Genomic DNA, 72089 nt, shown 5'->3' on the forward strand with positions numbered 1-72089 from the left:
AAAATTGGCTGCAAAAGTGGAAATACACTTGAAGCCTGTTTATCTGAGAGCAAGGAGCAAATCTACAAAAGACTAGATAACAGCATTATGCTTGCATTCTGTATTGCCTATAGAAACCCATTAAATCCTCTTAGTAATTTTCCTACCTCATGCTCAACGCATGAAATAGGAATTTGAATGAAGTTGGATCCTCTTTCACATATAAACACGTGGTCAAGTGTAAATAAACCACATAATACTATAATCCCTTATGAAAGTAATTAGGTACATTGTAAGTAATAGAGCACATAATGTCTATTTTAGTGGTTCAGCCACATGAAATCTCCATTAAAAAAGCATTTTACTAAATAGCGAACAATTCAGAGACAACAAACATCTGACTATGACAATGCAATACAACCATCCTCATATTTAGGTGTTTCTTTTTTATTGTATGCATTTTTTTATTACAATCTTTCATTCTAATTATGCACTTTAGAAAGGAGCACACGAGGCAATTCTAAATGTATTCCTATGCTCTGATATTATTTGTCATCAGTAGATCAGTTACATCATACCTGGAGCACATAGCACTGTCCATGTCCACCCCTACCCCTGCAAAACCCAATCAGACAACTTGCTGAAATCTGACTCCTCATGTTCTTCTAGTGTGGACTATTAGAACATATCATTCTATCCTAAGGAGGAATGAGTGGCAGACCTGAGTCAAGGGTTCGAGGGTAAGTGCTTTCCACTGTGTTAGCTTTTACAAGTAGTGTATCAATTCTGCATCTGCAAGACACAGATGGCATGTCATTAGCTAAAAGTCATTGAAGTTTCTGGCTACATTTAAATATTAAAACAAGGGCAAACATTCTATGTATTCCTATTATAAATAGATTGTATAGTTACTGTCTAAAACATGTAGAATAATTTAAACAATAATCATAAAGTCATTTGAGCTTAGAAAGAAAAGATGTGCAGAAACAAAAGTGAATAAAATGTACCATAACAGACGGTCAGATTTCTATTTACCATAATCAAATCTGTTGAGACAAGTGTTCTGATTGGTTGCTGAGACCTCTTGCACTTTGTACATTCTATTGCTATTTATACTTCCTTATTAAATGCGGTCATTTTGCTTTTACCAACATAGAGCAAAGGACAACTGTCCACAGCACAAATCCTGTAATGGGAAAACAGAGACTACCATTGCTAAGGTTCTTCTGAAAATGCTCGTTGCCTGGCTCTTTCTGACTTTGTTACTGGGCCAAAATAAGCAGATCAGGAATGTCAGAGAGAAGTCAGAGCTCTTCATCTCAGAAAGTATTGGATCATTAAAACAGCCAATGAACTGGCATTTTCAGATGAAGGGGGCAGCAATGGCAGTCTCCATACTTCCATGATTACATAGAGGTTGAAGCTTCTATTTTTTTTTTTTTGTGAAAACTTAATTAAACAAGCTGAAGTTAGAAGCTGATTGGCTACCATGCACAGTTGCACCAGATTTTAAACTCTCCAGTTTTGGTACATCAACCCCATAGTTACATACAGGGAAATTTACTAAAGCTGGTGCATACATAATCTGGTACAGCCATGCATAGTAACTAATCAGCTTCCAGGTTTTATTGTCAAAGCTTAATTGAACAAGCTGAAGTTGGAAGCTGATTGGTTACTATGCACAGCTTCACCAGATTCTGTGTGTACCAGTTTTAGTAAATCCCTCCCATAGTTTATAAGGTTGAAAAAAGACACAAGTCTATCCAGTTAAACCTGCGTATGTGTGATATTTATACTGTTACAATTTACATAAAATGAGGCCTATATAAACTGCTACACAGCACTTTTTTTTAACTTCTAAAAGCAGATCATTGTTTGGTTCCCAGAAATTACTGCATGGCACTTGAAACTCTATTAAATTAGCTTCTTCTCAAACATATACTGTATAATTGCATTTCCTGTGATATTATCAATGTATGATGAACAGTACCAAAAAGAGTCATAGGTTTTATTATGTTTGTCCTGTTGAATAAATCATATTATTCCAATCTATAGTTTATAGTACTGAACTAAATAATTCTGCAGTATGTCAATTCACAGTACCCTATAACACAGTCATAATAACATAAATATGTAATGTTTTGTAAGATGGCTGCAATAGATACATGATCTGATCTTCTGTCCTGACTACTGACACAAAGGGGTTTATTTACTAAAGCTGGAGAGTGCAAAATCAAGCTCACTTCTGCATAGAAACCAATCAGCTTCTAACTTCAGCTTGTTCAGTTAAGCTTTGGCAATAAAACCTGGAAGCTGATTGGTTCCTATGCAGAAGTCAGCCTGATTTTTGCACTCTCTAGCTTTAGTAAATAAACCCCATAGTATTATTATAGTTTTATGAATTTATGAATGTGTTTACTCTAGGTCAGCGGTTCTCAACCTGTGGGTCGCGACCCCTTTGGGGGTCGAATGACCCTTTCCCAAGGGTCGCCTAAGACCATCGGAAACACATATTTCCGATGATCTTAGGAACCGAATCACCGCTCCTCTATCCATCTCCAGGCGGGTCCGCCCACAGGCAGATACGCCCACATACGAGTACCCGGCATGATGACATCATCGTGCCAACCCCATCACATACACCCCGTACAAATACAGGTGTATGTGACATATGTACTTATGTGGACCAGTCATACATTTGTAAAGAGCAGCTACTGTGTAGAAAGCAGCTGCTGTGTTGAAAGCAGCTACTCTGTTATAAGCAGCTACTGTGTTGAAAGCAGCAGTATTGGAGGTAAAACGACACTTCATGAATTATAATTACTGGGTAAATGTAAAATCATGTACTGTAAAATCATCAACTACTGCAAAAAAAATATCTGTACCATGGGAACTTAATCTGGATGCTGATCAATTTGTAACAATGAAAATACATCCTGCATATCAGATATTTACATTACGATTCATAATAGTTACAAAATTACAGTTATGAAGTAGCAACGAAAATAATTTTATGGTTGGGGTTCACCACAACATGAGGAGCTGTATTAAAGGGTCGTGGAATTAGGAAGGTTGAGAACCACTGCTCTAGGTAAATAGATTGGAAAACCTACCAAATTGTGGTTTTTAGACAATTTTCTGAAACTGAGTATAATTTTAACAAATGTGTGAATTTACTGTATTTTGGCTGTCACTAAAATGAAATTCTAGGCCCCCTTTACAAGTTGTTGAAGTGAGCACGCTAACGTGTGTTGTATTACGGCAACCTATTCATTATGCATGGCATGGGGCCAAAAACCAGACATAACCCTTTTTTGTAATGTGGTGTCACAGCATTGCTTGGCATGTGTGATATGGTGCACAGAAGTGTGGCTGCATTGCAGCCTACTGTAATAGTATGTACAGTTTTCTTTCATTCTAGTCATTAGACTTTTCAGCAGCACCTTTTTTCAACCAGGCTGTGGAGAATGCATGGTATATTGTTTTGTTATTGGACTTAGCACTTTCCATTTAAATAGATCAACATACACAGTATCCAATAATGTCATCCACAAAACAAAAATGTATGATCATCAATTGAAGGAGAAAATACTGGTACTATAATAGCCCTTAGAATAGGAAGCCACTTTTTGAACTGATGAAAATTTAAAGTGGGACTAAATACGAAACTGATACAGTAATCCCTCACCTTTATTGCTATGTTCTACCCTAGCATAAAAATCCCCATCCCACCCTGTCTGACTTTGAAAGTAGCTCCCTTTCTTTTAGAAGTGCATTCTTCTATATGCCTAATGGAAATCCAGTGGTGAAAGGATGGGGGGCAGTTACACTATATTGCTGCAGTCACGTTTGGCAGGAAATTACATTTCAGTTAACACGACACACACAAAAAAACACGCTATTGCTTTCTGTTGTTGAGATAAAATACCAATCATATGAGTTCGCTAATTGGTGAGAAGATGCAGTATAGCACATACACCGCATAACATTACAAAGCAGGAAACAGCATTTGCACATTTAATGTGAAAATATGGCCATCCCTGTGAGCCATATAATTATGGATTCATAGAACAGTCTTTTAAAAGAATTATTACCATATATAGAAAAAAGGGCTTTTAAAACATTAAAAACATACCAAAATTGCCCCTTTTACATGTGTATTTAAAAAAAACACACTGAACAGACTATCCAGAGTAATTTCATCAACAAAATATGAACATTTCCATCTGAAAAAAAACTTCTTAAACACATTTGCACTGTATTCACAAATGTTTTCACAGACAGAAATTCCTCTCCCATGAGCTGTTGTGGCAAAACCTTTCCTATACGAACTGGCCCCGTTTACACTCACTATTGAACACGCAAATGCCAGAAAACATTGAAATAAACAGATAAATGGATGAAGAGTGTTCATGAAGCCTGATTGTTAACCTTTCATTGATGCAGCTAGACAAGTGTCAGGAGCCATGGTGAGCATGGGTACCCTTGAAAACATACAGTACAGTACCCTTGAGAAGGCAATACAAATTAGAACACAATTTGATAATGACAGAAAGATTTAAAGAGGGAAAAATATTTGCTTGCTTGACATGAGTTAAGCTAATGTTGAATAACCTACATTAGACTGTACAGCTCAGACTATGAAAAATAAAACACCCCAAGACAAGTGCATTAAACAAGAATCACAAGTTTACAAGTACAATGTAAATTCAAATATAATAGTAAACTTGTGTTGGAAAACTAGCAATGATCCAGCTTTGTAGTCACTGAAACTCTTCCTAAACTTCCATAAAGTCTCCATCTCACTTACCAACCATTAAATATCACATGCTTTGATCAGATGAAACTGTTCTGTTTAAATTTCACCCCTAAAGTGTATTAATAAATCAGCACATGTCCCGTTAACACATGCAAAATTGCAAGTACAAACTTTTCGCCCAATTAAGTTGCGCATGCAAAAAATATATGTAGCAAGAACATTTCAGTGAATCACGTTATTTGGAAAAATAGTTTTCACTTTAAAACAAGCCAATAATTAAATTAAAAACCTTAGTGAAGCAGGCAATATGCGTTCTCTTTAAAGATTATCTATAGTCATCTCAAAAAAGCTATATATCAGAAGCCCAGTTATACAATGACATCTAATAATTACCAGTGAAATGCAAGACCTTATATTTTAATAACTTGCAGTTTTCCTTACTGGCAAGGCATTCATTGCAAAATGGGAATGTCTGTGGCCACTGGAGATGCCCCTGTGGGGTAGAATAATGCAGTCAGTGGCACACACCCATTTTCCATCCATAGCAACATTACTTTCACACACCATTTAGTGGATGATTCTGAGTGGGTGGAACATGGCTAGAATGTTTTCCTTCCCCAACCAATGTCTATATTAACACTCTGCAGCCAGACAGCTTGGCAGGAGCCAGTTCATGAACAGACAGCCAGGCCATTAACAGGTAAAGAATTAACATTGAGATAACATTTTAAAAAAATATGCAAGAACAGCTATGAAATGGAAGTTTCTAGATATTACAGTTCAGCATTTAGTCATATTTCAAAGAGATTGTTTGTCTCATATTACCCCCCTGTAAATGAGTCAAGTTAGCAAGCACTTATATTACATATAGGAACTTTTACATATTATCACTAGTAATATGTTAGGGTGCTCAATTGGTAAGGTTTGACATGCAATGTTTTTATAGGTATAATCATCATCATCATCAATGAAACTGGTTTTGTTTTCTCATATTATACTTCATTATATTTTACAGTTTCTGAGCAGAAATTGGTGCAACGTTTTGTTTTATTTTGTTTTTGTTTTTAACCAAATCACATATCTATTATTTATCTGAACCCTTTTGCTTTACCTATTAAAATTGATTGACACGTAAATATATATAATCCTAAATCTGCATGGAATATAGGTCTTAAAGCATATCTGTCTCATCATGTTATAAATCAACATGACAGTGAAGATGCATAGCAGGGACAAACTGTTGCTAAATCACAGTGTTAGTGGTCCTGACTGCCTATAGTAGAAGTACTGCTACAGGGTGGCATGGCTGTGCAAAATCATGTATATATATATAAATACATGATTTGCATTTCCAGGTAGGGGGCTCGTGCATGCGGTGCACTACCAGCACCACCATTATCAGCTACAAATGACAATCACCGGGTCCCGGCCAGAGATTCCCCGCCAACGCCCATTGATCACCGAGTAAAACTGACAGGTGAGAGACCTGTGCATAAACAGCACAGGTCTCTCTCCTGCCCGCAAGGACATGCTGCTGTGTATTTCTCTGCACAGCAGAGAAATACACAGCAGCATGTTTCCTTATTAAAACACACACACAGCACATTATGTAAAACTGCACACAGCAAACCCTTTGATCACCCCAGATGTTAACCCCTTTCTGCCTAGTGTCAATAGCACTGATCACTGTATTAGTGTCATTGGGATGTCAGTGGCAGTTAGTCATTTCCCACCCAGTGTCAGAATGCCAGTACTGCAGTCCCGCTATAAGTCGCTGATTGCCACAATTACTAGTATAACAAAAATAAAAATGCCTGTATTTATACCGTCATTTGTAGATGCTACAACTTTCATGGAAACCAATTAATTTACATGTATTAGGATTTTGTTTTATCAAAAACATGTAGTAGAATACATTTTGGCCTAAATTTATGAAGAAATTTGATTTTAAAAATTTTATTACTGGATATGTTTTATAGCAAAAAGTCAAAAATATTGGGGGGGTTTTTCAAAATTGTCGGTCTTTTTTTGTTTATAGCGCAAAAAATAAAAAATGCAGAGGCAATCAAATACCACCAAAAAAAGGTCTATTTGTGAGAAAAAAGGACATGAATTTAATTTATGTAGAGCATTGCATGACCGCGCAATTGTCAGTTAGAGTAACACAGCTCTGTATCGCAAAAAATGGTCTGGTCAGGAAGGTGGGTAAATCCTCTGAAGGGTAAGTGGTTAAGAAAGAGAGATTATACATATAAAAAGCCTTTAGGTAAGGTGTGTCAATAAAAATTACAATAACTGTAAACTAAACCAAAGTGCTGCATCATACGAAATGTTTCTGTGTATGTATCTGAAGTTGTGTATGTATCTGAAGTCTACCTGATTTTCTTCTTTCTTACTTTGAAGTGTTACTAAATCCAGAATTTTTTTAAATTAAAATAGCAAACACGTTATACTCACCTGCTCTATGTAGTGGTATTGCATAGAGTGGTCCCGATCCTCCTCTTCTCAGTTCCCCCATTGACGATCCTGGCTCCTCATCTTCTTTGTGTGTCCCCATAGCAAGCAGTTTGCTATGGGGACACGCGCTGTGTGCTCACGCCCGTCCTGTGTGTTTACAGAGCTGTACTCCATAGACACACACAGCGGGACTTAGCCTTGCTCTCAATTCCTCTTCACTACATTTGATTGACAGCAGCAAGAGCCAATGGCTCCTGCTGCTGTTTGAGTCCCTGTATGAGGAGGGAGTGAGGGGAAAAGAGATGTAGCTGTGCACAGCACTGATCTATTCTCCCCTTGCTTTCACTTCACACAGGGAAGGGGGAACACAGGGGTACTAAAAATGTTTTTTATCTTAAAGCTAGTGAGCCAATGAGAAGAGAGGGGGGGTGGGGCCGAGCCGTGGCTCCGTGTGTGAATGGACACACGGAGTAGCGGGTGCCCCCATAGCAAGCTGCTTGTTATTTTTTTCTTTAAAACAACAAACCTTTAGAATCACTTTAAGACAAGCAATGCATTAAGGTAAAAAATGTTTTTAGTTTTAGTATCACTTTAAATCTATGAAAACACAGCAGTGGACATTATTTGATGTTTAGTTACTTTGTTTTGTTTTGTTATTTTTGCTACAGCTGCAGTCAGATAACTTATCTATAATGAAGTGCATCAAATGTCCTGTGGGCTGATGGTTTCTGTAACAAGTTCTGTGAACAGGGCACAGGCGGATGAATGACAGGATTCTCTCCCCATTCACACAACATGTTACATCCTGTGGAAAAAATGCGTTTTTGCATTGAAGTCAGTGGAAGGCTTTTTTGTATTGAAGTCAATGGAAGCCAATTTTGCATAGAAGTCAATAGAAATGCAGAAGCCAGAATCGCACCTCTGGTGAATTCTCACTCAAACCACTATGCTATTCACACAGAAATGCATGCATACATTGGATTGTAATTTCAGCATGCATATGTGTGAACCAGGGCTGAAAGTGATTTTTAACTGCGTCAATCACACATACCAACCAAATTAAAATATTTATTCTCTACTTGCCATTTTCCTTTTTGGGTTTGAATCTAATCGGTTGCTGCTCTGAAACAACACGTATAGTTTCGATAAAGTATACTTTCATATTCAATGCTGTCTTATACCACAGTATCCCTGTGCCAAACTCCAACAGGAAGGGGGGAACGGGGTTACTAAAACTGGAGCACAAAGAATATGGTAGAACTGTGCATAGCAACCAATCAGCTTCTAATTTCAGCTTGTTCAGTTAAGCTTTGATAATAAAGCCTGGAAGCTGATGATTCACCTACATTCTGCTGGTTATGAAAGTGCCCTTGTCACGACTATACTATTATCAGACAATGGGATAGCAGCTTCCAGATCTTAACTAGAAAATCATGGCTCTAGTAGGAAAATAAATACTGGTAAAAGCTGAACTTCGGGCAAACAGCTAAACACACAAGTGGAATACTTATATGTAAGCTGTTTTACCTGCCAAAGGATTCTGTCCATCCAGTCCTAAGATTTATACACCTCTGTCCAACAACTCAGTCCTGTCTAATAAGGGAGTGACCCTGACCTTTCCCTGCTGCAGTTTCACTTTTATTTACAGGTCCCTTACTGTTCTGTCTCTCCAATCTAAGCACTGAAAGTGTGATCTCTTTAACTTACAGTTGTGATGAGATAGAAATAACTCCAAACTTAGTTGAATATCACAGGCAGTGACTCAATCCAGAAGACATCTTGTAGATCTTGTGAAGTTTGGTTTCCTCCCACACTCCAAAGACATGCTGGTAGGTTAATTGGCTCCTGCCTAAATTGACCCCTAGTATGTGTATATATGAATGTGAGTTAGGGACCTTAGACTGTACGCCCCTTGAGGGTTAGGGACTGGTGTGAATGTACAATATATATGTAAAGCGCTGTGTAAATTGACGGCGCTATATAAGTACCTGAAATAAATAAACAGAGAATCTTACAACAATGAACATTGGATAGGTCAAAAGATCATAATGTGATCTGCTTCATGACATGAGGCTAGAGTCTGCAATGCCTTACTGGGAGAAAGGGTGGGCTATCTATACAGCATTAATTAAACTAAAGGAAAGGGAGGAGCCAAAATACAGAGAACACTTAAAGGCATATGACAGTCATGTGAAACATGACACTTACTCTGACAGTGAAAGAAGAAGTAGTACACTGATGAGCTCATCTCTCAGACACTTTTTTCTCTCCTCCTATCAGCATGCTCTTTGCACTGCAGCACAACTGAATAGGTTCTTGTGCCACTTCTCCCTCCGCTCTCTGAGCTCAGCTGTACAGACTGTACAATAGATTGCCAAAGGTGATACCAAGTCTGATCCAGGTACTTACACTGCTTGCATTAAAACATGGTGTGTTAATGGCTACAGAGCTACATTCATTTGGGTCTTTTATATTTGCCTAGAGTTCAGCTTTAAAACAACAATCACTCACCATACTTTATCTATAGAGTTGTCACCCTAAGACCAAACTACAGGAAACTATCTGTAGCACCCATTACAGATTTAAATTTGACCAATTTCAGGTAGGAGGCCGAGCAGTATGGCAGATGGGCCCATAAATATGAGAGAGCCTAGCCAGCAGAGGTGTCTGGTGATTGGATGGAAGATGGAGTGTTGAGGATCGTGAGGCCTGGGAGGGGACCCTGGGGAAGGGGGTCTCCAACTCCAGGCTGGAGCTGAGGAGGAAGGAATGAAGGAGAAGAAGTGAGACAGAAGGAACTGCACCGCAAGCCCTATCCAGAGGGTACCCTGCTCAGCATGGAAGAGTAGCACAGCTAACAGACCTGAACAAGCATTCTTATGTCAATCTGCAGGACACAAGGGACAGAGTGAGTACCTCTACACCCTCAGGGCAAAAAAGGGAGAAGGCTGCCAGATGCAATATCCAGCATGATATAGTGAACTCGGTGTAGAGCTATTCACCCTGAGGTTTTTCTTTTTCAACGTTTCTTCTTTTGGTTGCATGGGGTGATTTGGACAGTAATATACTTCCTGTACTAGAGTAACAACTATTAGGCCTTATGCACACAGGGCATCTATTTACCCCCTCTGAATGTCAGAACTCTTAGCAGGAGAAAAGCTGCTTAAAAAATGCCACAAAAGATTCGTATTACGTGTTTAGACACATCAAGCATTGGAGCGTGAGTGGATTCCATTTTGACCAGAATATTAATTTATTGTGGCTATTGGAATACATTAAGGTTTAAACGTTAGCTATGTCCAGCGTTTAGGCATGTTTTCCAGTGTTTGCACGTGTTTAGGCACATTCCTGATCGTCGGCTCTTCTTTATGTGCTTTTGGTGTTTTTGTTTTGGGGGTTTTTTTAGCACTCCGCTTCTATGTGTGCATAGACACACAAGTTTACATAGTGGTGCTTTTACAGACTGAAAAAAACACCAAAAACCTGTAAAAGTGGTGGTTTTTAAGGCCACTGTGCATGAGACCTGACTTACTGTACTACATTGATAAAGATGCAGCATTGTGTCCTTCGACAGTGTGAGAAAGCCTCACGCAAGGTATCCAGAGAGGAAGTAAACACACACAAAGGGGTTGATTTAATAAAACCAGAGACTGCAAAATCTGGTGCAGCTGTGCATGGTAGCTACTTACTTTCTAACGCCAGATTATTCATTTAACCACTTGCCCTCCAGAGGATTTACCCCCTCTTCCTGATCAGACCATTTTTTGTGATATGGCACTGTGTTACTTTAACTAACAATTGCGTGGTCATGCAATGCAACGCAGTACATAAATTAAATTTATGTCCTTTTTTTCTCACAGATGGAGTTTTTTTGGTGGTATTTGATCATCTCTGCATTTTTATTTTTTGTGCTAAAAACAAAAAAAGACCATCAATTTTGAAAAAAAAAATTTTTTTTTTTACTTTTTGCTATAAAAGGTTTCCAGTAAAAAATAAACAAAATAAAATTTCTTCATAAATTTAGGCCAAAATTTATTCTGGTACATGTCTTTGCTAAAAAGAAATTCCAATACGTGTAAATTAATTGGTTTACGTGAAAGTTATAGCGTCTATAATTGGGGGTATACGGTATATGCTGTAATTTTTAGTTATTTTTTTAATACTAGTAATGGTGGCGATCAGCAACTTATAGTGGGACTGAGGGACTGTGGCAGGCATTCTGACACTGGTTGGGAACTCACTAATGGCCACTGACATCTCCAGTGACACTAATACAGTGATCAGTGCTAATAAAAAGCACTGACACTGTACTAATGACACTGGGCAGGAAGGGGTTAACATCTGGGACAATCAAAGGGTTAACTGTGTGTTGTGTTGGGCTTACACTGTGTACTGTTTTACTAGGGAGACATGCTGCTTTGCAGAGAGAGAGAGAGAAAGCAGCATGTCTATGCTGACAGGAGAGAGATCTGTGTTGTTTATACACAGATCTCTCCACTCTCAGCTTTAGTGGCGATCACCGAGCGCCGGCCAAGAATCGCCAGCTAGGACCCGGTGATTGACATGTACTGCAACCAATGGCATTGCAGGTAGGGCAGTGTGCGCCTTCTACCCGGAACTGCTTAATCACGTACATTTATGTGGTTTTGTGCTGAGCGGCTGCCCTGTAGCAGCTTTGACAAAAAACCTAGAAGCTGATTGGCCTCTATGCAGAGCTGCACCAGATTTTGCACTCTCCAGTTTTAGTAAATAAACTCCAAAGTCTTTAGTGCACTGAAATAACTTGTAATAATCTGTACAGGTTGCTAGTACCAAACCTAAACAGTTCTGTGGGCATTGGTATATGGCAATCCAGAATTTGTGATGTCACTTTGTTATCTGCCTTTTAGTTTGTATTACCAGAGGTCAACTTCTGATGGATGGGAGGTGGTATATGTTGTTCCAGGGTGGTACTGTTTCCACCAAATGAGGAGGCCTCTCTCTCCTATTCCAGACACCGGGCAGTACCTCACACTGAACAAGTTCTCCCTAAGCTGTCCATACTCATCAGGAGCCTTTCCCTGCACTGTTCTCTTTCCCTAACCAGCTGGTACCTGTTCCTGACCATGCCCAAACGATGCCATTCACCCTATTTATAAGCTCCCTCATCAAGATGACTGCCTGAGATCTCAAGGCATTTCACCAACCAACTAGACAACAGACTTCCCTAAGAAGACTGATGGAGTCATTAAGGGGACACCTTTCTTAACAAACTCCTCTCCACCTGCAGCATAGTGCCACCTACAGATGGGAGGAATGCCCGCACCTGCCTACAACAGGGCTACAGAAGCCTCTTCTTATTCTTCATAACTCAAACAGAAGGAGTTTTGTGGTCTTCAGAGATAACTGGGACCAATGTAACTAATAATACTGCAGCATAAAGAAAGAGCACAGGAGGTTAACAGCTCACACAATTTCTGGCAAGATCAACAGGTATTTTTGCACTTAGTGAACAGATAAAACAAAATGCTTGCAATGGCAGATTTAACAGAACAATAGGGTGCAAATAGGAGGAGTTCATCATTAGGATAGCATCTGCTTTAAAGTAGAATTCCATTTTAAAGTTTCATTAAACATTATTCTTTTTGCATGGATATCCACTACTTAGAGGCTCTGTAATCTATTTTTCATGAAAATGTTTCATTTGTGTGTTTTTCCCCCTCTTTGTAATGTCCTCCATGAGCTCACTAACCTCTCCTTTTCCCCCTCTGGAATAAACAGTGTACATTAGTGATGGTCGTGAGCACTGCTCTATGCACACTACAAATCCCATAGTCCATACTTCATCACGGAAGAGAGCAATAGAGCATGGTTTCATTCCTACATACAGTGGTACCATGAAGAACCAACGTAGCCACCCTCTAACAGAAAATCAGATCATAGCAGTAAAATAGATAAGAATTTGGAGATTTGGAGGAGGCTGAAAGGAATAAAGGGTGTTTTTCTTAGTTAGGAATACATACATATCAAATTTTTTTAGGCCCAGTGCACACTTATTGTGATTAGAAATCGTCATGCTGAATGGCATCTCAAATGCATTGCGATTTTGCCACAATTGTCATGCAAAAAAAGTGCAAGAATCGCAGCAAAATGTCTGTGTAAAATCATGCATGGCTCTTGGCTAAAATTTGGTCCCTGAGCTTCTTTACCACAACAAACACACATAGGGCAGCCCATTCAATGGAATGGGTGGCCCTATATGCGACACATGAAATCGCTTTAAAATTGCCCATAGAGTACAAATTGGAACACTACGTGAAGTGTGAACTGGGCCATGGTGTCACTTTAATTCCTCTTTAGTTTGTTTGGGCCAAACAAGCCCAAATAAACAATTTTCATGATAGAACTTTGCAGCCGCTGTGTCTTTTAGTAGGTGCATGGGTGACTTCCCACCTGGTCCTGAAATTAGACAGGTTGAGTGCTTCTTTGCCATTCAAGAGGAATTTCAGTTTGTTTGTTTCACAAAGTCAGCAACTGCAAGTACTGTAGCTGGTTTTTAAAAATCATGTACTTACCAGTGCCTGGAGTAGAGCCCTGTCTTCCTGCATCCAATTCTTCCTAACATAGTGGGTTATTGGCACTGCCATCTTGGATATGGGAGCCAGTATGGTGCTCTGTGAATGGTCCTGCAGTCTCATGGGACATCTGACATGTCTTGAGAGGCTGCTGGAGGGGTCAGGGCAATGGATGTCTTCCTCGCCTACCAATAAAAATCAGTACTTGCGCTCCTCCCTAAAAACTCCTGTAATCCAGTTGTGAGATGGGAAACAGCTCTCATTGTTTGAACACTGTTTGTGTGGAAGAAAATTAATGTTTTGACTGACATTCTGCGGTTTAGCCACAAGATGTCACTGTTTTTCTAACAGCCTCAGACTGCATAGATATTTGTATATTCATGAAGAGGTGGGGTTTGGCACACAGAGTTGGAGAGAACAGGAAGGAGAGAGAGAAGCCATGTTTTGGAGCATGGTGAATAAGGGGCCGCGTGAGCTGAGAATCTGATGACATCCAGGTGTGAAAGGGTCCCTCAGTAACCAGAGATTGCTGCCAGGAATGCTGATGAGATTGCTGCCAGGAAGCTGATGAGATTGCTGCCAGGAATGCTGATGAAATTGCTGCCAGGAAGGCTGATGAGAGCAGAGGAACTAAGCAACATATACGGCAAGACCGCATGCTTGTTGGAGAGACATTTGTCCTGTTCAGAGTCACCAGCAGATGAAAAAAGCAGACCCGGGTCGGTAAGATCGTGCACGCACTTCATTTCAGTATTGGCGCCTTGAGACTGAGTCCAGGCCTATATTTAGTTACTTAGGGTCTCTTTTTGTGTCAGGCCACAAGTGTTGTTACTGATTATTGGAAGGACTCCACAACTTAAAGTGACATTTCACATTGGAGAGCTGATAAAATCCTACAAACTCAAGCCAGACTGGCGTTTTGCTCAGAAGGAATACTCAGGCACGTGCTACAGGACCAGTTATGGGAGGGGGAATACTATAGATTTGTGTAAGATTGTAAGCTGTTGTGCTGCACCGCAGGCTAGCCCATACCATACACCCATACACTGATTCCTGCTCTTTAGGGTAATAACAGGTAAGGTGTGGCAGCTTATTTGTGCCCGCCAGTAGGTAAATTACTACACCTTCTACCTTCATCCATCAGAAGGCGCCGTGCTGTGCAGCACAAGGGTCTCAGCCTTTGGGCTGGGTGTATGTAAATTTATTGTATGTTTCCAGCATTTGTGGTTGTGCTTATTTGCCACATCTAAGTAAAATTCTGTTGTGGCAAAAGCTGGTGTTGGGGTTGCTTTTCTCTTTCGTGACTTCACTGTATCCTGGGGAGCCCACCCCGGTACACGGCTTACACAGTAACTGGCTGGGGAGGAAGGCTGTGTGCTGGAGGTCCCTCCCCTGTCACCGTTTTTACTCTGTGCTGGAGGTCCCTCCCCTGTCACCTTTTGTTAGGAAAACTTGACTCAGATAGCAGAGGAAACGAGGCAGCAGAAAGAAATGACACTGAGTTCTCTTCATTGAGACAAGTACACAATATAGAAGGATATGCTTTGTTCATATTTCAGGTCTGAGATTTACAACCACTTTAAACTGAAATTCATCATGGAATAAGGTGGCTCCTTAAAGTGTTACTAAACCCACAACAGTAAAATCAGTCTGTATGTGCAGTAAAGCATGCTTGTTATACTCACTGTGGAACCTAAGGGGTTAATCCTCTGCATTGTGTAAAAATGCTGCTTGATCCTGACTTCTCTGATCCTCCCCTTCTTCTAGTGTCCCCCTGTTATCTCCTGATAAGACATATTGTCTGAAGAATGCACATGCTCAGTTTGGTGTGTAGTGCTAGAGAGGTTTTTTTTTTTCTTGGGAGAGTGCATGTGATCAGCACAGGGCCAGTAAGCACTGCCCAGACAGAGGTCAGGGGTTCTGCATCCTCCTAGAGAAAACTCCTTCTACAAGCTTTAACCAGTGCTCTGCTGAACACTGATGGAAGTCACAAGACTGCTCTAACTGCTGATAAGAAAAGGTATTTAGCCGTTTATATTTACTAAAATAATTGCATTTCCATGTTCTGTGTACTGTAGGAGACCAGATATAGTGAGTGCAGGGTCCTAGGTTTAGTAACCCTCTAAGGCTATTATTGCTATACCAGTGGATTGCTTTGCAGAGGCAATTGACAGGTGGTGAGGAGGTGATAGGTTACCTCTTCCCCATATGTTTTAACCCCGTATATGTCACACCAACACGATGCAACCATTCTGGTTGCAGGGCAGTTGTGGCGCAGCTCTATTCACTTGAATAGGCTGTGTTTGGTGACAGTACCAACCAGGGGCGGACTGACAACTCATGGGGCTACCGACCTGTCCAGCTGCCTTTGCACCTTAAGGGGGGAAAGTTGAGGGTTGTAAAAATGCTCCTCAGTTGCCTAGTTATACTGCCCCCAACCACAAGTCTAAATGTGCCTTAATGTACTCTTAAAGTATATCTTACCCAGGGGCGGACTGACAACTCATGGGGCCCCCAGGCAATAGGGGATCATGGGGCCCCTGTGTCCTTGCCCACACTCAAAAAAGCCTATAAAAAAGGTACCAGGGGCATCACATGGGGCCCCCTACTAACCCCGGGCCCTCAGGCAGTGCCCGAGTGCTCGAATGGTCAGTCCGCCCCTGATCTTACCCCAACATTACATAATCCTGATACTGTATATATCTGCTGTATTATGTACTTGTGCTAAAACGTATCCCGTTCTCTTTGTTTTTCTTCCTCTGTATGAAATACTTGGTGTTCCTGCCAGTCTCCCTGCTTTCCTACTTTACACTGGCCTTGCTAGGCATAAAAAGCACATCCATCCCAATGTGGTCAGTTTTCTGGCTGTGCTGGGAAAATAGCCTGCCTGTCCTTCAATGATGAGACGTGTGCTGATATATGCTCCCCTGCTCAGCAGTTCTTCACTGGGAACATCAGCTCTGCCTCCTGCTGATACCCCCCCCCTTGCCCACTGTTTCCACCCCCACCTTTCTAAGCCCCCAGAAAGTAGGAGGGCTTGTCTGAAGGAGCCTGACATTGCACCTGCAAACCATTGAAGGATTGTGGGTTCATACATTGAAGGATACTTTTACATTTTGAAACATGTTACACCTATATTTAGGGTATATTTTAACATGTTCCAGCTTATGTTACCCTCACCCTGCCTCATAACAGCAGGCAGGGGTTCCTCTCTCTCTAGCCCCTGCTATATTGAACATTGGTGTGGCTGTGTGGGGTTCCCCCCTCACAAATCAGATCTGTGAATAAGGAAACTACAAGTCCCATCTTCCACCACGTCAGACAGATTTGTACTTTCATTGGCGTCCCTAGGGGGGTGCGGGTGACACCATCAGGGGCAGACTGACCATTTGGAAACTCGGGCACTGCCCGAGGGCCCGGGGTCAGTAGGGGGCCCCATGAGATGCCCTTGGTACCTTTTTCATAGGCTTTTTTGAGTTTGGGCAAGGACACAGGGGCCCCATGATCCCCTATTGCCCGGGGGCCCCATGAGTTGTCAGTCCGCCCCTGGACACCATCACAAGGGGTGCAGGAGCAGGATGCCAGCAGAGCTTCTGGGCTCTGTGAAGGTTCTGGCCAGTTATTGGGGTGATCCCGGATTCCCGGCACAGTGACAGCTGCCCCCAGTGTAGCGGTAAAATGAGTTTCCTGTGAAGATTTGTATCCCCTGAAACAACTGCGCATGTGCCGGTTTCAGGCTGAAGAAGCCAATTTCAGACTTTAGCTCCTTCCTCTCTGGAGGGGTGACACCACTTGTCAACACACTGGGTGACACCAACTCTAGGGACACCTCTGACTTTCAATGAACTGCGAATGGGCTTAGTAACACCTTCCTACTGCGTTAACTAGTCCTAACAGAAAGGAAAGGTACAGGCAGAAAGTAGGAGGGCTTGTCTGAAGGAGCCTGACATTGCACCTGCAAACCATTGATCGTGGGTACAATACTTTGTATGTTCCTGAGAGAAAAAATAATAAATGCACATTTTTTTCTTGCAGAAATATATGTTTTTATAATTTGCCTCAAAGGACTTACCAATCAGCACAACTTTGTCATGATGAATTTCAGATGTTTTAGGAACAAATGGTATAACAATGTTTCTGCATAGATAGCGGCGACATTGACTTTGAACATTTTTTATGATGAAGATGCTAGCTATTATGCTATCTCCGAGTAAACATTGTTAATTATACTTGGCAGCAACCAATTCAGCTAAAAAGCTTTGGAAAAAAAACATAATAGTCAACTCTGACAAGGCCAGTCATATTGTTAATCTTTAAATCTGAAGAATACAAAAACATCTAACCCACTGAACTGTATACACTTACACAATATAACATCTAAATTCAAAAAAATGTATAGAACATTAAATAACGTGCAAAATCACATTTATTTATACTTATAAATATACACAGGCATTCCATTTCTTAACCTGTAACGTTAGCATCATAAATGGTTCAAAGATACAATGCTACAGATCATTTTTCAAATACTTCTGAAATATGGTTGCTGTTCTAAAAAGCAATTTTAATACTTAAGCCTAAAGCGCCCTCTATTGATAAATATATGAAATACCATTTATGTTGTAATTCTGAATTCAGTAGCTAGTATAGATTAAATTCATAAAATAAGTTATTTGAATATTGCATCTACATATACTTAAATGTGTTTGTAAATGAATTAAAATACAGTACTTTACTGGACTTGCTTTATTTCTGTTTAATTTTCCATTGATGTTCTGGTTTAGTGTTGTCATTTAGACTACAGTTGTGTCCAAAATTATTCAACCCCCACTGAAATTGAGTGTTTTGGCCAGTTTGACATTGCTTTTGATCATTCAGTCATCTTGCTTACATTTACATTAAAGAGGCACTTGTAGGTCAGACAAATATAACATAACAGTTATAATGAAATAACCACAAATGTCTTTTCTGTGCTCACAGCATTATCAGTTTTATTCAACCCCCAAGTGACATTCAATCTTAGTACTTAGTACAGCATCCTTTTACAGTTATAACAGCTTTTAAACGTGAAGCATAGCTTGACACAAGTGTCTTGCAGCGATCTACGGGTATCTTCGCCCATTCTTCATGGGCAAAGGCCTCCAGTTCAGTCACATTCTTAGGCTTGCGCACTGCAACTGCTTTCTTTAAGTCCCACCAGAGGTTCTCAATCGGATTTAAGTCTGGTGACTGCGATGGCCACTCCAAAATGTTCCAGCCTTTCCTCTGCAACCATGCTCTAGTGGACTTGGAGGTATGCTTGGGATCATTGTCCTGTTGAAAGGTCCAACGTCTCCCAAGCCTCAGGTGTGTGACGGACTGCATCACGTTTCCATCCAATATCTCCTGGTACTGAAGAGAATTCATGGTACCTTGCACACGCTGAAGCTTCCCTGTACCTGCAGAAGCAAAACAGCCCCAAAGCATGATTGACCCTCCACCATGCTTCACAGTAGGCAAGGTGTTCTTTTCATCATAGGCCTTGTTCTTCCTCCTCCAAACATAGCGTTGATCCATGGGCCCAAACAGTTCTAATTTTGTTTCATCAGTCCACAGAACACTATCCCACAACTTTTGTGGTTTGTCCACATGGCTTTTGGCATACTGCAGTCGACTCTTCTTATTCTTTGGAGACAGCAAGGGGGTACGCCTGGGAGTTCTGGCACGGAGGCCTTCATTACGCAGTGTGCGTCTTATTGTCTGGGCTGAAACTTCTGTACCCACATCTGACAAATCTTTTCTCAGTTCCTCAGCAGTCACACGGGGACTTCTCTCCACTCTACGCTTCAGGTAGCGCACAGCAGTCGAAGTCAGCATCTTCTTTCTGCCACGACCAGGTAGCGTTTCAACAGTGCCCTTTGCCTTGAATTTGCGAATGATGCTTCCTAAGGTGTCTCTTGGTATGTTTAACATCTTTGCAATCTTCTTATAGCCATTGCCCTTCCTGTGAAGAGAAATCACCTCTTCTCTTGTCTTCCTGGACCATTCTCTTGCCTTCACCATGTTTGTAACCACACCAGTAAATGTCTAGAAGGAGCTGAGTATCACAGTCATTTTAAAGCTGCCTAATTGGTGCTTATTATGCTTGATTGCTGCTCGGTGACATCCACAGGTGTTTTCAATACCTGATGGAAAGCACCTGTATGAACCTCTGTTCTTCAGAGTGGTAGTCTTTAAGGGGTTGAATAATTGTGGCAATGAAGAAACCACATAAGAACCATTTACTACTGTATTACATAAACAATTGATGTCATTTTAGTTGCATTTGGGTAGTTACAACGTCCTTGTAGGATTTGATTCTGAATACAATTCCAAATGTACACTATAGTCCCTAAACCCCTTTACAGCATTGGGGGTTGAATAATTTTGGACACAACTGTAGGTTCACAGTAGTGCAGCTGCAACATGATCTGATTTTCAGTGCAATTTTATAGTATGACCAGGGGCGGACTGACAACTCATGGGGCCCCCGGGCAATAGGGGATCATGGGGCCTCTGTGTCCTTGCCCAAACTCAAAAAAACCTATGAAAAAGGTAGCAGGGGCATCTCATGGGGCCCCCTACTGACCCCGGGCCCTCGGGCAGTGTCCGTGTTTCCAAATGGTCAGTCTGCCCCTAAGTATGACAGTGCTCATTTTTCATGCATTTTCATGCTACATGCATTTTTTGGAAGTGGGCAGGAGACTAAGGGGTTTTCATCTTAGGGGTGCTGGTTGTTAACTCCATGGCGCCGAGTGTACGCAAATATGTGGCCTCCCGGTGGCTGGGCCTTGGCGAAGAGGGGCAGCATATTTGAGTACCCAACGTAAACAAAACATATGCTGAGAGTGCTCGCCCTGCGCTCTCCTTGCACATTTTCCAGTGCCTCACAGAAAGGTCCCGATCGCTGCTTGCGGTTGGGAGCTTTTCAATCATGTGACTGCCGTGACAGCCAATCACGGCAGTCACATATGACTCTAAACCCTTCCCCACCTCCCAGCATCACAGGAGAAAGGAGAAAGCCCCGTTGGCATCGTAATGACCATTGACTCATCTTTGCTGTCAGCCAGAGATTCAGCCAGGGTAAAATGAAAAAAAACATCATTAACCTATTAGTAAATAGCAAAATACATCATAATACACAAAGCTACCACAAAGACAGACACAAACTCTGACAAAGTATGGAGTCAGGATGTTACATTTTATCACCTTTGCTGTATGAGTGAAGTACTCTCAGCTCATTGGACTTAAAGAGGAACTCCAGTTTCCTGTGTAAAAATTAAGTTATCAGCTACAAAAACTGTAGCTACTGACTTTTAATAAACAGCCACTTACCTTTCCCATTATCCAGCGGTGTACTCGCCTCAGCCAGATCATCTCCTGTCATCTGTCCCTGGCTCTGACATGTTAACCACTTCAGGTTTGGACACTTTCACCCCCTTCCAGTCCAGGCAAATTGTCAGCTTTCAGTGCTATCACACTTTGAATGACAATTGCGCGGTCATGCAACACTGTACCCATATGAACTTTTTAGCATTTTTTTTGAGACAGATGAGACTTGATTTTTGTGGTATTTATTCACCACTGGGATTTTAATTTTTTTTTGCTATATAAATGAAAAAATCCCAAAATTTTGAAAAAAAAGTGTTTTGCTTACAAAATTTTGCAAATAAATAATCTGTCTTCATAAAGCTTGACCAAAATATATTAACCACTTGCCCTCCTGAGGATTTACCCCCCTCTTTTTGCTACTCGGCGCTGCACTAATTCAACTGATAATTCCGCGGTCATGCAATGCTGCACCCAAACGAAATTTACGTCCTTTTTTCACACAAATAGAGCTTTCTTTCGGTGGTATTTGATCACCTGTGCGCTTTTTATTTTTCACGCTATAAAAAAAAAAGTCTAAAAATTTTGAAGAAAAATGATATTTTTTTACTTTCAGCTATAAAAAATATATAGTAAACTCAAAGTTAGTTATAAATTTAGGCCAAAATGTATTCTGCTACATGTTTCTGGTAAACAAAAATCCCAATAAGTGTATATTGCTTGCTTTGTGTGTACGTTATAGCGTCTACAAACTATGGTATAGATACTGCAATTTACGCCAATTTTTTTGCTATACAGCGCTGTACTAGTTTAACGGACAATTGCGCGGTCATGCAATATGGTACATAAATGAAATTTATGTCCTTTTTTTCACACAAATAGAGTTTTTGGTGGTATTTGATCACCTGTCCACTTTTTATTTTTGGCGCTATAACCAGGAAAAGTTTTGAAGAAAAAATTTTTAAAAAAAAAAACAATATTTTCTCCTTTAGGTCATAAGAAATATCCAAAAAAACTAAAATTTCATCATAAATTTAGGCCAAAATGTATTCTGCTACATGAAACACAAATGATGCAGCGCTACTACCATAAAAATTCTTCACACATAAATGAATAAGTGAAACAGTGCAAAATTAGTGACACAAATAACATAAACACACAATATTAAATAGTGCCAAAGAACTCATAAATATTCACATGTGACAAGTGTCAATACGAGGTCCTAAAAGGACCAAATAACATAAATGGTGCCCCAAGTAATCCAATGGGATCCAATAGTGCTCCAAATCAAACAAATAAGTCACAACAGGACTCAATGTGCTAAAAAAACCTCCCACCGGAACTAAAAATCAGTTCCCACCATATAACACAAAACACACGTGCATCCCAATAAACGCATAAACTAAGAACTGATCATGCAAACAAACATGAATAAATGAATAAATACATAAAGTCCCGTGAGGTGTAAAACACCTGACAATATACAAAAAACCATATATAAAGTCCACAGCAATTCTTGAAGAAGAAAAAAAAAAAAAGTGCTGATAAATGTGCATATCCAAAAATGGCTGAATTGCACGCTCACCTCCCTCTTGCGACCCGCACAGGGTCAAAAGGCCTTCAGGATCACTAACACATGGACCCTTAATAGTAGGTAATCCTCCACAGCTCTCCACACTGACCTCCCCTTATGCACAGATTCAAGCACAGGCTCACAGGGCAGCAGATCTCCTCTTCAGGCACATAAGGTGGCTGCAGACACTTGATCCCTCAGATCAGATGTACTTGCATGGGTGTCCAATGTAAATAAAGAAGGCGTCCGACCGGAAGTGCGTCACCACCAACGCGTATTGTCACGCTTAACATGTGACTTCATCAGGGCCCTGTCACATGTCGTAAATTGTCACTGTTGTAAATAGCCTTGTACCATGTGACCTCTGTGAACATTCACAGATTTCACAAGTAGTAAGCAATGGTGTCAGGAAGTAAATAGTTTACTACTATTCATGTGATCACTGATTGGCCAATCAGTGATCACATGAATCGGGAACTCACAAAGGGAGCACACACCGGCAATGGATGCAGGGGGGCATTTATAAATGTTCACCCGCTTTGGCAGTGATCCCGTCTGGCCGTTTATCTACATGGACCAGATGGGAAATGGTTAACTGTGGGTGACAGCTTGCAGCTTCAGATACAGGTGCCAACTGCACATGTGAATGGTCCCATAGTCTTCTGGGCCATGTCATGTGTCCCAGAAGACTGCGGAGAGGGAGGGGGAAGGAGAACTTCAACTTCCAATCATCTAGGGGGTTGGAGTGGAAGTGGGAGTGGGTACCTGTCAAAATTAGGTACCTGCTCCCCCCCCCCACGTTCCCCAAAAGTGTAATTTCTTAACCAGAAGTGGGGGAGGAGGCCGTAAAGCAGGATTTTGGGTGGAACTCCACTTTAAGCGATGTTGAACACTTTACATTTTGTGTAGGATGAGTTCTTTGGGTATTGGATGGTGAAGAACCCATCTGGCTGCTGGGACAATAGACTGAATGTAGTTACCAGGGATAGAGATAACTGAAGACTATGCCAGCTGTATTAATATGACTGGATTTATGTGAGCAGGGAACGCTGAGTTTGGTATGTTGCTGCCATGTTTGATACTGGCCATGGTGATGACCAAAGATCTGGAAATATGACTGGGATCTCTTCGCCCTCCCTCCTTACTGGCCTCATCTTCTGACTCTCCTGAACCAGAAGTGTCCCCTTCCCTAAGAGTCCCAGAGCATATGCAATATCCCAGACTAAATGCTGCCATGCTGTGATGCAGGTTATATGCCTGGGGGACTGGAGCCAAAGGGAGCCAGAGCTGTTGGTAACTCTACCAGCCCAGGCTTTGAAGTTGCAAATCCCATGCTATCTTCAGCCAGGTAATGTTTGTGATAATCACATACATATAAATAAATGATGTAGCGCTTAAACATAGACAAAGTATGATAAAGTGATCACCAAGTGAAATAACTAAATCCTCATTCCTAGCATAAGCCTTGGAATAGTGAAGCAATCCACATGTGCAGGAACAAATAAAAAGTCCTTTCTCCACACAAGCACTGCAAACAGTACACACGGGAAATAAAATCCTATAATGTTGCGCTCCCAAAACACTCCAATTTATATATGGAATCACTTTATCTATGAATGGATGAATCCCCCTGATGAAGCCACGTGACCAGTGGCGTAACGCGTAGGGGTGGGACTGTAACGTCACTCGGAGGGAGTCAGTTCATTTGCCGGACCACGGGTGCATGCCTCTGACAGTCAGCGGAGGACTCGGTTCATATTGTGATACGGATTTTGAATACAACACATGTGAGTGTTATACTTGGAGTCAATAAAGCCAATCTTTATAAAGGATAAAACACCATGTTGAGATCTTTTTCCTATGTGGAGAGCCGTATGGAGATGAGAGTATAGAGGAGTTGCATCCTCTGGAGAAGGGATCAATCCCAGAGCATATGTTAATAGCGGCGAATATCCATTGTTCCAAAGGAGGGAGTCCTAGTCAAGTAGGTTCCATAGGAGGAGAACCAAAAGCGCATATAGCCTAATTATAGGCAGAGAAGGAGGTGAGCGTACATCTGCACTAATGGGAGGATTCACAATCAGTCACGGATTCACATGCAATATGGATTGAAGATTAATTAACAGCACAAAGTCACTATTATTATATGAGACACTGTTTTCACATATGCATTTATTAATTTATTTATGCACATTGATCATTTGAATAATTTTTTATAAGTGAAGTTATATTCATTCTTTAATCACAGGTCTTATTTTAGTATAATCACAGAGGTTTCTTTTAATATCAATTCAGTATATTTTTTATGTCATTTGATTTATTATATATATTTTTTTTATTTTTTCTGCATATGGTTCTTAGGACATAGATAAAGTGATTCCATATATAAATTGGAGTGTTTTGGGAGCGCAACATTATAGGATTTTATTCACATTTTTTTCACATTGGTAGTTATGTGTTAGATGTTTGCGATCCGACTATATAGAGGACATATATTTTATGTTGTATATTAGGGAGACCTTTTTTTGTTTTCTGGCTCGCAAGACACTTTAAGTACACACGGGAAAGTCCAGTAATCCGTGTCACATTCCTCTTAAGCATGCAAAACAAAGGAATGTGTATGAACCCACACACCCTCGAATGTGATCCAGGAATGGCTAGAATGGCCTCTCACCTCCAACCTGCGACCCTGCAGGGCCACAGCGCTTTATATAAAATACCACCACCAGAACTAGGATGGGCTCCTCACGATGTAACTTGAAGATGTTTCTACAGGACACAGCTTCCACCTCTCTTTGATATCCTTGCGGGCCAATGAGCCAGATAAATCCCAGCTCAGATCCCCATAAGACAAAAAAAAATATCCTCCATAGTGCAGACTGTTTATTAAAACATATAAAAGCAATGAAAACACACTCACATGGGCAGAGTTTCATATAGCGTTTTTCCCCATATGCTGGGTGTAGGCATAGACCTCAAGGGTGTTCAAAGATGGCGCCACGCCGGAAGTGCGTCACCACGTAGAACCGTTGACGCGTTGCGTCACGTGACCTCGTGACTTCATCAGGACTAACGTGATTGGTCTATCACACTTCCTTAAATAGACCTGGATTAGCACCAATGGGAAACCCATTGGGCGGGATCACGGCAGCCATATTCCTGTAGCCCGTTATTAGCAACCGCAACACACAGGATACAGGACATTATATACCCGGGACTGGATAGAAATATATCAAAAATTGCTGAAACCAGTCAGTAAATGTCCCGGATTCTAAAAACCATATTCAAAGCCCCCCAGACGAGTCCTCATTAGATTGCCTACTGCCAGCCCAGTACCACCTTTAACACTTTATTTCATTAAAAACATAGACAGTATATATAGGACACCATATATAATATGTCCTGGTGACTATAGTCAATCCTTAGATCCAAAATAAGATCTATTGGATATATCGAAGAAAAATGTATATATATGGCCCCAAACAACAATTTAGAACGACATAACAATATAAAACCCGTAAAAAAAGTAAAAACACATAAAATGATAAAAATAATTGACCACCTATAGGCGTATGCACATCACCCCTCATATTTACAGATAATATGACGAAAAAAATTCTGAATTGATAATACACCAAATAATAATGGTACATACGAAAGGTCAAAAATAAATAGATAGTACAGATATAATATCAGCATTAAAACAATAGATAAATTCAATAGTCGCTGATAAAACAATTTAAATCAAATTCAATATTTAATCCTTTCGGTACCTGTGTATCCATAATAAAAATCCACTTCGACTCTGTCTGACTCAATACTCTGACCTTGTGACTCCCTCTCCAGTGTCTGCGATATTTCTCCACTCCCCAAAAGGAGAGACTAGCCGGGTCTTTATTGTGATATTGCAAAAAATGTTTAGAGACACTATGTTTCGGAAAGCCCTTTCGGATATTTTGGACATGTTCTCTAAGTCTAACCCATAATGGCCTTTTCGTCCGTCCTACATATTGGAGGCCGCAACCGCATTGCAACACGTATACTACCCCCTCCGTCCTGCAGGATATAAAATCCTTAATCTGAAATTCTTTTTGGTTACTGGTAGAAATAAAGGACTTATGTCTGGGGTTAGGGGCTTTAATAGCTCGACATGCGTAGCACATTTTACAAGGAAAAAACCCCTTTTGATCTAAAAACGTAGCTTTTTTATTATTGGGTGGATAAAAAACATTGTGTACTAGTGTGGATCTCAATGTGGGGGCTTTCCTATATATAAATTTAGGGACTGATGGTAACATTTTACACAATACAGGGTCAGTGAGTAAAATCGACCAATGTTTTTTAAAAACATTCTCTATCTTCCTATAATTAACCGTGAAGTCTAACACAATTGCCAATTGATTATCAAATTCCATGGTCTTTTGCTTGTCCACTAGAAGACGGCTCCTATCCATATCTCCTACTTCAATGATTTTGCTTTGTATAATATCTCTTTGGTATCCTTTATCAACAAACCTCTCTTCCATAATTTCAGCCTGCTTCAGGAACTCTTCCTTTGCAGTGCAATTCCTCCTTAGTCTAATCAGCTGACCTTTGGGGATGTTCAGAAGCCATGGGGGGTAATGGCAACTATCCAATGGGATGTAACCGTTACGATCTACTTTCTTAAAGAAAGTTTTTGTACACAACGTCCCCTCATGTATATACACACATAGGTCCAAAAAATTAATTGATACCTGATTAACCTCCCATGAAAATTTTTCCTTACGAAAGGAACACAAAATAGAGCCTTGTCAATTGGTATCAATAGATTAAAGAAGAGAAATGACATAATTATTAGGCCGGCGGATAAAGGTGGAGGAATAGTGATACTGACTAAAGAGTATTATGAAAAAGAAATGGAAATGCATCTAAGTGATGAGACCACATACTCAGCCCTACCAAAGGATCCTACTAATTTATATAAAAAAGACCTTATGAAGCTTATTAAGAAAGGAAAAGATAAGAAATTATTAAATAAAAAAGAGGCACAATATTTAAATCCAGAAGTGTGCAGAATACCAGTCATATATATGATACCCAAGATTCATAAGGATTCAGAGAATCCACCAGGGAGGCCCATAGTGAATGGGATAGATTCCGTGATGTCAAGAATGGGACAGTATGTGGATTTTTTCCTCCAACCTTTAGTTAGTAACACTAAGGCCTATTTGAGAGATACCAAGCATCTCATACAGGTGCTGGACAACATAAAAGGGAGTAATCAAATGTTTTTTGAGAGCGCTGATGTATCGGCCTTATACACAATAATTAACCATGAAGATGCAGTCAATTCAGTCAATTGGGGTCTGAGAAAGTTCAGTCAATTTAATTGGACGCAGAGGAGATATATTACAGAATGTTTGGACTATTGCCTATCTCACAACTATTTTTGGTATAGAAATGTATTCTATAAACAAACCAGGGGTGTGGCTATGGGGGCGCGATTTTCTCCCAGTGTGGCCAATCTCTTTATGGCCCACTGGGAGGAGGAGGCGGTATACCATCAACCCCCACAGCAATTAATCCTGTACAAGAGATACATCGACAATGTGTTCATCGTCTGGGATGGTACAGAAGATGATCTACTGTTATTCCTTAATCAGTTGAATATTAATAACCGGAATATAAAATTTTCATGGGAGGTTAATCAGGTATCAATTAATTTTTTGGACCTATGTGTGTATATACATGAGGGGAAGTTGTGTACAAAAACTTTCTTTAAGAAAGTAGATCGTAACGGTTACATCCCATTGGATAGTTGCCATTACCCCCCATGGCTTCTGAACATCCCCAAAGGTCAGCTGATTAGACTAAGGAGGAATTGCACTGCAAAGGAAGAGTTCCTGAAGCAGGCTGAAATTATGGAAGAGAGGTTTGTTGATAAAGGATACCAAAGAGATATTATACAAAGCAAAATCATTGAAGTAGGAGATATGGATAGGAGCCGTCTTCTAGTGGACAAGCAAAAGACCATGGAATTTGATAATCAATTGGCAATTGTGTTAGACTTCACGGTTAATTATAGGAAGATAGAGAATGTTTTTAAAAAACATTGGTCGATTTTACTCACTGACCCTGTATTGTGTAAAATGTTACCATCAGTCCCTAAATTTATATATAGGAAAGCCCCCACATTGAGATCCACACTAGTACACAATGTTTTGGATCCACCCAATAATAAAAAAGCTACGTTTTTAGATCAAAAGGGGTTTTTTCCTTGTAAAATGTGCTACGCATGTCGAGCTATTAAAGCCCCTAACCCCAGACGTAAGTCCTTTATTTCTACCAGTAACCAAAAAGAATTTCAGATTAAGGATTTTATATCCTGCAGGACGGAGGGGGTAGTATACGTGTTGCAATGCGGTTGCGGCCTCCAATATGTAGGACGGACGAAAAGGCCATTATGGGTTAGACTTAGAGAACATGTCCAAAATATCCGAAAGGGCTTTCCGAAACATAGTGTCTCTAAACATTTTTTGCAATATCACAATAAAGACCCGGCTAGTCTCTCCTTTTGGGGAGTGGAGAAATATCTCAGACACTGGAGAGGGAGTCACAAGGTCAGAGTATTGAGTCAGACAGAGTCGAAGTGGATTTTTATTATGGATACACAGGTATCGAAAGGATTAAATATTGAATTTGATTTAAATTGTTTTATCAGCAACTATTGAATTTATCTATTGTTTTAATGCTGATATTATATCTGTACTATCTATTTATTTTTGACCTTTCGTATGTACCATTATTATTTGGTGTATTATCAATTCAGAATTTTTTTCGTCATATTATCTGTAAATATGAGGGGTGATGTGCATACGCCTATAGGTGGTCAATTATTTTTATCATTTTATGTGTTTTTACTTTTTTTACGGGTTTTATATTGTTATGTCGTTCTAAATTGTTGTTTGGGGCCATATATATACATTTTTCTTCGATATATCCAATAGATCTTATTTTGGATCTAAGGATTGACTATAGTCACCAGGACATATTATATATGGTGTCCTATATATACTGTCTATGTTTTTAATGAAATAAAGTGTTATTTTACAGGTGGTACTGGGCTGGCAGTAGGCAATCTAATGAGGACTCGTCTGGGGGGCTTTGAATATGGTTTTTAGAATCCGGGACATTTACTGACTGGTTTCAGCAATTTTTGATATATTTCTATCCAGTCCCGGGTGTTGCGGTTGCTAATAACGGGCTACAGGAATATGGCTGCCGTGATCCCGCCCAATGGGTTTCCCATTGGTGCTAATCCAGGTCTATTTAAGGAAGTGTGATAGACCAATCACGTTAGTCCTGATGAAGTCACGAGGTCACGTGACGCAACGCGTCGACGGTTCTACGTGGTGACGCACTTCCGGCGTGGCGCCATCTTTGAACACCCTTGAGGTCTATGCCTACACCCAGCATATGGGGAAAAACGCTATATGAAACTCTGCCCATGTGAGTGTGTTTTCATTGCTTTTTTATGTTTTAATAAACGGTCTGCACTATGGAGGATATCTTTTTTTGTCTTATGGGGATCTGAGCTGGGATTTATCTGGCTCATTGGCCCGCAAGGATATCAGAGAGAGGTGGAAGCTGTGTCCTGTAGAAACATCTTCAAGTTACATCGTGAGGAGCCCATCCTAGTTCTGGTGGTGGTATTTTATATAAAGCGCTGTGGCCCTGCAGGGTCACAGGTTGGAGGTGAGAGGCCATTCTAGCCATTCCTGGATCACATTCGAGGGTGTGTGGGTTCATACACATTCCTTTGTTTTGCATGCTTAAGAGGAATGTGACACGGATTACTGGACTTTCCCGTGTGTACTGTTTGCAGTGCTTGTGTGGAGAAAGGACTTTTTATTTGTTCCTGCACATGTGGATTGCTTCACTATTCCAAGGCTTATGCTAGGAATGAGGATTTAGTTATTTCACTTGGTGATCACTTTATCATACTTTGTCTATGTTTAAGCGCTACATCATTTATTTATATGTATGTGAGTATCATCTGTTTGGTATAGGATTGGATGTTAGCAGCTGCTGAATATTTGGTGTGTGCCTTATATTTTTTCCATTACTGCCTTACATAAGAGCGCAAGAGGATTTTGTATTATAATGTTTGTGATAATGGCACTACCCAGCTGGCCACCCTTCACCTAGATAAAAATCACACATGCACCCTGCCTGACAGATATTCTTATACTGATAGCGCACTGGCTCATCATGATTTAGACCGGATTCCATGAGTTCCCTTGTCAGGCCAAGAGGATCTGTGGCCATTTCAGTGGCTGTATTCAGCCAGTATTCTCCTGACAGAATTACAGCACCAACGGGTGCTACCTGCCAACCACCTCATCTGTGAAACCCCACATGCTGAAACTCAATATTGCATCATCATCATCATGCATCAGTGTATACCTCTGTGATTACTGTACATTGACAGGCTCTGGGGAGCTGGGGTTCTCCCTGTATTCATCATTAAAGGAGAAGTACAGCCAAAGCTTTTTTGGCTGTACTTCTCCTGTGGATCACAGGAGTTCAGTTCCTTCAGCACTCCTCTGACCCCTTTTCAGCTAACAGCAGGCTAAAGCCCACTGTCAGCTGATGTCACTCAGACGGTCCAGGCTGGGGGAAGATCCCAACTTTAAAGTTGGGATCCATCCCAAAGTCTGGAGTGGCACCTGGATGAGCCTCTCAATAAGGTACTGAGAGCCTGAGCCAGACACTCCCTCCCCCTCCACAACCCAACGCTCCAGTGAGCATGGCGGGGGAAGAGCAGACAGCAGAGACTAACAGTCACTGCTCTCTGCCCACAGCAGTAGTGAGAGCTCATGTGATCACTGAGCTGTCACCCTTAGAGCTGGCAGGGGACAGATGCAGCATTGGATAATGCTGCATCCACCTAGGTATGTACACTGCTCAAAAAAATAAAGGAACACTTTGAAAACACATCAGATCTCAATGGGGAAACATATCATGCTGGATACCTATAATGATATGGACTGGGCAATGTGTTAGGAACGTAATGATGCCCCATTGTTTGATGGAAAGAAAAGTTATCAACCTACAGAGGACTGAATTCAAAGACACCCCAAAAATCAAAGTGAAAAAATGATGCAGCAGGCTAGTCCATTTTGCTGAAATTTCATTGCAGAAACTTAAAATGGTACTCAGTAGTTTGTATGGCCCCCAAGTGCTTGTATGCATGCTCCTAAAGAGATGACGGATGGTGTCCTGGGGTATTTCTTCCTAGATCTGGACCAGAGCATCACTGAGCTCCTGGATAGTTTGAGATGCAACCTGGCGGCGTCGGATGGACCAAAACATGATATCTCAGAGGAGATCTATTGGATTTAGGTAAGGCAAGCGTGGGGGCCATTCAATGGTATCAATTCCTTTATCTTCCAGGAACTGCCTGCATACTCTTGCCATATGAGGCCGGGCATTGCTGTGCACCAGGAGGAACCCAGGACCCACTGCAACAGCGTAGGGTCTGACAATGGGTCCAAGGATTTCATCCTGATACCTAATGGCAGTCAGGGTGCCATTGTCTAGCCTGTAGAGGTCTGTGCGGCCTTCCATGGATATGCCTCCCCAGACCATCACTGACCCACCACCAAAGCAGTCATGCTGAACGCTGTTACAAGCAGCATAACGTTCTCCATGGCTTCTCAGGACCCTTTCACATCTGTCACATGTGCTCAGGGTGCACCTGATCTCATCTGTGAAAAGCACAGGGCACCAGCGGCGGACCTGCCAACTCTGGTTTCAATGGCAAAATCCAATTAAGCTATATGGTGCCAGGCAGTGAGCACAGGGCCCACTAGAGGAAGTCAGTTTCTGATTGTTTGGTCATAGACATTCACACCAGTGGCCTACTGGAGGTCATTTTGTAGGGCTCTGGCAGTGCTCATCCTGTTCCTTCTTGCACAAAGGAGCAGATGCCGGTCCTGCTAATGGGTTAAGAACCTTCTATGGCCCTGTGTAGCTCTCCTAAAGTAACTGCCTGTCTCCTGGAATCTCCAACATGCTCTTGAGATTGTGTTGGGAGACACTCAATCCTTCTGGCAATGGCAAATATTGATGCGCCATCCTGGAGGAGTTGGACTGCCTGTGCAACCTTTATAGGATCCAGGTATTGCCTCATGCTACCAGTAGTGACACTGACCCTAGCCAAATGCAAAACTAGTGAAAAACAGTCAGAAAAGATGAGTAAGGAAAAAAATGTCAGTGGCCTCCACCTGTAAAACCCTTCCTGTTTTGAGGGTCGTCTCATAGTTGCCCATCTAGTGCACCTGTTATTAATTTCATTAACACCAAAGCAGCTGAAACTGATAAATAACCCCCTCTGCTATTTAACTGACCAGATCAATATCCCAAGAGTTTAATTGGCTTGATGCTATACTCTGATTAAAAAGTTGTCATTTAATTTTTTTGAGCAGTGTATAATTTGGAATAAATAAAAACCCACACTTCTCTATTTAGAATGTATGCAACATTTTGACACCTGTTTAAGAGGTAAGGAAAACAGTGAGCTGCAACAAGGCAGGGATTAATGATACAATCACTCTTTGCTACATTTTTCCTTTTCCAAAGTCCAGGCAAGGTTGTATTTAGTAAATTGTAGGTTTAAAGGACAACAAGAATGATGGCAGATGGCAAGCACTAGCACTAGCCATTATTGCTGTTGGCAACTGAGGTAGGTAACACATGTAGTGATATGCTCAGTAACACTGTGTGATCCAGTATGATTGTTACTCCACACAGGCTCAGCGCAGTTCCCAGTCATGTACTGCTCCAATACTCTTTGGCACAGGGTTGAGAAAGCCATATAACTGCACCATCTGATACCGGCAGTAGCAGTCTTTGAACACAGGAATGCAGCAGTATATCTTCAGCAACACAGGGTGGCAAGGCCTACATTACTGGGATGGCATCTGAAGGAGGGATGACTGATGAGCAGGGTGGTGGCACAAGGGGCACTTTGGAAAGCTAAACAAATCCTCTAGTTGGAAGATGAGGAATATAGTGTTATCCCTATCCATGCCCTACTTGCACAGGAACCTTGCCCTAAGGATAATTCTCTGGCCCTGAAAAGCGTGGCTCCCCTCTGTACACTATCCACTTGTAAATGCACATCAAACCAAGCACGACACTACCCCAATCAAGATTGCCACGGAAGGTTACTGGGATTTGTAGTGTCCAATCAGACAGCTACTCCCCCTGCTGACACCTACAGAGGCTGCAAGGGAACATCATTTCCCTAAAATTCCACTCCATCTCCAGTGCAGCAGGGCACCACCTACTGGTTGGAGTAAAAACTACACCTACCAACAATGACATCATTGACCTAATATGGCCACATTGAATGCCCAGGCTGCAGGCTTCCAGACATAGCCAAACATGGGTTCAGACCAAACCCAAGCTTATTCTTACTGATGACAACATGCTTCCTGTACTCTCATCCCTAATAGGAGGGCAGAGGTGTCAGCGGCTTCCTCTGCACCACTTTTCTGAGTTTTTCAAACCACAGTGGTCAGGCCTGGCTGCAGGCAGCATTCATGGATAATGTCTGAACCACATTATACCTAACTACATAAGGTTCAGGGCTGATTCAGACACTCTCAAGTATAACAACCCCATGGAATATAGGACCACTGGCCAGAGCTTGCAAAGTATGTGCTGGAGTTTCTGGATTGCCCTGTAGCCAGTGTGCTGTCTAAAAAAACCTTTGGTGCATTAAAAGTTGTTATTATGAAGAAGAGGTAAATCCACCTATCTCCCAACAGTGTAGACCGGCTCTCTTTTTTTAAAATAAAGGGTAAGTCACCTTTTGCTAAAAAATAAGAAATGCACATTTCAATTTTTGCAGGTAAGAAAAATTTGCATTTATTATTTTTTGTTACAGGAGCCTGTAAACCATTGCAGCAGTGATCACTTGATCACTGGTGCCATGCAGGTCTCCTGCAGGTCTGCCAGTGTACCTGCTTGCACGTATGCGATGTACAGGCAAGCAGATATACTGACAGGAAAAATCAATAAACTACCACAGTGTTCACAGTGCAGTGGTAGCTCATTGAGTACTTCAATCCGACAGCTGCTAAGGCTGTCGGGACTTGTAGTTTCTCGTTCACAGAAGACTGTGAATGAGTGACATGGCCAGGTGGGTGGAGCCCCACACGGCCACTTTTTTTTTAATTTGACAGCTTTTGGGGGGAAGAAGAACCCCCATTAGCTGCCAAAGTGGGGGATTGGGGGGAGCAGGGGCCGGTGCATTCATAACATGATACATGTTACATGTTATACCCTGAATATTCTTTAACCAGTCTTGGTTTATCCATAACTATAAAATCCCTGCTGCTAATGCTACAAACTAACTTTTTTATTGTAATCCAACCCAGAAAATGTAAATAACACCACCACCATTAAGAGCCCCTGCTACCTCTTCTGGACTAATCTGTTGTTGCAGAACTGTAAAGATGCCACACAATGTTTCTGTGGCTGGACCTCAGCTACCAAATTTCTAATGTTTGTGGCCAGTGTCTCATTGTTTATTGCAAAACAAAACGTGCCTTGACTCTTCCTTTTGTATTGTGGTCTAAGCAAACTTCTTTCATACTGTGTGGCCATTGTACAATCTGTGTTGTCATTGTCTCTCAAATAATACAAATGAATGTTTGTTTCAGAATATAACCTATCTCATCTCTCTCTTTTATATTGCGGCCTAACCAAACTGCTTACATACTGTCCAGCCACTGAACAATATTTGTAGCTTATTTTTCTCAGATAATATACTCCAATTTTTATTGCAAGAAAAGCCTGCATTGTCTCTTTCTATTTGCTGCCTAATCAAGGGTTTGCATTCTGTCCTGACACTAGCCAATTTCCACCAAACACATGAATTCTATATTTAAAATTTTCATGAATATTTGGGCATGTGGGGGTTGGAGAATGCTTGGGCAGTGTGGGGTTGTTGTTTTGAAGTGTTTTTGTGCACTCCGTTTTTAAAATGTTATGGCTTCTACTTCCACCAGTCAATTGAGTCCTATTACCACTTGATAAAAAACATAATCAGGTGTTGCAGCCAAAACTCCCTAAAAGAGCTTTGTTTTCAAAGTTGAAATTAATTTGATTGAGGTGCTGCTGCTGTATTTATGCCAAGCTAAATGTAAAAATGTAGAACATCAATTACACATCAAAAACATATAATGCCAGAATACAATTTTGATGAGGCAGGAAGCATGAGCTTTGCTGTCTCAGCAAAGGGGTGTGTTGGACCACAGTAGAACGACTGCTGCTTCCATAAAAAAATTACACAGCATACTGACAGGAACTATGCTTGTCTGCTCAGGCTGTGGCTGCTTTCTAAAGAAAACAAACTGTGATACACCTTTTGTTTTTATGCACCTAGCATGTATTTAGCTGTTTTAAATCTAAGTTCAATTGCGCTTAAAATAATTGTGTTATAAGGAATAAAAGATGAGTAGAAAAAGATAAATGAAAATGAGGTACACAAGTGCATTTCTTGGCATTCTATTCAAAATAAATGTTGCCTACCTGACAAGTTTATATCCTTGAGCCACGGTTCACATATGTGCAGCCGTGCGGGCCACGTTTTGCGCAGGCACGAGAGCCCATTCATTTGAATGGACTCCCGTGCCCCATGACACGCAGGAAAGAAGTCCCTGCACTTCTTCCGAAAACACAGCCCGCATGGGAACCTCGGTTCCCAGTACGGTTGCGTTTTCCAGTGCGGGCGGCGTGCCATTAGAACTAATGGCACCCGCCCACGGGTCCGCATTCCTCTCTGCGGTTGGTGCAGGTGCACGGATCTTCATGCAGATCCCCAGCGGTACCACCCGCACAGATGAGGTAACTCTACCTTGGCTTGCACAACTGCAGTAACTATTAAAAAAGGTACCTCACTGTTGATTATTTTTGTATTTATTTTGCATTATGAAGAATTCAGCAGAAGGTCCTGGATCATATAAATAGGGTGGAAGCACCCAAGACAGACAGAAACAGAACCAGGATTTATGGCAGAAAGATTTACTGTTGGAGAATTTAAGAAATACAGTATAACAAGCTCATTTCAGCCACCAGGTTCCATCTAACCAGGGGCGGACTGACAACTCATGGGGCCCCCGGGCAATAGGGGATCATAGGGCCCCTGTGTCTTTGCCCAAACTCAAAAAAGCCTAAGAAAAAGGTACCAGGGGCATCTCATGGGGCCCCCTACTGACCCCGGGCCCTCGGGCAGTGCCCAAGTTTCCAAATGGTCATTCAAACTAACATATAATTTCTAGGAGGACCAACTATTTAAGTCTTTCTTTGCAGTCCATAAACTTTATATCTACATTAATTTCCCTGTGTGACATCACCTAATAAGGAAATACTACTTCTTTATATGTCTGCTGAAATCACTGGAACTGAAACATTTCATTGGATTACTCTACCAGTTCAAAGAGATATTCCAGTTCACTAGCAAAACAAATCTCATTCTTATTCTGACTCTGAAATCCTCATCAAAAAATTTTACCGAATGTGATCAGTAATACAGTATTGCTTTGTACATTGTTTTCTCCATCACAGGGTCACATTAAATTGAATCTCCCCTTTTTTACTATTCTTTTAAATGTGTTGATTATTAGAAATAGCATCTATAATTTTCTATGTTTCTGTTGCAGTTGGGATTAGCATAAAAAAAACAATGAGCTTCCAGCTTTCCTTCTACTGTTTCTCTTCTTTGGTTTCTGTCACTTTCGAGTTTGGCAAGCTGTTAATTAGATTAGTGAGATCTCCAGCTTCTGTATGCTAGGAGACTGCATATGTACTGGTTGCAACACTTAGTAAAAAGTGGAGGGCATTAGAAGAATATAGATAATGACAGAATAAATAAATGTCAAGTAAGTTAGAGGTATTATTATTATTATTATTCAGGGTTTATATAGCGCCAACAGTTTGCTCAGCGCTTTACAATATAACAGGAGACAATACAGCAACAATACAGTTCAATACAAGAGGGCTAGGAAGGCCCTGCTCCTTGGAGCTTACAATATAAGAGATATAAAGGTATAACGTTTGCTGCAGTTTAACTAAGACATATAAAGGAAACCTATACTAAGAGAAATATGAGGCTGTTATTTCTGGCCCTTCATTCTGAAAATGCTAGATGCCTGTCTGCCATGCTGACCCCTGGTTTCAGAACCACTTACCTAGAATAAGTATTCAGGCCAGCAGTTCTTTTGTCACTCTGATTTTATTGACTTCATAAATGTTACTGGTCAGTGGATCACAAAATATTGATGTCAGGGACCACCAGGTAAGTAGCATATTCAAAAGGTTGGTAAGCAATGACAGCATATTTCACTCAGCACAGGTCCCGCTTCCTATAAGATACTATAAAAATCCTTTTTGACTAAGATCAGACTTTAACATGTTTTTTTTTATGCTGAACATATAAGCTATTATATTATATTTAGCTTTCAATACCTATTCTTTTTTGAGCCATAGTTTATTATGTTTACGCTGGAGTGAAAAAGGACAGATTGCTAAAATATTCAGATGGCAAACTGTTTAATAGCACATTAACATTGGTAAACATCTATTTATTTATTAACATTCACAGATTTATTCATCAAAGTTTTAAAAACAGTCTGGAATAGTTCCATCTTGATTCACACTCTGGTCTAATATTGAGTTTTTCAGTATCTGAAGTATTAATCAAAGCGCTGCCAGTACAAACACAGTGTTGATATGTGTCCAAGATTAAAAAAAAAAACACAAATTCATCTATATTTAACCGGAACTTGGAAATGAATCAGTAGTTCTGTACATATTTCATGCTTGTGTGTTTTATTGTGATAAATATTCCATGGTGCCCCCAAACTGAATTCCCTTGGTAGCACTGCCCACAGCATTTTAAAAGGGTGGGGGGGATTTGTCTTCCAACTGTAGAACTTTACTTTCTTGGCTGAGTGTTGTGCTCCATCCATTAGAGTAAAATGTTCTCGTAGAAGGCTACAAATTCAAAATTTTACTTTCATTATTTAGGGCACATAAGATATTCCTTCAGCTTTAAAGGAAACCTGTAATCAAAAACATATGGGGATTGTTAGGGTTGGCTTCTCCATCTGAAAATCCTAGTTACTTGGCAGTCATGCTGACCCTCTGATTTCAGTACTGCATGAGAGAGACACTTTCCTGGAACAAACAAACAAATACTTTTTCTCTGATATTCCTGGTCGACATACTTGTTTCAAGTTGGTGAGTCAGAAAACATTGTGGCCCATGGGTCAGCAGTACACAGCTACTGACATGTGTGCAAAGGTCCTTAAAGCCCTGCTCCAGCCAGGGACCCCCCCTTCCACCACAGATAATACCACCCGTTAATAATTAATGACTGCAGAAAAAAATTTAAAATCCCTTTTGACACATCTAAATCCATGCTCAGACAACACTCCAGGTCTTGATTATTATATGTTCTAGACTGCAGTGGGGAGGGTCCTTCTTTGGGTCCTCAAATCTCTATCTGAATGATATGGACACATTGGCTGTTCAGTGGCAAGGCCCTCTTAGGCTCAAAAAGGCTGCAACGGCATGATGATTGCACAATGATGGGACCAATCCACAGTGGGCTGGATCATTGGTTTCCACTACTGGAAAAGGAACTGCTTTAGATCACAAAAACGTTTAAAAAAACTGCTTTGGAGGGCTTGTGTAATGGTGGAAGCCAGGAGGGGCATGGCAAGGATGGGGGCACTTTAGATTTTTCCAGAGATGGGCTTTAAATGTAAGTGTTTGAGTATCATTTTGTATTATTGGTAAGTAACTACTTTCTTATTTTTCTTCCTTTAGCAAGTGCGGACGTTTTTGCACGTGCAATCCAATCATGGTGGCCTGTAAAGGTGTGTGGACCCAGCCATTTTGGAAGGCAGTCATTGGTGAATTTCTGGCTATGTTTATATTTGTTCTTCTCAGCCTTGGTTCGACCATTAATTGGAGTAAAAAAGAAAACCCTCAACCTGCAGATCTGGTCCTTATTTCACTTTGCTTTGGACTAAGCATTGCAACCCTAGTGCAGTGTTTTGGACATATAAGTGGAGGCCATATTAACCCCGCAGTTACTATTGCAATGGTTTGTATGAGGAAGATCAGCCTTGCAAAGTCAGCCTTTTATATTGTTGCACAGTGTTTGGGTGCCATCGCAGGAGCTGGAATCCTTTATGTAGTCACTCCATCTGATGTTGCTGGAGGTTTGGGAGTTACTGAGGTAATCATAAATTCTACTCTATTATTTAATTTAACACAGAATCATTTATTGTTAGTTTAATATTTTGTAATGCAAGCAAACATCTAGTTTTGACAAATATTGGGTGGGGGGTCTTGTCACCTTGTATACGTTAGCACAATCCCCAGCTATAATCATAAATCAAAAAGAAGGTACTTGTATGTCCCTACAAAGAGGAGACTGTGGGAAATAAGGATTTTAAAGTGCCCAAATCCAAAACACAAAAATGAAGTAGAAAGAATAAACATAAAAGCCTATTTTTAAAAAGTATGCCATCATAAAATACATTAGATATCAGCTACAAATACATCATAACATTTTATATAATTAGATGAGCATGGGAAAGAGGAGCAGGGGGATCGACTTGTTTTTCCCAAGAAGAGCTTTCCCAGTTCATTTAACAGAGAATCTAGTTTTGCATAGCAAGTCTTTTTCAAAGCAATTTTAGAAATGTATCATTCTTTCACCCCATTTCCAAACTGGGCCATAGTAAAAAGATGTCCTCGGTTTAAAGTTGAAAACCAGTGTAATGGCTGCAGCAATATGCCAACACCCCATTATTGTTTTTTTCAGCCAGTGATTCCCCAACCACTAAAAGTGATCTGAGCAGCTGGATCCCTTTTAGAAGTGGCGGGAGCTTTCCAGTGGTTCTTGGGCTTACCTGCCTGATTGGTGAGCCCGGGGCATCACTTCTGATTTCAGCTGAATGTAAGCAAGACCATTTTATATGTAGGAAAGCACTACGTCAATGTTTTGGGGGGGGGTTTTTTTGGGGGGGGGGGTCTCATGCTTTCCATGGTAGAGAAGAGATGTTTACATTTCCTGTGATAGCAATACAAGTGATTAAAAAAAATGTAAAGGGAGAATGTGAAAATTAAAAACAATTAATAAATAAAAAGAAAAAAAATTTAAGCCGCCCTGATTCCGCTCGTGCTCACGTGCAGTGGTGAATGCTTATGTAGGTCACGCCCACATATGTAAACGGTGTTCACACCATACATGTGAGGTATTGCCATGAACGACAGAGTGAGAGCAATAGTTCTAGCACTATACATCCTCTGTAATTCTAAAATGGTAACCTGTAAACATTTATAAACCGTCACCTATGGAAATTTTTAAACTGTTACTAAACCCAGGACCCTGTATTTACTAAATCTGGTCTCCAACAGCACAGAACATGGAAATGCAATTATTTTAGTAAATATAAACTGCTAAATACCTTTTCTCATCAGCAGTTAGAGCAGTCTTATGACTTCTATCAGTGTCCACACGAGCACTAGTTAAAGCTTGTAGGAGGAGTTTTCTCTAGGAGGATGTAGAATCCCTGACCTCTGTCTGGGGGGCAGTGCTGATTGGCACTGCACTGATCACACGCACTCTCCCAAGAAAAAAAAAACCTCTCTAGCAATACACACCAAACTGAGCATGTGCAGAGTGTCTCCACATGATATGTCCTATCAGGAGATAAGAGGTAGACACTGGAAGAAGGGGAGGATTAGAGAAGTCAGTATAAACAGCATTTTTAGACAATGCAGAGGATTAACCCCTTATGTTACACAGTGACAATAACAAGCATGCTTTACTGCATATACAGACTGATTTTACTGTTGTGGGTTTAGTAACACTTTAAGTACCGTAGCTCCACAAACATGCGCAATTTTAAAGAATGACATGTTGAGTATCTATTTACTCATCGTAACATCTTCTTTAATATTTTACAAAAAGTATTATAGTTACATATTGTGGGGTTTTTTATTTAATAAATTGTATTTTTCCCAAAACAATTGCCTTGGAAAAATTGCTACGCAAATACTGTGTGACATAGAAAATTACAATGACCATCATTTTATTCTCTAGGGTCTCTGCTAAAAAAAATTATATAATGTTTGGGGTTCTAAGTAATTTCCTAGCAAAAAAGCACTGATATTTACATATATGAGAGAAGTGTCAGAATTGTCCCAGTATGGAAGTGGTTAAAAACCATTCATTTAGATTTAAGCCTTAATTGTTTAACTCATTTGCATGCAGTCCTTCCTATTAATCTAAGAACAAATCAATGATGTGCCACCTGGAGATTGGCCTCTGAAAGCATGTTATTATCTGTAAATAATGGAAAGGTCCACTTTTGCCAACTAAATAATGTTTTAATACTGGCAACAAAATGAAATGCCGTTTTCTTGCAATATGGCAAATGAAGGGCATTGTGCACAAGATTTGCACATAGAATTCCTACAGAACTGACATCTTGGTTTTGTGTCTGGCTCACTGCATTTCCTAGAAGCCTACACACAGCTGGAAGTCACATTAGAGGCAACCCATGCAACAGGATTTTCACAGTTAGGTTCCATGCACATGGGGCATTTTAATAACACTGGTTATTTACATATACACATTAGCTGTGTAAAGTCACGTTAAAAATTTGAGTTTTTTAGCATTCTTGCATTAGCGTTTAGCAGCGTTTTGCCATTTTTCAGTATCAGAGCGATTTTACAGCTAAAAAACTTCACTAGAAACCCACTAGTTCTGGGTTTTTTTTCCAGCCAAAAATGCCCCTGCCAAAAAACGTTGATTGCAGTCTATGTGTGCATGGACACCTAGGATAACATGCTGGGGAGCTTACTGGCTGTAGAAAAAAACATCAAAAGACAAAAACAGCAGCTGTAAAAATGTCCAGTGTGCATGAGGACTTAAAGCAGTGTTTCTCAACTCCAGTCCTCATGGACCCCCAACAGGTCATGTTTTCAGGATTTCCATTATTTTGCACAGGTGATTTGATCAGTTTCACTGCCTTAGTAATTACCACAGCTGTTTCATCTGAGGGAAATCCTGAAAACATGACCTGTTGGGGGTCCATGAGGACTGGAGTTGAGAAACACTGACTTAAAGGAATGCCGATGGTGTTCCCTTTGATTACAACAGTGGGATTGCTCAGGTTTTGTTAATGAAGGAGAACCTTCCCACTCTCTCACTTTGATAGTTTTTAAGAAAGGAAATGGTAAGAAGTGTGCAAGAAAGTAGAATGTACAACAGAGATTCACTTTAAGCTTTGATCAGAAGTAGGCAACATGAAGGCTAATGTGTTAGATTAGATAGATACAAAATGTTGTCCATTATCCAAAATGGACTCCCAGAAACTCATTTTTGAGTTCTCCATTTATCACTGGTATTCAATATTTAACATGTGGGGCTCTGGTGACACCTTTTCGGGGACCAGATCAAGGAAAATATCATGCTTGTTGTTATAGTATAAGGCCCGGTTCACACTACATGCATTTCAGTTGCATTTCTTCTGAATCCAAAATACACAGAAAGCAGGTTATATGGTTGTTGATGTCATAGTTCACATCAGTGCTTGCAGTTACAGTGTGTTCCGGGTGCAGAAAAAAAGTAGAACAGGCTGCATTTTTTCTGCACAGAACTGTACTGGAATGTGGTAAAATGCATCAAAAACTCACCGGAATGCACTGGAATGCACCAAAACACACTGGAACACGCATGTCACTATTTAAATTGAAGAAAAAGAGGAAAAAATTAATTGGAATGCATAAAAAAATGCACTGGAACGCATCAAAAATGCATCAAAAACATGCCAAAACGCTTAAAAATGCGGATGCAAAAATGCATCCAGAGCGCATCAGGACTACATTTCTATAGTGTGAACTGGCCCTAAAAGTGTCTCTGGGCATTTATATTATATATTAACATTATGTAACAATTAAAGGATAACTAAAAATATTAAAAAGGAAATGAAAAACATTATATTTTACCTTTTATACTGTGTTTCATTTAAATATAGCCCTCTTGCATTTGTAATTTTTGTATTTAATACATTCATAGGTGAATGCAAAGCTTTCTCCTGGTCATGGGCTCCTGGTTGAATTGATAATTACTTTCCAGTTGCTTTTTACCATTTGTGCAAGTTGTGATTCAAAGCGCAATGATATCACTGGATCAGTAGCACTCGCAATTGGATTTTCTGTGGCAATAGGTCATCTGTTTGCTGTAAGTAAAAACCACTGTAGATACAGTATATTATGTGAACCTGTTGTTATTCAATGAGTTGGTTTCTACGCATAGCTGCACCAGGTTTTGCACTCTCCAATTTTGGTGGATAACCCCCAATATGTTTATGACCCATTCACCCCTATTCGTTGTGAAAACAGGCGTGTTACCACAGCACATGATGTCATGCACACGTTAAGGCATTGCAATGTCATTGAGATGGCACCACAATGCACTAAAGCACTTGCATTGCAGCGTACCACAACACAAGGTAACAAATTAGCAAGTGTTGGGATGCGCTACATTACAAAAAATAGCATATATCCAATTTCTGGTCCATTGTGGTGCATTGGCAGGCCATTCAAATAAATAGGCTACCTTAATGCAATGTACATTAATGTGCAACATATTGGGCATTAACCCTCCTGGCGGTATTCCCGAGTGTAGCTTGGGGTTAAGTTTCAGTACCAGAAGTGGTAACACCGAGCTACACTCGGGATTACTCGGGATTACCCTGCAGCGTTGCTCAGGGATTTCCTCCAGCACTGTCCCCCCTGCAGCATCCCCGGCCATCTCCTCCGGCCGATGCCGGCATCCGTCTTCCGGGTTCCGGTCTCTGCGAGCTTCAGGACGTACAGGACCAGCAGGAAATTAAAACAATTTAAAATGTGACATTTACTCAATACACTAAAATCACATAGTATAACATTACTGTATCAAACCATTTCACATACATTTTGTCCCTAGTGCTTTGTCCTGTGCCCTGTCTGCATTTTTACTGTTCTTTATGCCTGGAAACTGAGAAACGTCCATGGCGTCCAAAAAGCGTCCCTTTAGGTCAAAAACGGTTTTAGACCAGCTAGAGAACAGCGATAGTAAATTAGAACCACTTGCAGAATTGAGTGATAATGATTTGTGAGGAAATTCGTCATTAGACACTGATAACGATTTTGCGACTAAGATCAGTGATGTGCGAACTTGGCGCTATATTTCAAATTTCAGTGTTTTTGGTTTGATTATATTATTGAATTACATTTTTTATTATTATTATTATATTATTTTTTATGATTATGTATTATATTATAATTTATGATTTCGTGTTTCAAATTTTATCATACCCGGGATGTTTACTAGACTCTTGTTCGGACAGATTTCAGTGAGTTATTCCTAAGAATTACAGGCTTACAATAAAAAAAATACATATTTCCATGCAAAAAAAGTACCAATTTGAGCACAGAAATACTGACATAATCAGACCGCTAGGGAGGTTAATACACTGCAAAAGACCAGATAGATGTGACTTGACCCTCAGGCTTTAAATGTAGTGAACTTATTTATGGTATAATGTACTTCCTTGTGCGTTTATAAAATTCCCTGGCAGTGCCAGCCTGGTAACGAAAAGCAGCCCTGGATTTTTACACCATCTCACATTTATGATCAAGATATGCCAACTATTACTATATCTGTAATATATCTGTAATTGCCAACCTTCACCTCCCCTCTATGTTGTTTGAGAAAAAAAATGGCATACAACAGTGGAGGAACAATGGGGCATCTGCTGGTACACTGGAGGGGAGTTTGTTCCAATTATTAGGTACTGATGAGTTTTAAGCTCATATTTGGCAGTGGTTTCTGTGAGCATTAGCAAAGGAAAAGGTTGTTTTAATAATAATAGATAACACATCCATCACTGCCCTACTGCTGGATAGAAAATTAAAAGATTATGAGAATGATCATGATGAATAATTTTATGAATTTATGATACATAGAAACATAGAAAAGTGACGGCAGAAAGACTGAGTGGTCCATCAAGTTTGCCCATTTTGGGGGGGGGGGGTTTTGTGTGTTTTTTTTGGGGGGGGGGTTGGTTTTTGTTTGTTACTTGCTTTTGTTAACTTTTTTGTCTGAGTAAAGATCTATGCTTGTCCCAATCATGTTGGAAGCTATTTACTGTTGACTGGCTCACTACTGCTGCTGGAAGTTTATTCCAAGCATCAACTACTCTTTCTTTAAAATAGTACTTTCTGAGGTTAGTTTTAATCTTTCTTCCAGTTAGTTTAAGGTCATGTCCCTGTGTTCTTGATTTTGTTTTCGTGTTTAAAATACTGTCCTCCTGAACTTTATTCACCACCTTGATGATGATGATGATGTAACGTCATGGCTGATGATCAGGTACCTTGGAGTACTACTGTCTCAAGCTAATCGCCTGCTAAAATGGTATGGACAAGAATGTCAAATGGTTATCAGCATGAAACAATGTTTATACATTTAACTTTCTCTGTTTAGCAACTTCATTTGTTTTATGTTCTATCCTTCTATAGATCAACTACACAGGAGCCAGCATGAATCCAGCTAGATCATTTGGTCCAGCTGTCATCATGAACAAATGGGAAAACCACTGGGTAAGACAAATTAAATACACTAATTATAATACATTTGTTTAAAGTCTATTAAAATATATACATATACTGTACATTAATTAATGCTAGTAGAAATCCTTATTAGGACTAAATTGAGGGAGGTTGTATTGCATTTTATTTTTTGCTTTAACACTGGCGGGTCTATTCGAAAAGCAACGAATGGCTTTAAAACACATGCACCTATAAGATTCCTCTGCTTTATATATATATATATATATATACACACACACACTGTATACACATATTGAAGCCCATATTAAATATACTTTACCAACCGTTCAGTGTCTGCTACCCCTCTCTGCCAATCCCTCCACTTGCTTCCACTCACTAAACGGATAAAATTCATAAAACTAACAACAATTTACAAAGCCATCCACAACTCTGCCCCCCCCCCCCCAGCTACATCACCAACTTGGTCTCAAAATATCAACCAAACCGCTCTCTTTGATCCTCCCAAGACCTTCTGCTCTATAGTTCCCATGTCACCTCCTCGCATGCTCGCCTCCAGGACTTCTCTTGAGCTTCCCCCATCCTATGGAAATCCCTACCCAAATCTGTCCGGCTATCTCCTAATCTGTCCGCCTTTAGACGATCCCTGTAAACCTTTCTCTTTAAAGAAGCTTATCCTGTTTCTAAGTAGTAAACTGCCATTTATTTCCTCCATCAGCTCCTCCCCTCACAGCTATTACTTTTTATATCACTCAACCTTTCCAACTAGATTGTAAGCTCTAATGAGCAGGGCCCTCTTTTTCCTCTTGTACCAAATTTTATTGTAATTGTAATGTCTACTTTTATTTTGTAAAGCGCTGTGCAGACTGTTGGCGCTATATAAATCCTGTATAATAATAAATAATAATACACATGTTGAAGCCCATCTCCAGGCAAAAATGAAAATACCTTCCCCCTTACTTATTCAAACCTTTCTATTTTTTGTTTTCAAATCTGCCTTCTAAAGCAATGTTTCTGGGTGTGGGGGGCTGGTAATCCACTCCCCTTTTGCTGACTTCACTCTTGAGAATTCTGTCCTGGATCCTGAGAGAACTCCTCCACTGAACAGCTAATAGAAAATCCCCATGTCATACAGCAAGAAGAGAGAAGATTTGAAATGTCACATTACAGTTGATAGAGGTGATTAAAAAAGATTTAGGTAGTTGTTCAATTTTTTAAAAAATTTTCATGGCACCAACTAGTTAGAGGAGAGTGGGGATGGAGGGCATGTTTGAGCCTGGAGGGTAGCTCTCTCAGTACGTCATATAGACTGGAGAGTGAGGGGTTCTACACACACTTCCAGCTTTTAAATCTGACAATCAGACTCCTGCCTGTCAGGTGGAAGCAGTCGTGCGCCCCCATTGTGTATCCCCGGCTCTGCCTGCCCGGGACCAGAATAGCAGGTGCTGCCAGGTAGAGGGGAGGAAGCTAAGCAGATACATGTCGCATATCTCCCCGTCTTGTTGCTGACTCAGAAGCAACATGTAAAATTTCACTTCCATGTCTCCCTCTCAGTTTCCCGGCCATCAAATTAGGTAATTTATTGTGTTTGTGTACTTTTTATTGAAATTTTGCATTTCACAGACCTTTGCAGTAAAATCGTGATGTAAAAAAATTGGAACTATGACTATTTTATTCTCTAGGGTGTATGCTTTCAGAAACGTTTTGGGGTTTTTATGTAATCATCAGACCTGAAATGATTTTTAAAATGTGTGCATTTTTTTAAAAAATGTATCTGGCAGCAAAAGGGTTAAATATGATTCTTTTATTAACAGCCTCTTAATTGTTCTGAAAAAATACAGTATTTAGATTTACATCTGTATTATTCATTACAATTTAACCTGTTTCCAGTCAACAAGTGGATATTTAATACAAGAGATAGATATTTTTGTGGCATATGACCACTGCTATACCTGTATGTGGTCACCCCACAGAGGTGGACCATTGCTGGATCTTTAGTAGGTTTAACCATGTCAGCCAAAGTGGTAGTTACGCATAAGGATATTTTTATTGTCATTCAAAAAACTTGTTATACATGAAAGACATCAAATAATATACTCAGGCCGTAGTGAACAATAATACAAGACAAATACACAAAAATAAATAAATGTGTAAATATAAAAACATACAAATCATTTTGCAATTATTGCAATCATAAATCATCATAAAGTACAGTACTATTAATGTAAGTTTGCACAAATGCTAAGAAAAGAAATACTAATATATAGAAGTGATATTTTAAGTTGATGCAGAAATATTTAATCTCACAGCATTAGGAAAAAAAGGTGTTCATGAGTCTGGTGGTTCTGGCCCTGATGCTGCATTACATCCAACCTGAAGCAAGGGGGACCAACAGTCCATATGTAGGATGGAAAGAGTCCCTCATAATATTAAAACTGCTCTTCAGGCATTTCTTGAAAAATTAAAAGTCAGCAGCTACAAAAACAGTGGCTGCTGACTTTTAATAAACAAACACTCACCTTTCCTGGGATCCAGTACCTTCCTCACCTGAGCCAGTTTCCTAGGGGTATTCAGTAACTCTAAAAACTTCTATCCCCAACTACTTAGTTCACGTTTATCCATTCAGAGGTCCCCAGCCTTGCCTGTAATCTTCACCTGTGTTTCCATAGACCTTACAGCAATGCGTCCCACAGCTCTCCACCATTTACACTGCCTGTTAAAACTATACTATACTAATATATACAGTTGTGTTCAAAATAATAGCAGTCAGACCTCACTAACCTGATCAATCACTGTTTTTGGTAGAAATGATATTTCTACATGGCAAATAATTTACTAGCAGGTGTAGTACAGTAATAGAAATCCAACAGACCCAACAGTCATGACATGCATGCTGCTGATTCTGTGTAATTGAATCACTAATTGAAAGGGGCATGTTCAAAATAATAGCAGTGTGGAGTTCTATTAGTGAGGTCATTCATTCTTTGAAAAGCAGATGGCAATTATTGCCCTTATTTAAGGAAGGAGGCAGCAAATGTTGTTCATGCTGGTTACAGTGCATTTCTCTCTGAAATTCTGAGGAAAATGGGTCGTTCCAGACATTGTTCAGAAGAACAGCGTACCTTGATTAAAAAGTTGATTGGAGAGGGGAAAACATATAAAGAAGTGCAGAAAATGATAGGCTGCTCAGCTAAAATGATCGCAAATTCTTTAAAATGGCAACTAAAACCTGAAAGACGTGGAAGAAAGCAAAAAACTACCATTCGAATGGTTAGAAGAATAGCCAAAATGGCAAGCACTCAGCCAACAATCAGCTCCAAGAAGATAAAAGAAGGTCTAAAGTTACCTGTGAGTACTGTTACAATTAGAAGACGCCTATGTGAAGCCAAGCTATCTGCAAGAAGCCCCCGCAAAGTCCCACTGTTGAAAAAAAAGACGTGCTGAAGAGGTTACAATTTGCCAAAGAGCACATTGACTGGCCTACAGAGAAATGGAGCAACATTTTGTGGACTGATGAAAGTAAGATTGTTCTTTTTGGGTCTAGTGGCCGGAGACAGTTTGTCAGACGATCCCCAAACACTGAATTCAAGCCACAGTACACTGTGAAGACAGTGAAGCATGGTGGCGCAAGCATCATGATATGGGGATGTTTCTCATACTATGGTGTTGGGCCTATTTATCGCATACCAGGGATCATGAATACATCAGAATACTTGAAGAGGTCATGCTGCCTTATTCTGAAGAGGAAATGCCCTTGAAATGGGTGTTCCAACAAGACAATGACCCCAAACACACAAGTAAACGTGCAACATCTTGGTTCCAGACCAACAAGATTGACGCTATGGAGTGGGCAGCCCAATCCCTGGATCTTAATCCAATAGAACACTTGTGGGGTGACATCAAAAATGCAGTTTCTGAGGCAAAACCAAGAAATAGAGAAGAACTTTGGAATGTAGTCCAATCATCCTGAGCTGGAATACCTGTTCACAGGTGCTAGAAGTTGGTTGACTCCATGCAACACAGATGTACAGCAGTTCTCAGAAACAGTGCTTATACAACTAAATATTAATTAAATGATTCAAAGGAAAGCAAAATCTTCACACATTTTTCAGTTTATATAGTGAATGTTTGAGTTTGTAAAGAAGAATACAAACACTGCTATTTTTTTGAACAGTCTAATATTCACTTTTCTTCAATTTGTTAGAGGAACAACACAAATTTGATATATTTTTCTTTATGTTTTGATTTGGAATAGATTGTGTAGTGCTCCCAATGCATTTGTGTGTATGGAAATAAAAGCTATTAGAAGGATTTGAGCTTTATTCACTTTTTTCAACACACTGCTATTATTTTGAACACAACTGTATGTATATATATATATATATATATATATATATATATATATATACACACATACATATATACAATATATTGCCAAAAGTATTGGGACACCCCTCCAAATCATTGGATTCAGGTATTCCAATCACCTCCATGGCCACAGGTGTATACAGTCAAGCACCTAGGCATGCAGACTGCTTCTACAAACATTTGTGAAAGAATGGGTCGCTCTCAGGAGCTCAGTGAATTCAAGTGTGATACTGTGATAGGTTACCACCTGTGCAATAAGTCCATCCGTGAAATTTCCTTACCACTAAATATTCCACAGTCAACTGTTAGTGGTACTATAACAAAGTGGAAGCAACTGGGAAAAACAGCAACTCAGCCACAAAGTGGATGCCCATGTAAAATGACAGAACGGGGTCAGCACATGCTCAAGCGCACAGTGCACAGAAGTCGCCAACTGTCTGCAGAGTCAATAGCTAAAGATCTCCATACTTCATGTGGCCTTCAGATTAGCACAAAAGTGCATAGAGAGCTTCATGGAATGGGTTTCCATGGCCGTGCAGCTGACTCCAAGCCTTAAGTCACCAAGTGCAATGCAAAGCGTTGGATGCAGTGGTGTAAAACACGCCACCACTGGACTCTAGAGCAGTGGAGACATATTCTCTGGAGTGACTAATCACGCTTCTCTGTCTGGCAATCCGATGGACATGTCTGATTTTGGAGGCTGCCGGGAGAACAGTACTTGCCTGACTGCATTGTGCCAAGTGTAAAGTTTGGTGGAGGGAGGATTATGGTGTGGGGTTGTTTTTCAGGGGTTGGGATTGGCCCCTTAGTTCCAGTGAAGGGAACTCTTAAGGCATCAGCATACCAAGACATTTTGGACAATTTCATGCTTCCATCTCTGTGGGAAGAGTTTGGGGATGGCCCATTCCTTTTCCAACATGACTGTGCACCAGTGCACAAAGCAAGGTCCATAAAGACATGGATGAGCCAGTTTCGGGTGGAGGAACTTGATTGGCCTGCACAGAGTCCTGACTTCAACCTGACTGAACAACTTTGGGATAAATTGGAGCGGAGACTGTGGGCCAGGCCTTCTCGTCCGACATCGTTGCCTGACCTTACAAATGCACTTCTGGAAGAATGGTCAAACATTCCCATAGACACACTCCTAAACCTTGTGGACAGCCTTCCCAGAAGAGTTAAAGCTGTTATAGCTGCAAAGGGCGGGCCAACTCAATATTGAACCCTATGGACTAAGAATGGGATGCCATTAAAGTTCATGTGCATGTAAAGGAAGGTGTCCCTATACTTTTGGCAATATAGTGTATGTACACTTGTATATATTTGTATAAACATATGTATACACAACCTTCTACTCAAGATACCCTGCTCTAAATAACCCTTCTAATCACTACTATCTTACATATGAGGACCCCTACTGGCTCCAACAGCTCAATTGGCTGCCTACTCTTATTACAGGATTCCAAACCTTAACTATGGTGACATCTACTGGTCAATTTGGGGAACTACATTGGACATATCCGTAAAGCTGAATTAAAAGGATTAATGCTCACCTTTCCCAAAGGTTTCTTGCTGGTGCCGACATCCTATCCTGTAAAGTGTTTTTTGCAAATCTTCATAGGCTGGCACAGGATGAGCTAGTCATGAAGCTAGTCACTAGGATATAGCTGTATGTTTTATTGCATGTCTCTTTTGCAATAAAAAGTCTGTCTGCACTTGTAACAGCAGAACTTTCATTCTGCATTAAACTCCAATATTATAGGTTCATGACAGAGTCACCAGTGATGCATATAAATACTGTACTGTAAGTTAAACATAGTAGTTTCTGGGAACAGGTAAGTTTCTGAGAAAACTGTGTGCAATTTTAAGCAAAAAAAAATAAAAATATATATATATATTAACCATTAGCCACCCGGCCAATGGCCATTTGGCGGCTTCAAAAGTGCTTCGTCCTTCCGGGTGCATGCCATTTGGCGTGCTCCCGCACATGCGCAGTTTGCGCTAATGCAGAGCCGCGCAGCGGCGTGATCTGTCACCGGCCGTGTACCTCGGACACGGCCAATGACAGATCTGAGTACCGGCCCCCGTTGCTAGTACCATGTGACCTGCTGTGACCAATCACAGCAGGTCACATGACAGTTGTATACAATGGATGGCTTCATTCATGCCATCCATTGTATACTAGTGCCTAGCTGTGAATGGTCACAGCTAATCACATGCGCATGTCATGTGATTAGCTGTGACCAAATCACAGCTAAGCACAAAAAGAAAAAAAAAAAAAACCTGAATGAATCGATTTCATTCAGGTAAATGCTTACTTATAGCAAAGTAATTCTTTGCTATAAGCAAATTGTGTAAAAAAAAAAAAAATACTGATCACTTCCCCAAAGTAGTACAATGTTACTATGGTAACATTGTACTACTTTGGTCATAGTAAAATATGAAAAAAAAATAAAAAAAATCTAATAAAAAATTAAAAATAATAAAAAAATAAAAAATATATATATATTTTTTTTTTCATACTGTCACCAGTCAGTGTCCCTGTTCACTGCCATGCCAGTTATATGATGACGCTGTACTGCACTGGTGACAGTATGTAAAAAAAAAAATAGTGAAAATAATATTTTTCATTTTTTCATTTTCCGAAAAATTCTGACAAAAAAAATACTTCAAAAAACTCGCCATGCCTCTTATGAAGTACGTCGGACTGTCTACTCTGCAAAAAGGGGTCATTTGGGGATATCTGTACTATTCTGACATTCTTGGACCTCAAGAAATTAGATTGGCTGTCAGTACTTCAGGATTGATCAATATTCAGATATATACCATAGTTTGTGAACTCTATAACTTTCCTACAAACTAAATAATACATCCTAATTTGGGTTTTTTTCACCAAAGACATGTAGCAGAATACATCTCGGCCTAAATTTATGAAGAACAATTATTTATTTGTAAACTTTTATAACAGAAACAAAGAAAAACGTGTTTTTTTTTCAAAATGTTTGGTCTTTTTTTGTTAATTTAGCAAAAAATAAAAAGCCCAGCAGTGATTAAATACCACCAAAAGAAAGCTCCAGTTGTGTGCAGAAAATGATAAAATTTTAGTTTGGGTACAATGTTGTATGACCGCGCAATTGTCATTCAAAGTGTGAGAGCGCTGAAACGTGAAAAATGGCCTGGGCAGGAAGGTGTAAAATTGCACGGTATTGAAATGGTTAATTATAGTGCAGCACAGTGACTAAGTAGTTAGCACTTCTGCTTGGCAGCACTATGGTCATTAGTTCGAATCCCAACCATGGCACAACCTGCATGGAGTTTGCATATTCTCCCTGTGCCTGAGTGGGTTTCCTCCAGGTACTCCAGTTTCCTCCCACACTACAAAGACATGCTGGTAGGTTAATTAGCTCCTGTCTAAATTGTCCCTAGTATGTGTATGTATGAATGTGAGTTAGGGACCTTAGATTGTACACCCCTTGAGGGTTAGGGACGGATGTGAATGCACAATATATATGTAAAATACTGCATAAATTGATGGTGCTATATAAGTACCTATAATAAAAATAAATAAATATTGCATGTAAGCGAGGTTCATTTACTAGAGGAGTATAAGCAGTTCAGCCAGGAAAGTACATTTTTGATTTGAAAAAGGCATGTTCATTTTGTAAAATGAATGCTATTAAAAAAGGGGAAACAGTTCTTTTTGAATATCTAATTATGAGCAAAAGAAAGAGGAAAACATGGAGTATTGCTAGCACATGAGTGTGTATTCACCCAGTTTACTAACATTCATTTTGCTAAGCAAACAGCCTCTATTAGTAAGCCAACCCCATTGTATGCATGTGAGTATTCTTATTCATATGTGCATATAGGTGTATTTCTAAAGGTGTTTAACTGTGTGTGTACTGTATGTACCACTGCATGCATTTAAAATACGTCCATCTGTATGTATGTACGTGTGTAGGAATGGGGTCCCAAAGATGTTTTTTCTTGACAGTATTTGAAAGCAAGTGCAGCTCCCTCACTTTATGTAATTTAGATTGGGACCAGCTAAAATGGTAATATCTGTTTTTATTTATATTTTAGGTCTACTGGGTTGGGCCAGTTGTTGGTGCTGTTTTCGCAGGATGCCTTTATGAATATCTTTTCTGTCCTGATGTTGAAATAAAGAATCGCTTAAAAGAAGTCTTAAATAAAGCATCACAACAAAGCAAAGGCAAGTATAGTGAAGTAGAAGAAAGCAAAAGTCAAATTGAATCGGATGATTTGTTGCTGAAACCAGGCATTGTTCATGTCTTGGATGAGAAAAAAGGAAAAGATCCGTCTGGAGAAGTGTTATCTTCTGTATGACTAGGACCGGCTTCTGCAACAAAAGAAATGCCACCCATATCGCCATCGCTATTTCTTCCAATCAAAGAAACTGATATATTACAATAGCAGCAATTTTGTAAAAAGTCACAAAAACCTAATTACCAAATATAATTTAAACATACACAATGTAAATACACTATAAAAATATTTACACACAAGATCTTCAAAGAACATCCATTTGGCAGATCTAAGGTAAATAAGAATGATCCTTAATTTAACAAGAAGTCAATACTGAGCCTAAAATCTGCCCGTTTAGCATCTAGATTGACAGTGGACATTAGTTTAAAACACCCACTGGCAAATTCAAACAAATGGTTTTTCCTCTGGCGCATAATTGGCTGTTGTGTTGTCAGCACTGATTAAGACATGCCCCCATTTAATCTATCCAGAAGCATTGTAGCAGCAGATGAGCAAATTCAAAATTAAGCCTTAAAAATATGATATGTTTATTAAAATGATTGTTTCTGTAAAATAAAATATATGTGTTTTTTAAAGATTTGTTTGCTGGTATAAACTTTCAAAAAGTAGTTTAGAGGTAAAGAAACAGCATGAAAAACAGCCAATGGCTGCAGGATGAAAAGAAAAACATTAAGCACCTTTCTGTCTTTTTCTGACCATGTATCTTTTCCTTTTGTTTGATCTGTTGAATGGCTGTAGCAATTCATCAAGACAGTGCAAAAGAGTCCAGATCACACTCTAAAAATAGAAGCTCATTCTGGTTATCTAAAAACAGCAGATAAACATATGCATGAGATGACAGTCAAAATATCAAAAGATCCCTATACCAAAGGATCTTCTTGTAAAATATCTTTACTTAAATGCACATTTTTTTAACTAAATATTCTTGTTTATGTAAGACTGATAAAACAATACTCTATGTATATTCCTTGCTTGTGTAATGTTTTTACTGTGTGGGACAGCAAATGACCATTAGAAATCAAAACAGGTCATATTGTGGATGTTCCAGTAGACTTACAGTACATACCAGTAATACCCCAGGATTAACCATCTCAGGGTTGATTATTCTCCATGTTCTTAGACAAAAGATGCTTGGCAGTCATTTGTAAAATAAGTCTGAACAAATAATTTATTTGTAAAATTCAAAATATAGGAGTGTGAGGGACAATCAGGATTAATCTAGATTTTTTTTTCACTAACTTAGAACGGCATCACACTTTCTCTAAATAAAAAATTATACATACTGGATGTTGGATTGCAAAATTAAGTTTTGCAAAAAAAATTCTCTGAAGAATTTTAGAGAAGCATTTCTAATTATGCTTGGAAAATATATATTCACATGCTGATCAATGAAACTAAAACTTCTATTTTATTGGTACTTAAAGTATGTTTCAACTCACGAAACCCATGTAATATATCTATAGCCTACCAGTCTATAGATGAAGTGGCTATGTTAGTTTTCTTATATTATTATATAATAATTATTATATTATTATATCACTACTTGACTACTGTAACTCCCTCCTCACCGGCCTACCTCATCAGAGACTATCCCCGCTTCAGTCTATCCTGAATTCTACGGCCAGAGTCATCCACCTTACTAACCGCTCCGTATCCGCCACCCCCCTCTGCTAATCCCTCCACTGGCTTCCGATTGCCCAACGCATAAAATTCAAATTACTAACATTGACGAACAAAGCTGTTCATAACACTGCCCCAAACTACATCACCGACCTGATATCCATTTACCACCCAAAACGTACTCTCCACTCCTCACAAGACCTCCTACTCTATAGTTCCCTGGTCTCCTCCTCCCATGCCCGTCTCCAGGACTTCTCCAGGACTTCCCCCATCCTCTGGAACTCACTACCCCAATCCATCAGACTGTCACCTACCCTCCTAACCTTTAGGTGCACCCTGTAAACCCATTTCTTCAGGGAAGCCTACCCCACCCTCACCTAATTGCCGATCTCCTCCACTCTTCCTACCACTCCATCCCCCACAGCTATTTCTTCCTGTACCACTATCCCCCCCCTCCTAGATTGTAAGCTCCAAGGAGCAGGGCCCTCGAACCCCTTGTGTATTATTGTATTGTTACTGTGCTGTCTCATGTATTGTCTCCCATTATAATGTACAGCACTGAGCAGACTGTTGGCGCTATATAAATACTGTATAAAAATAATAATTATATGCCAAGTACATTTTCTGCACGTACAGAAAAATACCCATTGATTTCGGTAGAAATCTTGTCTTTTTAACTTCTTGTGTACTTAAAGTGGTTGTAAACCTCTGACATGAAATCTGAACAAAAAATATCCCTCTATAGTGTGTATTTGTCTCAACCCAGAGCAATAAGTGTCATTTTTGTCTGCTGTCTCGTTTCTCTGCTATCTGTATGAGTCACTGCATGAGGCAAGGGATCCCCAGCACACAGTCTGTGATTGACAGCCGCAGCTCTGTCCCTGTGTGTTATGTGAAGGGGGTGTGTCCATTTCCTCCAATCAGCTCTCAGAGCTCTCCTCACTGAGCTCTGCAGGTTGTAACTTCGGCTCCCTGCCCCCTGATTTCTGGAAGCTCAGATAAGTGTTATAAATTCTGTACTTTGAACGGATGTAAAGAAGAGAAGAGTGCAGATAAACAGGTAGAACTTATGTAGGAGGAGTTGTTGCATCTATGTGTATCACCTGAGGCCAGTCACTTCACTTGGTATATCAAAGGGTTTACAACCACTTTTTACCCAAATTTTAAACAATGTTATCAACTTTCCAAGTCCTCTTCTGAGGATTACAGAACTACTCCTTCATATGGATAGCAGGATGTGTTCTATTGTTCTATCCTAGCATGACATGCTGCTTCTCCATAGATACAGTACAGTGAGTGAGCGATACTGGAATAATCACCAGTTGAAAATAAAGGAAACAAATTCAGAAAATGAAAACTAATGCATCCACCGCATTTAGAGACTGGAAAGCTGCAATATATTACATCCTTACTTTTGGGTTTAGTAGCGCTTTAAATTAGCTTTATTTGCTGGTTTGCTGTTCAGATCTGTTTCTGTGTAAAGGCATAAGAGCTCTACTCTGGTGAGCTAGTATGGCTATTTATCTACCCCCTCAACAGCTTGGCAAACGTATAAAGAAACATAATAGCTTGCAGCATTTTGCCTGGTCAATGGACCTCTGTGTGTAAGTAAAAATTACAAGAACTCCTATTTGTATACCCACAAAATGTTTAGCCTATATCACTGTAATGTAAAAACTGCCATCCACTTTATGGGACTCTTGGGAACAATGTCATGGTTTGACAAAACCGGTCTCCCTCTAGGACAAACCCAAGTCTTGCATACATTGTATCCTGACTGTACCAAATCACTTTTATGTTTTTCTCTGTTTATATAATTGTGGGAGGTGTGGGATATATTGGACAGCCTCAAAAATGCTAACATCATATTGCATTTCATTATATATGTTATGACGCATTCTTGGAATTACACACTTTTGTCTTGTTAGTGCAGAAAAAAAAAAAAATATTATATATATATATATATATATATACACTCACAGGCCACTTTAGTAGGTACACCATGTTAGTGCCAATAAAATATCCACCACACCATTACACCAACACTACCCCAGCCTGATCCATGTTTACAACATGTTTATGCCAAATTCTGACCTACCATCTGAATGTCACAGCTGAAATCGAAGAATGCCCATTCACCTCTGACCTCTGACATCAAGGCAATTTCATCCACACAACTGCAGCTCACTGGATATTTTCTCTTTCTCGGACCATTCTCTGTAAACCCTAGAGATGGTTGTGCGTGAAAATCCCAGTAGACCAGCAGTTTTTGAAATGCTCGTACAGTCCGTCTGGAACCAACAATCCTGCCACGTTCAAAGAAACCTAAATCCCCTTTCTTCCCCATTCTGATCCTCAGTTTAAACTTCCACAAGTTATCTTCACCACATCTAGATGCCTAAATGCATTGAGTTGCTGCAATGTGATTGGCTGATTAACAGTTTGTATTACCAAGCAATTGAACAAGTGTACCCAGTGGTGTATTTAGGTTTTGTGCTGCCCTAGGCAACACAAAATTCACCCCCCCCCCCAACAGAGAGAGCCTGACATTGACCAACAACACACCTGCCCCACCCCCACCCAAGACAGCCTTCCCCCATACACCGGCCACTCCCCTCCCAGCAAGAGAGAGAAGGACACTCATCTTCACAGCTCTGGACATCCCCGAGAATGAGAGTCAAGCAGCCCACAGCCTCTCTCAGATCCCACCTGCATGTGTCCCTTCTTCCATCTCCTCTTTCAGGAGGGTGGTGCTGCGCCCCTGAAAAATGCCGCCCTAGGCAAATGCCTTGTTTGCCTTGTGGTAATTATGCCCCTGAGTGTACCTAATAAAGTGGCCGTGGCCGGGGAGTATATACATATATATATATATATATATATATATATATATATATATATATATATATATAAAATGCAGCAGGCAGTAGGTGCACTTAACGGGACTTACAGCAGGAGGAATTTTTCAACGTTGTTTAATCAATGTATAAGATAATGCAGGAAAGTATTAGCACACCTATTTGGGTATTACTGCTAACTGGGTCCTTGATTTCTGTCACTAACTGGCACAGAAAATAAGGAGAACATCTCACTCCAAATCCAGGTCTCATGAATCAACTTACTGTTCACAGACAGACATTTTTGAGAAAGGTTAGAGCTAACAGAGGTTCAAACTCTTTCCAACTTCTGTATGTCTAAAAAAAAGGTTTTGGTTGGGGGTCCCACTTTTATAAAATGTTTGATTAAAATTGTTCAACTTAAATAGGCAGAAAAGTATTTTATTGATTGGATGTATTTTGTAAAATTTAGTATTTAGTATATAATTGTAATTTTGATTTTCAGCTGTTGAACAGAATTGTGTGGGGATTTGACAATCAATAAATACATTTTTTATTTGCATAAATAGATGTATATATTAAAGTTGATTGCATACATCTGTAAATCTACTGAATAAAAGTAAAACAAGTAATGTATTTGTATGACTTTGGATAAATGTACTGTTTTATTTAGAATGTATATGGAGTGTCAGTGAGAGCTATAGGTGTGTAGAAAGGTATAAGCTGCTGGCACTAAAGTGGTATCCTCACTAGTGATTGAAATATAAAAGGTGCAGCGCTAAAGTAATGAATGAATCAAATGAAATACTTTATGTACATGTTTTAGAAGTATTTCATTTGATTCATACTATTTTTTTAACTTGATATTTGCAGCAAAAGATTTTTACATGCTATGGACTCACCTGCCGTAGAAATTAAAGGTCAAATGATATAATAATCCAATTATCTTTTTTTTTACGAGAGTGCATGTGATCAGCACAGAGCCAATATGCACTGTCCAGGCAGAGGTCAGGGGTCCTGTATCTTCCTAGAGCAGAATGAAAATTCCTACAAGCTTTAACATGTGCTCTGCTGGACATTGATATAAGTCACAAGACTGCAATAACTACTGATGAGAAAAGGTATTTAGCAGTTTATATGTAGTAAAATAATTGCACTTCCATGTTCTGTGTACTGTGGAAGACCATATTTAGTGAATGCAGGGTCCTGGGTGTAGTTACACTTTAAGTATTTGAACCAGCTTTTACTTATGAACTTCATTGAAACAGTTAAATTATAACTAAAGGCAAAACATTTTTTTCTTTTTTTCTTTTTTTTTTTAGATTTGTGAGGGAATAGAAACACTGTTGGGTTTTTATTACTGTCTTTGTCCCCATTGAGGAGATTCACTCTCTCTACCTGTTCTGATCACCAGTGTCACTGAGAATAGAAGTGAGGTTAAAGTAAACAATTTGAGTTGTCACAGAACATGAAAGTAGAGAAAATCTTCTAAATGGGACATATGCTCCCATAACAACTGTCTTTGAAGGAATATCAGTTTGCAAGGATAACCTCTCACTTATTGTTACATCTACAGGATAGGAACTGAAAGGAATCTCACAGAGGGCAAAAAAAAACTCCACAGCAACTTTCACCCTCCCCAACTCTATCTAAAATGAAAAAACAAATAGACTTTAGATATACTTTACATACATGTACAGTATATGAGGTGTGGCGATTTAATTCCCAGAATGCCCATGTCGTAGCACTATGGTGGTCACAAAGCCATTCGCACTCGAACGTGTTCTGACATGTTCTGACTTGCACTTGCCTGGGTCGCAGTTGAGTCAGTAGAGTAGTAGAGAATAGTAGAAGAAATAACACGTGTGTGTGTGTGTGTGTGTTGCATTGTTGTTGGAAAATGGGTGACAGGAATCTGGAGTAGCGGATTAACATCAAATTTAGTGTGAAAATTGGCAAAAATGTGAGTGAAACTTTGGCTCTGCTATAACAGGCTTATGATGAACATTCCATGAAGAAAGCAAGTGCTTTTGAATGGCATAGGCAGTTTTCTCTGGCTACTCTGGCTGAGCTTAGCCAATCCCTGAAAACTCACCTCTTCATGGAAGCCTATCACACCTCCTCCAACTAACTGAACATTGTTCATTTCCATCAGTTTATTCTCCACAGTTATAACCTTTTGTACCACTTGCCCTGCCCTATTAGATAGGACCCTCTTGACCGTTTTGTATTTTATTGTATTGTGACTGTACTATCTCCCTTTATATGATAAATTGCTGCGCAAACTGATGGCGCTATATAATATATAATATAATATAATTATAATTACCAGTTATGAGTACCTGTCACCCAGTCCTAGCTGTTCTCCTTTATTTTACACTAGTCACTGGGCTGGCTTTGTCACAAATGCATAGTCATAATATTCTCTCTTTATCGATTCCTCATTTATTATGCAAATAAGCCCTTTTACAGATTGTAGACAATTGTTGGATATTCCTCAAGGGAGTGAATTTTAGACCTTTACAATCTATTAATTTGATATTTCCGTGGGTCCTCTTTGTCATTCTGTCACTGGCGTTTATTACTGCAGCTGCTTTTGCATGTTTCCTGTGCATATTAATACATGTCAGACTAAGTATATTCCTGACCAACTGAGAGATAGAGCTTGGCACCGAAGTGTATGTTCAAGTAAGTAAACATTCTCATTTTTTGAGTCATCATTTACTTAACAGAGAGAAGGGAAATGAGAATGAGACTTCAACTGCAGCTAAATGAGTGAAATACCACATTAGAATAGGCAAAAAAACTATGTGGAAATAGATTGCTGCTTAAATGCTAAAAAGATATAAGATGCTGTTCAGTTATTCAGCCTGCCATTCATCCACACATACAGGTATCCCTCACTTAACGACGACCGAGCTACGTTGCGGAAGACCGGTCATTAAGCGAGTTTGGTCGTTAATCGATCAATTGTATTCAGTGTGTACATTACTATATTCAGAACAAAGAAATGGACAAAGGAAACTCCAACTTGATGACTTTGCTTTTATTTGCAAGTATGGTACCACCTGGGCTGAACATCAGAAAAACAGCAATGCCTAGGATGGCTAAGAATGGTAGGCAACTCCATGTACAGTACTTTTCATACAGTACATACTGAAGACATTACAGTACTCACCGAGAAATCTGTGGAATTTGTGAAATAGAAAAAGCCACTAAAGAAGCCACCATAGACTGCACAGAAACCACCATAGGCCAGAAAAGACACCCTAGGCCACAAACAAGCCACCACAAGAAGATTCACCATAGGCCGCACTTCCTCTCAGTTTCTCCATCATAAGTCCCCCAGCAGGGTTGCAAATCCGAACAGCGGGTCATAAGTCAGAGGAAAGGAAATTGAATCAGGTCATAAGTCCAAGGACAGGTCGTAAGTCTGAACTGAAAAAAAACGGTAGTAAGTGCGAAAATTCGTTAAATGGGTGGGTCATTAAGCGAGGGATACCTGTATTGAAATTTGGCTTGCAGCATGGATGTCTGCTTAGGTTAATGAGAAAATGGGGGCCTACATGGGCTTACAGGGGAGAAAACAGATAGTAAGTGGGACCAGGGGATTGTGAAAAGTGTCATTACCCATCTTTTGTATGTGTATGCTGGGGGGTGATAGATAGCATCACACTTCTCAGGAATCTTAAAAAAATGTACAAAGCACAAATAAATGAGCAATTTAGATTAAGAGGGCAAAACATGTATTAAAGTTTTGTGAGGAAGCTGAGACAGAAATTATAGCACAATCTAACTATTGGCCTCTCAGATTCAATCTACTGATACCCAATTTGTATTTCCTTTTGGCAATTCAAAGGAGAGTTATGATACTCTAGCAAAACTGGATGTGCCTCTGTGCACAGTTACGCAATTTTAATTGTAGAATGCACAATTACTTGTTCACTCCATATTATGTGAGCTACAATCTACAGGTTCTTTACATCAAATATAAAGGTATAACCCGAAGGAATTATGGCAAGGTCAATATACAAGAACACAGAAGAGCCACCTTACAGCAGTAGGTATCAGCATGTGCCATGGGTAAAAATGTTTTGCATGGGCCAATCCACTATCCTGAGTGAGCACAAACTTCTTATTTTTTCGATATTTGATGGTAATGAAAAGGCTCAAATGTGCTTTACAATGAAAAATGTAATAAAGACATATTCTATACACATACATTGTCTGAATTAAAGTTGCACAGCCATAAAAATACACTAAAGTTCTAGTATTAGAGCCTAAGTAAAAGATGTAATAGGGAATACAGTTAATTAAAACTTGCAGGAACTATACAGTATAAGCAGGACATTCTTACCTTATTCCTTGTATAAACATCAAAAATGTAAAAGGTTTTTATTCTAAATTGAATGTGAATTTTATTACTTGTATGTTACATCATTTCTGATATGCTGAAATAAGATTATTAAAAACGAAGTATGTGTTTTCTGCTAGAAAGGAAAATATATCAGGAAGTATAAAGCTTTATAGTATATATACCAAATTGTATACTGCATCTGTTCAGATACATACCTACTATTTTGCATAGATATATATCTACTATTTTACATAGGTTAAAACATAAATCTGCATTGATATAATATTCTTATGTTCTTACTTGTTAAACAGTGCTTTATATGTACTGTGCCTTGTATCTAGGAAATGCTTCCAACATATACAGAGTTATCATAGCTGGGGAGAGCCCCACTGGCACTTGATATGAAACTCTATAAACTCATCATTTTGTGCTCCTCAGTTGGACCCTAGGGTAACATTAGATTGCTTTAATTCTTAAAAGATAACTTCTAATATCCTCTGAAACAGGGAAAAAGAAAATGAAGCTAAAGCTGTTACATTATATATTCTCATTGAACTGGTATCTACTTGAAATCCTGATTATTTTTTTGGTATTCTATATAACTCAACAGCAAAAGTGGTTGTGTTTCATAATTAACAGTGTTAAATAACTCCAAACTCACAAAACAATGCTTAATATCACTTTATTAGAAATTCTGGCCCATGTTATGATAGCCACAAAAATACAGAGGGAAATGTTGCTGTTTCCACTTCAGCTCAAATATATTCCAGCTCAGTCAGCAAAGCAGCAAGTACTTCAAGATGAGCTTTTTACAGTCTGGGTGACCATTTACCTTAAAATAAAAAAACATAATCGCCAGTAAAAGTTTTACAGTGCAATCACTGCACTTTCCCAAATCACATTCACAATCACTCTATTTATAATCATATAGTTAGCGAACAGCCAGAAAATATTACATTAAAAAAAGATGACAGCTTTTAACCCTGTAGACATGTGCTTTTCGTTTTGTAATGAATCGATTTTGGAAAATTAGATTTTTGGAGATTAAAATGTATACAAACCTCCAAATGGACATAGTAACAAATGTCAACAAATCCAAAGAAAGTTATAACAAAATTAACAAATGCCTTCATTTCTTTCGGATGGCATCACATGATGTGATAGTAATTTCTAAAATATTAGTGCAGCGCTAAAAAATGCATGTCATAAATTCCATAAACGCATGTGACTTAAACGCATATTTGATTAAAGTGCTGAAAGTGCAATATTAATATAACTAGTTCAAGATGACATAAAATGAAATAAAATACGTTCATCAGAGAATTCGTAAATTTAAACCGTCTCTTGTGCATGACTGGCATGTGAAGTTATCCGAGAAGAGTAACTGTGCAAAAGCTTGTAAAAGGAAATCCACCCTTGGTACGGATGTACACTCACCAGACCATAAATTATAATGCGCATGGATTATAATACATCGCACATCTGGGGGTGCAGCGGTATGCTGACAGCTACGGGGTCATCCGTCCATCTGTCAGGGTGGGTGCCTGGTGGTCCTGGGGGGAATTAGCTCAGCCACAGGAGCAAGAAAGGTGCTTATATTGTAGTATTTTATGTAAGGTAATAATAGCAAGTAACATAAAAACGTATCCACGTGGAGAAATAACATAAATAAATGAATAAAGTACCAAAATGGCCACCGCTCATCAGTAGCGGCGGCTAGAGGTCAGCTGTAGGGCTCCGCCCTATCGAAAAATTTGAAAAATTTGTGGCTGCAATTTTTATTCCATTGCATTTGATATTATTGAATAGTTTCACTATATGAATAATTAATCCACCTGAAATTTCAAAACTAACAGTTCAACATAATGAAAGTGATGAAATGAAATTCTACGATGAACAAATGCATCTGAAAATAAACAAAAATTTCCAGAGTGCACATGTCTACCTCCCTACTCCCAATCAGTGATTGGACAGTAAAATAACACCTATATATATACAAAAATGCAGCGCTATTAATATATCATGAATGATAATGATGAGACATAGTCCAATAAAAGGTGCTCCTTGATTCCCGGAGCAAATGATAAGAATGCGCACTAACCAGAAAGCGTATAGGTAATACGCATGTGAATAAATATCCTGAAGATTCCCCTCTCCTTTCTGGTCTGATCACGGGAATAGCTGGAAAGAATGAAGATCAAGCGCCCTCGTGTGGTGAAGGAGTGGTCCAGCAGGTCAGAGAAAACTCAACCAAGATAAAGTTCCCCCTCTCAGGAGCTGACACAGGAATCACTCGGGGCTGTAAAGGTTGAAGAAGCTCCTCGTAGGAGACACAGGGAAATACTCATAGTGTAGTAGGTAAGAGACTTTATTTAGAAAAGCATGGGTGCATAATAAAACACAATGGTGCCAAGTATGGGTGAACACACTGACCCTTTAAATACCAAGATGGCCGCCGGGCCTCCACCGGCGGCGTAGTGTCAACGGCGTCCTGGGCTCCAGCTGACGCGTTTCGTGCGCATGCACTTCTTCAGAGGTAGAGCATAGGAAATAACACCAACAGACGGATGAGATTCTTCTTCTATCTCCTGAAATCAGCATGTTCCTTATCAGTACATGTTCAGTTAACACAACTGATTGTCCCCAACCGATTTCCCTCCACCCCCCAGTCTTAGTTCTTATGTTAAGGAAATAACCCAAGGCTCATACAAATTCAGGTACCTAAACTTTAAAAGTCTATTTTAAAATATTAAAAAATAGTTTTTATGATTTTTTTTTTTACAGAATGAATAACTTTATTAGCTGGTGGATTTTAATATTGGCCTTCCCAGTGCCCAGAAGAGGGTGTCCACATGAAGGGCATTTGTGCCACCTACCTTCCTCTGATGGGATTAAGTGAATGGCTGGCCCTTCCCTTGTGAGCTGGTTCTATGGACCCCTAGCTTATTAATTGTGCATTCCGGTATGAATAGTAAAAATAACAATGTACAAGAACCCATTAAAAACATAATGTTCTTTTTCTAATAATACTTGTCCAAATTGAAGCCTACAATGTCCTCATGCAAGTCCCTAAACAGAAAAGGAAAGTTAATTCCTTTCTTTTTAACTTATGGCCATAAGTGTGTGTCAGGAAGATATTTGCCATAGTGCAGCTGAAGCCTCTGGACTTACACAGCAGCGAAAGGCTCAGATGTGCGAGGGCCTGTTCTGCTGTGCATAGTTGTGCGTATTTCCATTCATGCATGGACGCACCCGTGACTGTCCATTGCAAATGAGTCTATTTAAACCCAGCAGCGCTATCAGTCTGTGCTGTCTGATCTGCAGCTCTCCCCCATTTTCCTGTGTCTGTTTCTGTGAGTGATACCTGTGATTGACCTCAGCTTGCTTCTTGGACTCTGCCTTCTGTATCTGCTTGATCTGCTCCCACCATTACTGACCTTGGCCTGTGACCCGATTACTCTTCTGCCTGCCGTTTATGCCTGATCCGCTTATCTGTTACCGACCCAGCTTGTCTGACCCTGCATACAGTGTGCTAGCCTGCTCTGAAACCAACTTGTCCTGCTGTGATGTCTGCCTGCTACCAGCCTGCTCCACTGCCAGCCTGCCCAGCTGTGTCATCTTCCCGTTGCCAGACTGCTCTGCCACCAGCCTGTCCAGTCGTGACGTCTGCCTGCTACCAGCCTGCTCTGCTGCCAGCCTGTCCAGCTGTTCCATCTGCCAGCAAAGTGCCAACAATTCCTGCACAGACTACAGGACTGACCAGGCACTAATACCCCACTATGCTGTTGTGGTTGCTGTTCCACCTTCAGTGGCCCTCGAGTCGGAGGTGTACGAGAGGTCTTCCTCTGCCTGCAGGCTCACAAGCAAGGAACGCGACAGTGTGTGTGTGTGTGCATGCAGGTTTCATATCACTGCAATGATTTTTTGGTTGCAGTTAATGCTGAGTATTAGTCCAAACAAGGACAATGATGTAAAAGAGGCATGTAGATAACCTCCCACCTGGGCACTTAAAGCAGAAGAATACAGTACATACCAGTATCAGGCAACTGAGGTTTTGAAGGGCTACCTTCTTCTCTGGGTTACAGCCCTCAAAGCAAACTTCTGAATGTTGATGACTGTGTAGGACCATATGGAAAGGTCAGTGTGTCTGATGTTCTAAGCTGGTCCTTGTCAGGAGGATAAATCATTGGTGTTTCAATGTTATATACAATATAATGCAGTGATTCAAAATTTTATTTTAAAATATAACTTGTAAATATCTGGTAAATATGCAGAAAATATAACATTCACACTTTTATAAACAGTACAACCAACCCCAAACCTCATCAGCATGCAATCTTATACCATCCACCTGATCAGATTTAAATTATATGACGATGTGCCCTTTTAAAATTATTTTAAAGACCAAAAATTAGTTCAAGTTTTTTCTACTCTAAAAATTATATTTTGACATATCTAATATATGCAGCCAGAACTCAAGTCATGAATGAAGTACTTCGTAGTAGATTGTTGCAAGCTTTTTTAAAATATATTATTCAATTAAACTGTTTTTATAATACCTGTTACTTTATTTTGTGCACTGCCATTGCTACAAATTGGTTTGCTTTAACAGTTTTACATGCTGGAATTAAATGACTACTTTATTTAATACTAATGCGTGTCTTATATTATTCTGGACATTTATGTAGTCTGTGAATTTAATGATGCAAGTTCATCAGTAGCTTGAGGATAATAAGCTACATATATAAATTTGAGTGCTAAAGGCCTCGGGAATGTTGCATGTCAGCCCCAAAATCTGTGACCTCTGAAGGAAGTAATTATAAAAGTACCATTGTAAAAATATGTCCAACTTGTCCCTTCATCTTGCAAATAAAGAAGGCACTGGATTTACAGAATGAGAAAGGTGTCAACTAAAGAGTAACATTTAATGATTAAACACGACAGCCCGTAGACAAAATGGACCGCAAGGATCAGGAAATGTACACAAGTGATGGGCTTTGCTGTTTCTTGCCTTAGGTGAAGCTCCAGAGAAACAGCTGCATTGTATCCACCAAGAAAGAACTGAGGCAGCTGCACTGCCTATTATATATAAAGAAAAGCACATATGCTCCATAAAGCACTTCTTTCTTAAGACAGCTCAAACCAGAGAGGTCACTAGCTAAAAAAGATCTAGTATATTCCTTAAATGTTTTGACATTTAGTGATAGTATATACTCAAAGGAAACATTTAATTTAATGTGGTAAAGCTTCATTTTCAAAGGTGAGAAAGAAAGAAAGAAAGAAAGAAAGAAAGAGAGAAAGAAAGACTAAAGTATTATTAAACCTAAAACCAAAAATGTAATATACTGCAGCTTACCAGTCCGCAGATGTGGCGGCTGCATAATTTTTCTTTTCTCGGGCGTTTTCCCTCTGTTTTCACCTGACCAGTAACACACCACTTGTATTAGTGGGACATCACTGTGGAGGAATGAGTATAGGGGCACTGTTGGACAGCAGCATTGTCAGTCTGAGGAAGGGGAGTGTTAGATGAACTAGCAGATTTAAATTCACTAACAAATTAGCTGAACACAAGCTAATACGTTATAAGCAGTCACAGCAAACAGCTTTTTTTCCCTTCTGGGATAAAGGTTGTATATACATAAATGAAAGCTGATAATTGTAAGCACCACAGCTAGTGTTAAATGGTTGTCTCATCTGTAACTGATACATTCTGGTGGAGAGCTTGTTCTTTTGAATAACAACAGATTTACTGACTGGATAACCAGATAAAAATAAAAGAAAAAAGCCTAAAAAAGAAAATGAATGCAGCCATCACATCTATATCTGATATTACATTATATTCAAGCACATACAATAAAAGGCCATGAAGCCAAAAATAATTATTCTTTCAAATGGAAGTGGAAGTAAAGAAAATCATTTGATTCTTGAAAGCTTCTCACAATACTATTGTGTTCTTCTGGCAGGATGGGGGTGCAGGGAGCCTTCCCAGCCAGCAGAACACAATGATTACTGCTAGTGCCCATAGCCCCTGGCAGTAATTGAAAGTAAAAAATCAGACATGCTGGTTGTACCCAAGGTGATTGATGGATCGACTTGGGTACAACCAGCCTGCCCATATATAGATTGAATCTCGGCAAGTCCCTGTTGAACCAGTTGAATTTCAATCGATGTTTGGCCAACCACAAGTGTTTATAGATTTATAGGTTTATAGAGACAGATTAAAAAGCCTTGCGTTGCCATTGTCATATACACTGCATCCAGAAAGTATTTACAGCACTTAACTTTTGCCACATTTTGTTATGTTGCAGCCTTATTCCAAAATGGATTCAATTCATTTTTTTCCTCAACATTCTACAAACAATACCCCATAAAAAATTAAATAAACCACATGTACATAAGTATTCACAGCCTTTGCTGTAACACTCAAAATTAAGCTCTGGTGCATCCTGTTCCCACTGACCATCCTTGAGATGTTTCCACAACTTGATTGGAGTCCACCTGTGGGAAAGTCAGTTGATTGGACATGATTAGGAAGGCATAAACCTGTCTATATAAGGTCCCACAGCTAACAGTGTATGTGAGAGAACAAACCAAGCCATAAAGTCCAAAGAATTGTCTGTAGACCTCCGAGACAGGATTGTATCAAGGCACAGATCTGGGGAAGGGCATAGAAAAATTTCTGCAGCATTAAAGGTCCCAAAGAGCACAGTGGCCTCCATCATCTGTAAATAGAAGAAGTTTGCAACCACCAGGATTCTTCTTAGTGAAGGGCCAGATGGAAGCCACTCTTCAGTAATAGGCAAATGGCAGCCCGCCCGGAGTTTGCCAAAGGCACCTGAGGGACTCTCAGACCACGAAAAACAAAACTCTCTGGTCTGACTAAACAAAGATTGAACTCTGTGGCCTGAATGCCAAGCGTCATGTCTGGAAGAAACCAGGCACCGCTCACCACTTGGCCAATACCATTCCTACAGTGAAGCATAGTGGTGGCAGCATCATGCTGTGGGGATGTTTTCAGCAGCAGGAACTGAGAGACTAGTCATGATCAAAGGAAAGATGAATGCAGCAATGTACAGAGACATCCTTGATGAAAACATGTTCCAGAGCACTCTGGAAATTAGACTGGGGCGACGGTTCATTTTTCAACATGACAATGACCCTAAGCACACAGCCCACATGACAAAGGAGTGGCTACGGGCCAACTCTGTGAATGTCCTGGAAAGGCCCAGCCAGAGCCTAGACTTGAACCCGATTGAACATCTCTGGAGAGATCTGAAAATGGCTGTGCACCAACGCTCCCCATCAAACCTGATGGAGCTTGAGAGGTACTGCAAAGACGAATAGGAGAAATTGCCCAAAAATAGGTGTGCCAAGCTTGTAGCATCATACTCAAAACTACTTGAGGCTGTAATTGGTGCTAAAGGTGCTTCAATAAAGTATTGAGCAAAAGCTGTGAATACTTATGTACATGTGTTTTGGTTTTTTTAATAAATTGCAAAGATTTCAAAACAAACTTCTTTCACATTGTCATTACGGGGTATTGTTTGTAGAATGTTGAGGAAAAAATTAATGCAATTCTGTAGCAATCGTACATACAGAGATGGACGCGGTCATCCATCTTGCTCAAGATCCTCCATCTTGTATCTCTCTCTCCCTCCAATCCCCCTCCTCAGGAATGTGGTCTGTGTGTGTATGCTGAGTTCAAAAGGCATCAGGCCCCAGCTGGAGAGCTTCATGGTTTTAAATCCCAAATTAGCTGGTGCCCGGGTGTCTGTTAGCTTCTCAATCTGAGATAATCGTAAAACCATAAACCAGTCCTTCACTGGGCTTCAAAGACATGCCAGCTAGCCGTAAAACAGTCCTCACATTTAAAACCCACTTTTCCATATAAATTTATATCTTAAGGTAGGAAATAATTACATAAACATAAAGCATATATTTGGATAGCTCAGTTTAATGCGAGTCGTCTGATATCTTATACCCTTAGTGGAAGTCTACTGGAGAGCAGAAAGCCATATTGTCAGAGCCTGGGTTCGAACCTGGGCCTTCTGCGGTGAGAGGCAATGTTTCTTCTTGCTGAGCCACCTGGAATGCTGGACAGCTCCTTTGACAATTATTTGGATGATCCTACCTTGACCTTGTTTATCTTGAACCCCTTGCTCCTCCCATGAACTTCCTGATAAAAGCCATGTCTCTGCATTTCCTGTTTGCCAGATTATTGTGCCTTCTCCAGCCAATATCCCGCTTGTCTCTCCTGCTGTCGTCT

General features: G+C 39.9%; 1 protein-coding gene across 1 annotated transcript; it reads left to right on the forward strand.

Annotated features, from left to right (window-relative positions):
- The first annotated feature begins 610 nt into the window (after positions 1-610).
- AQP4 (aquaporin 4) lies at positions 611-60098 on the forward strand. The gene is made up of 5 exons (XM_089675700.1): positions 611-719; positions 39557-39971; positions 43827-43991; positions 46313-46393; positions 54809-60098. Exons 1-5 carry the CDS (start codon positions 688-690, stop codon positions 55070-55072), a joined length of 957 nt encoding a protein of 318 aa, XP_089531826.1. The 5' UTR covers positions 611-687; the 3' UTR covers positions 55073-60098.
- The last annotated feature ends 11991 nt before the right edge of the window (positions 60099-72089 follow it).

Source organism: Staurois parvus, unplaced genomic scaffold, assembly GCF_062004578.1.
Source record: "Staurois parvus isolate SC_StPar_1 unplaced genomic scaffold, SC_StPar_1.0 ptg000157l, whole genome shotgun sequence".
Classification (NCBI taxonomy): Eukaryota; Metazoa; Chordata; class Amphibia; order Anura; family Ranidae; genus Staurois; species Staurois parvus.

Coding starts and splice junctions, on each gene's coding strand:
- AQP4 (XM_089675700.1), top strand. CDS start 688: ATGAGTGGCAGACCTGAGTCAAGGGTTCGAGG. Junction 43,992..46,312: donor CAATAGGTCATCTGTTTGCT/GTAAGTAAAAAC, acceptor ATCCTTCTATAG/ATCAACTACACAGGAGCCAG. Junction 46,394..54,808: donor ACAAATGGGAAAACCACTGG/GTAAGACAAATT, acceptor TTTATATTTTAG/GTCTACTGGGTTGGGCCAGT.